This window comes from Zingiber officinale, chromosome 6B, assembly GCF_018446385.1.
Source record: "Zingiber officinale cultivar Zhangliang chromosome 6B, Zo_v1.1, whole genome shotgun sequence".
In the NCBI taxonomy this organism is placed as follows: Eukaryota; Viridiplantae; Streptophyta; class Magnoliopsida; order Zingiberales; family Zingiberaceae; genus Zingiber; species Zingiber officinale.
The window spans coordinates 23581429-23653517 of record NC_055996.1 but is presented as its reverse complement, the minus strand read 5'-3'; the positions used below and the strand labels follow the sequence as shown (position 1 = coordinate 23653517).

The 72089-nt window shown below is 41.0% G+C and overlaps 1 protein-coding gene and 2 pseudogenes across 1 annotated transcript; 1 reads left to right on the top strand and 2 right to left on the bottom strand.

The window, feature by feature from the left end:
- Window positions 1-14467: 14467 nt before the first annotated feature.
- Window positions 14468-20995, bottom strand: LOC121990000 (annotated as a pseudogene).
- A 3580-nt stretch (window positions 20996-24575) lies between these two features.
- LOC121992254 (EKC/KEOPS complex subunit bud32-like) lies at window positions 24576-35494 on the top strand. Its single transcript, XM_042546493.1, has 9 exons — window positions 24576-24953; window positions 25026-25187; window positions 25412-25474; window positions 32337-32425; window positions 32499-32612; window positions 32856-33134; window positions 33300-33413; window positions 35036-35108; window positions 35188-35494. Exons 4-9 carry the CDS (start codon window positions 32357-32359, stop codon window positions 35223-35225), a joined length of 687 nt encoding a protein of 228 aa, XP_042402427.1. The 5' UTR covers window positions 24576-24953; window positions 25026-25187; window positions 25412-25474; window positions 32337-32356; the 3' UTR covers window positions 35226-35494.
- Window positions 35495-52525: 17031 nt separating this feature from the next.
- On the bottom strand, window positions 52526-56474 carry LOC121990838 (annotated as a pseudogene).
- Between the last annotated feature and the right edge of the window lie 15615 nt (window positions 56475-72089).

Genomic DNA, 72089 nt, shown 5'->3' with positions numbered 1-72089 from the left:
CATATCGAAAATCCGAAAATGCCCAGTTTGACTCGCAAACCTGGCTAACCAAATATCCAGAATACCAACAACAGGTATCCGATAAATCTCCAGAACACCAAAAGCAGGTATCATAACCCACTCTGATACCAAATAAATTGGTATCAGATAAATCTCGAAAATTCATAATACAAAAATCCAACAAGTATCGCCAAACTTGGCGCTCTGATACCAAGTAAATAAATTGGTATCAGGTTATCCCAAACATCCAAAATACGAAAACAAAAGATCGTAAAACTGTGCTCTGATACCACTAAATTGTCACGCCCCCAGAGGAGTCCCTGCCCGAGAAAAAATTTCGGCAGCATCTCCCCTGTATGGTGGACAATCTGAAACTTTTCTACATCTCATATACCTCAGCCACAGGCGGCTGGAGTAATAACAGAAAATAAAATCAATCACCACGCAATTTATATATGTATTCAGCCTCTGGCTGTCACAACCACGCAGTTAATAAAATAAACAACATAGTAATACTCTGACTCGAAATCAACCGATTTTTCTTACCTCTTCTGCCGTTCAGGCAGGCATGTAGTAGTATAAAATTGAAGACAAATCCATCAACGAGACAAATTATATAATATCTAAGTATTCAACATCCAAATCCAAATATAGTCAAGTGAGAATCAAAAACAATACAAACGATAGCAAATAGCTGGAGGTCTGCAGGGGACTAGCAACTGGAACTCCCTCCTGACAGCATCAACCTGAAAATAACAACAATGGAGGCGGGGTGAGTCCAACACTCAGCAGGTACAGTTGATATGCAAAGTAAAGAAATAACACTTAGCACTAATCATGCGTACAGTCTCCTGACAATAATAAAGATAGATGCAAATCGAAGAGAACAGGAGAGAAACTGTACTAACCAGGACCCGGTAAAAGGACAAACAGTCCGAAAGGTATAGAAGACCTGTATGCATGTCAATCAAGGTATCCAAGCAATGTGCAGCATATAAGTGCAACAAACACAAACACAAACAATAAATGCATCATGCATATGATGCCAATGTCATGGTCACCCCTGACGCCAGTCAGCCGACTCACAACAACAGTGGGACCGAGTGGGTAGGGCTGTGACGACCGTGCACTCTGCATCACTACTCCTGATGAGTGACCGAGTGGACGGGATGCTGTCGGAGTACATACGTACTCCTACCCCAAATCATAAATGGGGGAGCGCAATGCTCTCATCTCCCGGTACGCTGTGACTGTTACACGCTACGTCACACTACCCATGAGCGGACCAACGGAGCACCGGAAGAGCCAAACTGACGTGCTACCACGCTGTGTACCGCTACCCATGAGCGTCACAACGGAGCACCGAACAGTGATGAAACTGGCAAAGTGCTCGACAATAAAGGAGCAATCAATCACTCAGCATGCAATCATGCGAATGGTGCATGTCACTAAACATGGTAATATACTAAACCAATCTCTGGACATATCATAATGTGCACCAAGGCGAATGAATCATATCAAGGTAGCTGATCATATAAGGTATCAAACCTAGGTCCTGACATGGTAAAATATGGTTATATCACTACCCATGAGCATGTGGAATCAGGTACATATCCATACAAGATGTAAACAAACAATCAATCAACAGGTAGCATGTATTGGGCAGTGATTAACCGAAACAAGTAAGAAACACAATTAATGCATCTTGTTAATTTAATTACTAAGCATATCAAAGACAATAAGTCAAAAGTACCCGCCTCCGAAAATAGAAAGGTCCAATCAGACTCCGAGATACTCGTCTCGCGTCAAAGCCCTGTAATACCAATAGATATACTTTTATTTAGCTACATTCATAAAAATAGCTAAATAAAATCTAAAAAAACTAATTTAGGGAAAAACCCTAATCATATAACCTCAATTACCTAATTAAATCTAATAGTTAACTAGGGTTAGTAACTTAATCCCCAATTAACTCATTAGATTAGAAATCCAAACTTAATTCCACTACACAAATAGATTTAAAGGTAAACCTAAAACTAATTCTAGTAACAAATTCTTTCTTTTCTTCACAGTACACATTCTTACCTTTGCTCTTGATTTAAAACCCCTGGCAATGTTTGTTTGAGTGCTGCCAGCACGAAACACCACTAGAACCAAGATCACTTCCAACAAATCCTCACTGGTTAGGATCAGAAGAAGAGATCAAGCAGTGACGATTACAAATCAAAGAATATACCTCGATCAAGCTGCTGTTCTACTGCTGACTGAATGCTACCAGAACCCCATAGAACACAGAACTTCACCTCACCACCATGCCTTCTAGACTCTACCCGATAGCTCAAGAACACATCCTCCTCTTCAACTGAATCCCAACAGAACAGAACTTCACTCTTCTTCTCCAATCCCGTGGCCTCAATCCTCAACACCCTAGGGCATCTACAAGCCGACGGTCGGATCGGCAGCGGCGCTGTGCAAAGGCTAGGGCACAGGGGAGGTCGGCGGTGGCAGAGTTGTCGGCGCTTGGAGAAGAAGATAATCGGCAACAGCTTCGGGTGGAGGGAAGAAAGGAAGAGAAAGTGGTCGATTGCGTCGCCGGCGGCTAGGGCTTCAGCTCCGATCTAGGGCAGAGGCGTCGGGCGCTGTGGTGGCGTCGGGTGAGGCTCGGGCAGAAGAAATAGAAGGAGAAGAAGTGGCCGAGGGTTTTGTGCTCTCGGGGAGGAGGAACCGCCTGCCGGCGGTTAGGGCCGGCGTCGGGCGCGAGAGAAGAAGAGAGCTCGGGTCGGCGTCGAGAGAAACCGGAGGAAAAGAAAAATAAGAAAAGAAAATAAAGAAAAGAAAATATAAAGGAAAAGAAAACTTTTCCTCGTTAAAATGGGTCGCCTAAACAGGCTTTTCCGGATCCCGTTTTTATCCCCGTGAACTCGTCCCTACGAGCTCCGAAAAATTTTCGAAAAATTTCTAAAAATTTCGGAAAATTCCCTTATTAATAATTGTCATTTTTCCGATATTTTACACCGTCGATCAGCCACCAGCCTCCAAGAGGGCCCAGAGCCGATGGGGCACGACCGCATCAGGAAGTGAGGCCACCCGCGGTCCAGCATGTGTCTTCCGAACAGCCGAGACCAAAGGGAAAGGTATGGACTCCTATGTTCTGTACCTTCCATCAGTCAGCAACCCACAACACCCGCGACTGTCGTGGAATCCCTACGGTCGTCCAGCCGACCCCCAGAAGTTATTACCGCCGATCACCTTCCCCCGACCTGCGATATAGGCGCCCGAAAGTCACACGACGAGAAGAGGCCAGACGATCACCCTAGCGGCAGTATCATCACCAACAGCGGAGCCACGACCCTTCCCGGGCCTCACACGAGCGAGGCCGGCAGTCTACTCGGGAGGAGTAGAACCGAAGCAATGTAGCTCGGGGGGAGATCAACATCATAGCTGGTGGACCAACCAGCGGAGACTCCAACCAAGCCCGGAAGTCATACGCTCGACGACTGGAGATCCACACTGTAGGATGCAGCCAAGGGCAAGTGAGCGGGCCCGAGATCAGCTTCGGCCCCAGGAATCTCGAGGAAATCGAAGTGCCGCACAACAACGCCCTGATCATCTAAGCGGTAATAGCCAACTACACTATCCATCGCATATTCGTGGACACAGGGAGCTCGGTCAACAAAATTTTCAAGAAGGCGTTCGATCAGCTCCAGATCGATCGGGCCGAGTTGCTACCGATGACAACCCCTCTGTACGGGTTCACCAGCAATGAGGTTCTACCAATTGGCCAAACCAGGTTCGCCATATCACTCGGCGATGAACCACTATGGAGGACTCGGACTACCAACTTCATCGTCGTTGACGCTCGCTCGGCCTATAACGTTTTTCTAGGCCGACCGACCCTCAATGACTTCCGGGCGGTGGTCTCCACTTATTGTGAGAAATTAAGTTCCCTATGGAGGACCAGGTCGAAGAGGTTAAGGGGGACCAATTGGCTGCTCGGCGCTGCTACATTGAGATGGTAAAGACGGAGGCTAAGTCCGCTCGAAAAATCCCCCGAATCGAGGTAAACGCCATAACCGAGAAGTCGCCTACTTTAGTTTATGAAGAAAAGGAGGAAGTGCAGATACATCTTCGTTGAGCAAAGGCAATGACCTTTATAGCATCAGACTTAGGGGCCGAGCAGAAAGCTGAGCTGATCAACTGCCTCCAACAGAATCATGACGTTTTTGCATGGTCAACACATGAGCTACCCGGTATCTCTCCGAGCGTCATGCGGCATGAACTTCACGTCCGACTGGACACCCGACCGATGAAGCAGAGGAAAAGGGACTTCAGCGCCGAACAGAATCAAATCATCCGAGCTAAAATTGAGAAGCTACTAGAAGCCGACCACATCCGGGAGGTTCAGTTCCCGAGATAGCTCGCGAATGTAGTGCTGGTCTCGAAGCCCGGCAACAAGTGGATGGTCTGCATCGACTTTTGAGACCTCAACAAGGTCTGCCCGAAAGACTTCTACCCACTGCCGAGGATCGACCAGATGGTGGACTCCACAGCTAGTTGCGAGCTGATATGCATGCTGGACGCATATCAGTAGGGATGTAAACGAGCCGAACCGAGCCGAACAGTATTAGGCTCGAGCTCGGCTCGTTTAAGTTATATTCGGGCTCGAGCTCGAATCGAGCTTTTATCACAAGGCTCGAGCTCGGCTTGTTTTAGAATTATCAAGCTCGCAAACAGTTCGAGCTCGGCTCATTATTAGCTCGATTATCATAGTTAACGAGCCTAACTCGTTAAGCGAGCTCGAGCTCGTTTTCGGACTCGTTTTAGAGCTCGTTTTTGGCTTGTTTTAGAGCTCATTTTTTTTGTTCGTTTTAAAGCTTGTTTTAGAACTTTTTTTTTGGCTCGTTTTAGAGCTCGTTTTTGACTCGGTTTAAGGCTCGTTTTAAGGCTCATTTTTTGGCTCGCGAACTTATAAATGAACATGTTCATGAGCTCACAAGCCAAATATCCTTAAGCTCGAGCTCGGCTTGATAAAACTGTCGAGCTCAAAACCGAGCTCAAGCTCGGCTCGATAAGATAAACGAACGAACTCGAACGGTAAAAGCTCGCAAACCATTTGGTTCATTTACATCCCTACATATCAGGGGTATCATCAAGTATCACTCGCCCGGGAGGATCAAGAGAAGGTAAGCTTCATCACAGCGAACAACACCTATTGTTACAATGTGATACCGTTCGGACTGAAGAATTCTGGGGCTACCTATCAGCGGCTCATGAATAAGGTGTTCCGAAAGCAGATCGAATAAGGTGTTCCGAAAGCAGATCGGATAGAACATGGAGGTATATGTCGACGATATACTCATTAAATCCCTCCGAGCTGCTGACCTCTGTGCAGATATCAATGAGACCTGCCAGACGCTCCGGACGTAGGAGATCAAGCTGAACCCGAGCAAGTGTCTGCTCGGCGCAAAGAGCGGGCGATTCCTCGGCTATATCATCACCGAGCGGGGCATTGAGGCGAACCCCAGTAAGGTAAAGGCACTGCAAGATATGTCGCCTCTAAGAAATTTGAAGGAAGCTTAGCGCCTCACCGGTTGGATCACATGCCTTCCCCTTGACGACTCCCACGTGTCATGCGGCTTTCGAAAAGCTAAGGACCAACTTCCGGGAGGTGGTTGTGCAGAAGATCCCCCGAACGGAGAACCAGGTAGTAGACGAGTTGGCTAAGCTAGCCAGGTTGATATCGCCGAGCGTCATTCAACAACCAATTGAGCGGGTATCTTTAGTGGCGCACATCGACCGAATGGAGGGGCTTACCTTCCCGAGCGACTGGAGGGCCACACTAACATAATTCCTGCGATCGGGAGCTACCCTATCCGACCGAGAAGAAGCCCGCGTGTTGAGGAAAAGAGCTAGTCAGTTCACCCTGATCGGAGACCAACTCTACAAAAAAAGCCTTCTCCAGGCCTCTGCTCAAGTGCGTCGAACCAGAGGATGCCGACTACATACTGCAAGAAGTGCACCAAGGGTCGTGCGGGCGACATCCGGGCGGTCAATCGCTGGCCAGAAAGATTCTGCTCGTTGGATACTTCTGGCCGACCCTCCAGGAAGATGCCGCTAGGACAGTGGCGGCATGTCTGTCCTGCCAGAAGTACCACAACTTCTCGCATTGACCCACAGAGGAGATGAAGGCGTCCACGGTGTCTTGCCCGTTCAACCAATGGGGCATGGACATTGTGGGATTGTTCCCCATGGCGACCGACCAGCGAAGATTTTTTCTTGTGGCGGTTAACTATTTCTCCAAGTGGGTCGAAGCTGAACCGTTAGCAAGAATAATCGAGCAGATGGTCAAGAAATTCATTTGGCAACATATCATCTATCGGTTCGGCATCCCGCGTCGACTCATCTCCGATAATGGGAGGTAATTCAGGGGTCAGCAACTCAAGGAATGGTGTGGGGGGTACGACATTCAGCAGGCCTTCACTTCCATGGCGTACCCTCAGAGCAACGGGCAGGCCGAAGTCGCCAATTGCGAGATCCTTCGAATTTTGCGAGCTCGGCTCGACCACGTTGGAGGAAGCTGGGTCGATGAACTCCCCAGCGTACTGTGGGTGATCCGTACGACTCCTAAGGAGGGGACAAGAGTAACCCCATTCCACTTGGTGTATGGGGGCGAGGCAGTCGTCCCTCTCGAAGTCGGGGTTGAGTCCGACCAGATACAGCATTACAATGAGGACAATGCCGAACGAAGACTTCTGGAGCTGGATTTGGTGGACAAAGCACGAGCTAAAGCTGTCGTCCGGCTAATGGCATACCAACAAAGGATGAGACAAAACTACAACCGACGAGTGATCCCTAGATCTTTTTAGGTCGGCGACCTCGTATGGAAGAAGGTAAAATCGGTCGGTGACGTCACCAAATTGGAGGCTCCATGGGTCGGGCCCTTCAAGGTCGTGGAAAAACTCCGCTCGGGCGCCTACTACCTAGAGGATGAGGACGGGCGATGACTATAATGTCCATGGAGCGCGAACCATCTCCAGTCGTACCGAGCTGGATGAAAAGTGTGCCGATGTAATTAATGCAATGTATTCTCCATTTTCCTGCGCCCTTCGATTGCAGGATTAAAATCAAAAGCAAAGGTTTACAAAACTATCGTCGAGCGGCCGGCCTACGTTAGAAGACCATCGAGCGGTGACGTTAAACCTTTGTCTCCACCGGCGCTCGAGCGACAACCTTAAACTCCTGCATTAGAAGACCGTCAAGCGGTGACATTAAACCCTAGAGTCGAGCGGCGACTATAAACCCCAGGGTCGAGCGGCGACCTTAAATATCCACCCCGAAGATTGTCGAATGATGACGTTAAACCCTAGAGTCGAGCGACAACTATAAACCCCAGAGTCAAGCGGCGATTATAAACCCCAAAGTCGAGCGACGACCTTAAATATCCGCCCTGAAGACCGTCGAGCGGCGACGTTAAACCATTATCTCCACCAGCAGTCGAGCGACGACCTTAAATATCCGCCCTGAAGACCGTCGAGTGGTGATGTTAAACCCTTATCTCCACTAGCGGTCGAGCGGCGACCTTAAACTCCTGCATTAGAAGATTGTCGAGCGGCGACATTAAACCCTAGAGTCGATCGGCGACTATGTACCCCAGGATCGAGCGGCGATATTAAATATCCACCTTGAAGACCGTCGAGTGGCGACATTAAACCCTAGAGTTGAACGACGATTATAAACCCTAGAGTCGAGCGTTGACTATAAACCCCAGGGTCGAGTGATGACCTTAAATATCCGCCCTGAAGATCGTCGAGCGGCGACGTTAAACCCTAGAGTCGATCGATGACGTTAAACCCTAGAGTTGATCGGTGACTATAAACCCCATATTCGAGCGACGACTGTAAACCCAAGGATCGAGTGGTGACCTTAAACGCTAGCCTAGAAAACTGTCGAGCGACGACGTTAAATCCTGATCTCCATCAACGGTCGAACGGCGACCTTAAACTCCGGAGGTAAGGCCTCAATGAACTCGTCAAAGGTGACAGGCTGACCCGAGCCATCGAGTGTGATGCCCGTTCAGGCTCACTAGTGGTTAACCAGTCGGAAAGATCATATTCGAGAGGAGTGCTGCCTCAAAGGGCAAACAAGCATTGCATTAAAAAAGGTGGTCTCGCCGAACGGCGGGCATACATACACAACTTCAAAAATTTTATACAGGACCCCTCCTCACTCAAGGTAGTCGAAGATCTCGTCAGGTATAGAAGGGAGGAGCCCGGCGTGATCCAAAGCAGGAATGGTCATGGCTTCGGGGAAGTAACCCTTGGCCTTCAGGTAGATGACCGTCGCATTAATGGCCAGCTCGAACGTACTAACGAGCCGCTTGCATGCATTTTCAACGAATTGTTCCGAACGAATGTGGTTCTGCCTCATAACAGCAAAACGGCTCGGTTCGACATCTTGGTAGGCCTTCAAGGTAGCGCAGGAGCCATCAAGGGCGTCCTGGAGAGTCTTCAATTCCTCCCGCAGAGCAGTCACTTCTGTCGATCAGCCATTCTGCTCGGCAGACAGCAAATCCGACAACTCCTTGGTTTTTTGCTCCAGGGCCTGCGATAGCCCGATTCTTTCGAGTAGTGGCCAGCTCTATTTTCTGGTCATAAGACTTGACCTTTGCCTCGAGCCAGCCCATCATAATGGCCTGGTCGGAGGATTTTTTTCTGTTCGGCTTCCAGGAGCTTCTGGGTTTTTGCCAGATCCGCTTTCAGCTCGGCATATGAAGGCCCTTGGGAGGGGGCTCCACCAGAAATTTTGAGCTTCTTAAGCTCCTCCTTCAAAAGCGCCAGGCGGTTGCTCACCGCCACACTCTCCACCCAGTACTGCAGCCAAACGGGAGAATGTCAGTACTGAGTTGAAGGTGAATCATGAATAAATAGAAAACTTACAACGGTAGCCATCTGCATATGACTGTTGCCTAGTAGACCGGGAGGCATGGTCGCGACATGCGCTCGGGCGTCGTCCCAAACCTTGGCGAGTGGCCCATGAATAGGTTCTGATGTTCTGGAGCTCGGTCAGTTTCCAACAGGTACTCCTCCATTGGATGATGCAAAACCGCCTTTATTGATCATCAGCCGCTCGAGGCAGAGTAAGTGAACGCCAAAGGGCCGAATGACTGGTCGGTCGGAGGAGAGTGGATGCTGGACAGCAAAACCCTTCTGCGAGCCGGAGGCAAAGAGCTAATCGGTTGAACTGCGATGGGGTCGGACGACAAATCGCACTAAGAGGGAGTCCAATCAGAAGATATCGTCTCCACAGTTTCGGGAGCGACCGGAGGAGGGACGCCTGTCTGCTGGGACACATGCACTACCAAAGTGGCTGAGTGGTAGGGGTGTGCCCATTCGGAGTCGTTTGCAGCCGACCAGCGGGAGTTCGTCACCTGAAGACTCGGATTCCCAGGTCCGAACGGCTGGTTGTGTGGTGGAAGGTGTGGTCTCGCCCGCCACTTTAGTGTGGGAAGTCCGAGCGACGAATTCTCCAACAGCAGTTTGAGCTCCCTCGCTCTCACCCTCGTGCGAGCCGACCGATGTGAGGCCGAGGCTCGCTATCTCCTTGGTGTCAACTGCCTCGATCTCTTCAGCCTTAGGCTTCATCATACTGAGCGCTACTGATCTCATCATGGTGTCAGCTGCAAAAGAAAAAAGGAAAATCAGTCAAACCCAAAGAAAAAAGTTTGAGATATTTCTTACCTACGCCGTTCGGAAGACGCGTTCGGAACGGACTCAGCTCGAACATGTACATGAGACCCTCTAGTAACTGCTTATGGATATTGAACTTCAAGCCGGCCAGCATGTTGGTCGCGTGTAGATACTCAGGACATGTCTTGTACTTCTTCAGCTCGGGTGGAGGTGGGAGTCTGACCTGCCACTTGGTCCTGAAGCATGGCAGCTTGGGAAGCTGCAGATAGAAAAAATAATCCTTCCAATATTTATTGGAAGTAGGTATCTTATCAAAAAAAAAAACTAGGCCGATCCGAGACTGGAAGAGGTAGGTGCTCAGCTCGGACTGCTTAGGGTAATAAAAGTAATGGAAGATCTGAGGCTTCAGTGGAATGTTGTGCACTTGGAATAGCACTATTATGCCGCACAACAAGCGAAAAGAGTTGGGGACAAGCTGGGCGAGCGGAATGCAAAAGTAATTACAGACTTCGATTTTGAATGGATGGATGGGAAACCAGAGACTGACAATGAATTGGTCTCGGAAAAAACAAACTGTGCCGGTCGGCGGGTCGTTGGGCCCATCGAACGGGGAGGCTAGGACTATCTCGTGGTCAGAAGGGATGTCGAAGGCGTTTATGAGGTTGGCGGCGTCGCCCGCGTCGAACCGAGTCTCCATGGTATTATACCAGAGATCGGGAACGGGATCGGAAGAGCTCGCCATTGCCGAACAAATCAAAGAACAAGAACGATGGAAAGAAACGACGGGAAGAAAAAGTTCAACAAGAAAAATGGTAGAATACCAGAAAACCACGGGACTGCAGAAACTGAGGATTGAAGAATAGAAGGGAAAGGGGGAGCTTACAGAGAAGGGAATCGCGGAGGAGGAAAAGCGCTAAAGGTCGCCAGAGCACTGAATGAGCAGGATCGCCGGAGCACAATAAGCGGATGAAGTCATCGGAGCGTAGGAAGAAGGAAAACGATGGAACAAAAGCCGGCACTGCGGCTTTATAAAGATCGGGCTCGGCCGACCGGAGCCGTTCGATTTAGGTCACGGAATCCGAAGCACAGATCTGTCTGTTGAATTCGAACCACCGCACGTCACATCAGCTTTACGCTTCGATCTTGCGATGACGACGACAGCGCCACGTGGCACCCGCTTACAAGAAGGCATTTAATAAGCACCATTACTAGGCATGGTCGCGTGCTTAGTTTTAATGGCGATGATCTACACAAATCACGAGGAGATTCGGTGACGCCAGCATTGACCGTCCTCAAACTCAGGTAGGAAAGCTGCGATTTCGCCAAGTGCAAATATGCAAAGCGCCAGTCAGCGTTAATGAGTAGTAGTAGGGCCGCCTTGCATTGACAGCATTATGGCCGATCGGAACAACAACCGCATTGTGGTCGATCGGCCGTTCGGTCATCAGACTGGTTGTCTAGTCAGTCGGGCTTACAGCCTCCTTCGACTAGACTTAAGGTGAAGGCATGTGATCTAGTGGTAAGGAGGGGCCCGCCTCGAGGAGGATCAACGACACATGGAAGGTCAAGGTCAAGGCGGTCAACCCCTATATATTCTTCCGATCGGGAGGCACACATGCCCGATCGGACTAGGGAGTACCCGATCCGGCACATCGACAGCTCGGACAAATACCAAGCTTCTGACGCTCAAAGGAAGCCCGATAGGGATGAAGGCCGAGCGGCCGTCCCACTCGGCCGAACGGAGGACACCGCCCCAGCCAAAACATGTAAGGCTCCCTTACTCGACGAGGCAGAGCCGAGGCAGCTGACTACGTGCCGAGCAGACCACCCGCTCGGCCCAGCTACTACATCGGTCGGACGACATGCCCGCCGAGCGGCTCTCCCACTCAGCCCAGTAACTAATAAGGGGAGTAGCTGGGGATATCTTCCTAGGGACTAGTGTCACCGACAGACAACATGGTTGGCGGCATGGTCAGACAGAGAATCGTACGGTGAAAGCTTCCACTGTCACATCAGGGATATGCTTGGGCTATTGAGGTATGACATCAGGCACGCTTTTCTGACACGTCCTTTCCAGGTATGCTTTGAGGAGCGTGCATGCCTCGAGAAGTGTGCACACGCCTTCAGGGAGCCCTATATAAGGACCTTCAGACTTCGACGAAGGTATTCTCATTCTGCTACTATAGCTACAATTTTCACTTCCTTTTTATTCTCTACTTCATTTCGCCGGAGATTTGACTTGAGCGTCAGAGGGTCATCGCCGAGGAACCCCTCCCCGGCTCGACATTATGTTTGCAGATCCACGTCAGCGGGAGATCCACGTCTTCAAAGTCTTCGACCAGTCAGCGAGAGCGCCACGCTCCCAGCATCCACGATCAACTATATATGGAAAGCTCTTAATTAAGAGTTAGTTATTCAAGTTAATTGATCATTTAAGTTAATTTGAAGTTAATTAATTTAAATTTAATTAGAATAAATTAAGTATTAAGAAATCAATTGCTCTAGTACTTAGTTATGGCTTGATCTAGCAATTGAGTGAATTTACATCTACGTGCTGACCCAATGAAGGTGTATTTAGAAAGTGTTAGGTGAAATTGTGCCTTTGTCAAGTGTGATCTTAAATTTTGATGTTTGTAACTTGGCATGGCCAAACAGGCACACGTTCAATGGTTTGGAGGTTCATTGAGATCAAAGAAGCATTTGAAGGACTACAAGATGAGAAGCATAGATATGACAATTGGAGCAGCATAACTTAACATAGCTAAGTTGGTAGATCGATGACTTGAGACCCGACAAAATTCAGAAAAGGATAGCATGGAGCATAAGGGGATCATATGACAAAAAGCATCAAGACAACGAGGATGATAGTTGATGAAGACAAACTATGTAGGTTTAGATGAGAAGGATGACGTAAAGAGGAGTCGAACACTCATGTGCATCCAAGACATCGAATAACCTAATGAGAGGATGACCAAGGGACAAAGGGATGGTAAGATTCTAGTGTGAGCTATGAGAGTTGAGTGACTTATACACATGAAGCAAAAGTAAAACTTAAGGTAAACAGACTTAACCTTAGAATTGGTTAAAATAAGGGGAATATAGCCAATTGGTGTTAGACATCAATTAACTGGTAGTCGAGAAATCCAATATCCTATGTTTATTTAGGGTTTGTGGTTTAAACAAATGATTTGTGCAAGATTCAAGCGACTAGTGGATTAGTTGATTATGTAGTCAATTGAAATTGAGACAATGAACAAAAAGTTTTCTTCGAGAGATTATAAAAAGGACAGCCTAGTGCAGGAAGTTCCCGCCATGCGGGGTCCCGAGGAAGAATCCATTGTACGCAACCTTATCTTACTTTTTATAAGAAGTTGTTCCCAGGGAAAGATAGTAAGGATTCATTCTACTAACACCATGGATATGAAAAGTAGAAGAAAAAAGTCATTGTTACTAGACAATGATGAAATCGAGCGAAGCAATCAATTGATAATGGTTAGTTAGTACAAATGAAATTACAACATGAGGCTTTGAAGGCTATAAAAAGAAGACTTCGAGGGCGGGTTCAAATTTGGTGAAATAGAGTTGGCAAAACCCTATGAGTAACCTTGTTATATCCTTCTAAAGTTGTCTTGTAATCTTTGATCTTGAGGTTTCTCCACCTCCATTAATTGACCAAAAAGAAGAGGGCTAATGACTTTCCTTGAATGATGCATAAGTAGGAGTGGAGGGGAATGTCTAATCAAGTAAAGAATTCAATTCTTGTTTGTGATTGATTTGTTGATTTATTTACATATTTATTAATCTATCGTGTGAACAAGTCTTGCAAGAATGAAAAAAATTGGAAAAGACACTATTGGCCCTCTCCTTCTAATGTATTCACCACAGTCCCAACAGATAGGAGCACATTTGGTAAGGACACAAAACACAAGAGTAAAGCACACAGAGGATATGCTTGCGAGATTGGGGATGATGCATCTAGTTAATGTTGCTACAAAAGAGCAAATAGGTCACTGAATGGGCAAAATACTTAACCAATTCAAATGAGAGTGGGAGAGCATTTCCCACTCTTAGAGAATGTCTCAATGTCGAGGAACAGGTATGTGCGAGCAATACTAAACAATACCAATGCATAGGGTAAATGGAAAAGATTGATCCGCCATATAGTGAAGCATTCAGGGAATGAAGCATACACAGTGAAGTTAGCTTACAAAATGCTTACGTATGACACGCCACAAGAATCTCATTAACAACAGGTGTTGTGGAAATGAATATGTAGCTGCCCTCGGGACTTCAACAATTCAAAATCTTTGTCAATATTCAAAGACAGAAGGCATCTAATGGTGTATGGTGACTATTGGAATGCCCGATCCCCTCGGGACTATAGACTTGCTAAAGGTATATGGACAAGAAGATATTTCAACAATCTAGACACAAGGTTCTTCGAACAAACCATGGTTGCAATGAGTTGCTAGAAAATCTAGAAATGAACAATTGATCTATATCCATGACTTTGAATGCAGGGGAGAAGATAAAGCATCTCACTAGGGAAGTTAAAGAGAGTAAGGTAAGTAGAACCTGGTAACACTATGCAAAGTCAAAAACGAGGGGGATCGACATATGCTTAATTCTCTGTTTTTGAGTGTTTCACTGAAACCATCATCTTATCTAGAAGAGTTAGCATAAGAAGCTTGACTAAGGGTGAAGGCAATAAAATATCATGCAGATTTATTAACAATATATAACAAAAACTTCTTCTACACTAATGCAATTGTTCATCTTATCTAAGAAAGTGAGGAAATGAAATTGTCGACCTTGTCATTCATATTCCTTGAGAGAAACTTCATGCAGATCGGCGGCTTCACTTGAGCGAGGGCAAGCACAGCTTGTGGTAGAGTCCATATTCCGTCGCCACAAATCAAACCAGATGCCACTGTAGGAGCAAAGGCATCTGCCTTGGGCTTACTGACCCTTTCCCATAAAAACAATATCGTACTTCCAACAAACATGTCGATCGTGAAATATGTTCCAATGTAGAACGGAATAGCCATTGCCATTGGGATTGGTATGTACCTAGCAACCTTCTTGCCTGAGATATCTCTTATCAAGTTGATGATAATCGCAAGGCAAAGAAAATATAGCAGAGGGTGAGGCAGTGTTTAGGCAATGAACTGAAGCCATCCACACCGAGTATTGCCATGTTACGGTAGATGATGGCGTAGGGTGCTGGGTATTGACTTCCTGATGTGCCGATATCTTTGAAGGCCTTGATGAAAAGCCAGAAAATGCATGGACCGATCACACAGCCCATCGAAGTGCCAATGACTTGACTCACAAACATAGATCTTGGAGACGCTAGAGTAAGGTACCCGGTCTTGAAGTCCTGCATCAAATCTGAGGCAGTTGACACAATGCTCATCATGACACCACAAGCTGCGAGTCCTGCAAGGACACCGCCGTGAGCGGAACCAGCCCAAGCACCAACAACAAAGATAGCAAGCTTCCCATAGGTGGAAGCCAAAGACCAATCGGTAAGGCCACAGCCGTAGGCATTGCAGAATGCTAAAACTGGGGCAATGACATACGCAACCAAGATGAAGTGCCACTTCAGGGGAGGGAAGATGTGAGGGAGAGTAACGATGGCGATTATAGCAATCACCACGTAGCCTACATATGCGACCCATAGTGGAATTTGATCCTTAAGGAAAACTTCGGTTCGCTTTTCATCGGCATATGATGCAAAAGCAGTGGCAGAGGTGTCATTGTCTGTAATAGGAAGAGTGTTAGAACCCTTGCATGCAGCAACAATGAAGGTGGAGATCGTTCGACGTAGGACCTTGAGGAAGTTATAGAGGCCATCGCCAAGAATCATGGCTATGCCTATGAAAACCTGATCAAAGAAGATAGAAAGATGATACAAGAGTGAGCATAGATAGACTGACATAACTTAAAAAACTATGATATTCAGAGAAATGGTTGATGATTACTTTATAGCCATTCAAACCATGAAAGCTGCTTTGCGGGATATCAGCCGGATACCAGTGACCTTTCTGCTGATCTATAAGCGGCCACATGATTCCCCATGAAAGGATGCCACGAAGGAGGACAAACACATTGACCAAATATGGGCAGATCATTCCCACTCCAACATAAGTAGCAGAAAAGTCGAAGTAAAAACTGAAATATGGATACATAAAGCATCTAATCTATTTGTCGATGTTAAAAGAAAAAAACCATGAAAGAAAACTTGTTCAAGATATTAAGCCTACTTGTTCTCGTAGGCTTTAAGACCGAGTGTAGGGAATGCTGTAAAACCACAATCATCGCCAGCAGTATAAAACCACTGGAAGAACCCCCACAAAAAGCTACCGATAAAGCATTTGCCTAGCATCCATACTTGCCTCCTCAAAAAAGACGCAGAGGTTCTTTGACATTCTCTTGTAAATTCTAAAATGAGAAGAAGAGTAAAAAAATTCGAATGTTCATAAGATTGTTACTTGACAAGCTTTTCACCCTGCGATGTGTGGAAGCCATTAATAAGGTATGCAGTAGTAGTACCACTTGGATAGATCAACTTGTAGTCAATTATCATTATCTGAAACATAGTTTAGTAAGCATGACAACACCGATAATTAACTTATTATGATCAAGAGTAAGTGAAATGGATAGACCTTTCTGAGGGCCATGAGAGAGAACAATCCGAGAAAGCTAACGACGAACATGAATCCAATCATCCTTCCTAAGCTAGGGGCCTTTATATTCTGAGCATCATTTCGTTCTGTTGCCTGGGCAACAATTTTTGCGCTCATGCCAAAAAGATAACTTCCGAAACCACCTGTCAGCAAAATTACAATCAAGTTAAAAGCAGTAAGTTGCTTATATCGATTACAATGTTGAAAAAGATATCACAATTATCTTCGTTCAAGAGAGTATCACATACAACTGATTTCCGCCTCAGTATTAAAGGTAGTCCAAGAAACTAACAATTCTCAAGTATATAAAGCTATATCAACCAGGTTTACAAGTTAATACTTGACCTCTTGGAGTGTTTACGATAGGATCTCAAAAGAAAATTATTCAAATTACTCCAATAAAAATGTTCAATACATTGACCAACCGTGGGTTTGGTACAAGAGTTGAAGAAAGTGATTAATGTACTTTACATTCTCATAGTCTTGAGGGATGAAATGGCTCAGAAACCATGTATAAACTCATTCCATGATGCAGATCCCGATTGACTCTAATAACTGATATCATTGGAGATTTTCACTTTGGAGTCATGTAACAATGTAGCATGTTGTGTATGAGAAAAAAACTCTTTCAACTCTTGAAATCCTTCCAGTAGGATCGCTATTTCTCTAATAAAGAAATTCATCTAGTATTTGGTAGGATCTCCAATTTGTAGATATAGCTATATGAAATCTCCGAGCCACTTTTTTTTGGATCAATATTTTGTATTCTAATAGAAATAAACAAATAAGAAAATTATAAAGAAAGCTTTTCTAATAAAATTGTAACCGTTATGGGGAAATTTTGACTTGAGTTGTTGACAACTCTAATGCTTGCAATGGATATAGTTGGTATTATAAGATGATGATAATGTTTGTGATAGGGATGGCAGGGTGACGATGGTGGAGGGATTATAATGTAAAGATAATTAGAGGTGATGAAAAATCTCGTTCCGTTACCAAGTTGATCGAAACCTACATCCTATCTTGTTGGGAATCTACCTCCAATTGCCAAAAGGTTGTTCAATCATACAAAAATTTAACCCATTGACTTATTGCTTGATTTCCTCACCAAAAGGCTACATATTCATTTATAAGCATCCAATAGTGGGTTGCCAATAATTAAGAATACAAATCATAATAATTATCTTTTTATTCCAAATAAAATAAAGTGATTTGCTTATCCTAATTAAATAAATTATTCTAAAGAAAATAAAAGATAATAATTACAAGTTAAAGTAATTTAGATAATTCTCTTTTCAAGGATCATATTATTCAAGAGAATTTCCTACAACAAGCAACAATACTCTACCATCATCGAGAACCTGACTTATTCCAACTCCTTATTTACATTTTCATAATAGTTATTAAGACTATAATTTACAACAATATATCCTTCCATCATTCAGTAGAACAACAATCATTGATAACTTCGAAGTAAATATTTCATAACTCATATCTCATAACTCGATGAGGACTCAATGTAAAAGTCACTATGATATTACAAAGGAAAATATTGACATGCTCATATCTCACAATGTTGTTTTAAAAACAACAAACAAGGTCGAGAGATTTATCATATTTTTTTTATTTGAATATGTCTATATTTAGGGTTTAGAGTTTCTATAATGCAAATCGGGACGCAAAATCGGAAATGAAGAAAATAGCAGAAGAGAGCAGGCAACCGAGAAAGCGGCGATTTTTAGGGTTATGGAATGGCGGCATATCGCTGAAAGCGAGGCCATAGGCGGCGACGACGCAGGTTTGGATGACGGTGTTCTCCTACCTCGTGAAGGGCGTGCGCAGTAGACCAACGTGCTCGAGCGCCTTGGTCCAAAGCTTGACGAAGAAGAAGCCTAGGAGGCCGGCGGCGACATTGAGCGAGGGGATGATCCTCGTGGTCAAATTCAGCTTCATCACGGTGACGCTGAACATGACGGAGAGGAGGAAACTCACGACCAGCGCACACACCGTCAGTTGCTCGCGCCAGGGCGGCACGCGCTGCCCCTCGGATGTCCGCTCCACCGACGGATAATTCTTCCACCTCGTGCTCTGCGTCGTCCTTATCGCTTTTTTGTCGCCGTCGCAGGTTACAGTCCTCGCCTCGGTAGTTGATTGAAGTAGTGAACTGCCTCCGCCTTCCTCCTATTCGACGACCGGTTGATTCGGAGGAAATGGTTATGGGAATAGATAAACCAGCTATAATTATGTGAATAGATAAACCAACGAACTATAGTTTTTTTTTTTTTTCAAAAATCAAAAGAAGCTTTTATTAAAAAAATATCATATTTTTTAATTTAATGCAATAAAAAATATTATATATAGGTAGTTTTATATAAAAAAAATTATTTATTAACTTTTTTTTAAAAAAATTTAAATAATGATAGTAGCTATTTTGGCATGTTTATTTAATTACTTTGGAGTTACTATAATACTATTAGAATAAAGTATATTAGAAAGTTGTTTTAATTTTTTAAAAGTAAAGAATTTTTTTGGAAGAATAAAAATTAAGCGGCCGTTTTGATATATATATATATATATATATATATATATAATTTAGAAAAAATATATTTGCAAGATATTTTTGATAAAAATATTTGACGGCTAGAAAAGTGTTTGATGAACTATTAAATTTTAAAACTAAATGACCATAAATCTTGAATGATTAGTAGATATAGAAAATAATTATAATGGCCAGCCACTTATTTACATAAACATAAAACAAGGAGAGTTTTAATTAATTAAAATTTCCTAATTTGTCTCCGGAAATTTAAAAAATTTCTCTAATAATTTTTCCCTTCATGGTGGTTTGTAAAAAAGGAAATTCTATAAATTAAAATCTTTCTTTTAAACATATGGATAGAAATAAAGTTATCTCTAAAAATTAAAATCTCTTTTAATCTACAAATAAGGAAAGATGTCAAATCTTTTCTTAATCTTTTGTAGAAACTTATAAAAGAGAATATTTAATTTTTAAACTCTCTTTTAAATCATGAACATGGTTAAAAAAGAAAGATTTCTTAAAATTTAAAATCCACCTTTTAATCAACAAATAAGGAAATATTTCAAATTTTAAACTCTCTTTTAAACATGTGGATGATTTACAAATAAGGAAAGTTTTTTTTACCAAAAATTAAAATCATCCTTTTAATCTACAAATAAGGAAAGAGATTAATCCCTTCTCTTAATCTTTTGTAGAAAGCTATAAAAGGAAATTTTTAATTTTTTAAACTATCTTTTAAAATCATAATATCCACATAAGAAATAATTTTAATAAAAATTCTTTTTAATATTCTAGTGGCCGACCACCTAAGCTTGGGACCCAAGCTTTGGCCGGCCACCAACTTGGCTCATCCACTTGATCTTGGTCGGCCCTAGCTTGGTCGGCCCCATTAGGATGAGTAAGAAGGTGGGTATGTGATGAGTATAAATCTCTATATACAAGAGGCTACGATAGGGACCGAGAGGAGGAATTGGTTTTGATCTCCCGATGAAATTAAGCTTCCCGTGTTCGCCCCGAACACACAACTTAATTTCATCAATAATAATTCATTCCACTAAAGAACTATTATTGAACTATCGCACCAATCCCAAATTACATTTTGGGCTCCTTCTTATTATGAGTGTGTCAGTCTCCCTGTGTTTAAGATATCGAATGTCCACTAATTAAATGAGTTACTGACAACTCACTTAATTAATATCTTAGTCCAAGAGTAGTACCACTCAACCTCATCGTCATGTCGGACTAAGTCCACCTGCAGGGTTTAACATAACAATCCTTATGAGCTCCTCTTGGGGACATTATCAACCTATATTACTATGACACAGTTTCCTTCTATAATCAACACACATTATAAGTGATATCATTTCCAAACTTATCGGGCTTATTGATTTATCGAACTAAATCTCACCTATTGATAAATTAAAGAAATAAATATCAAATATATATGCTTGTTATTATATTAGGATTAAGAGCACACACTTCCATAATAACTTAGGTCTTTGTCCCTTTATAAAGTCAGTATAAAAGAGACGACCTCTAATGGTCCTACTCAATACACTCTAAGTGTACTAGTGTAATTATATAGTTAAGATAAACTAATACCTAATTAACTACGATCTTCCAATGGTTGTTCTTTTCCATCTTGATCGTGAGTTACTGTTTATAATTTATAAGGTACTGATAACATGATCCTCTGTGTGTGACACCACACACCATGCTATCTACAATATAAATTAATTGAACAACTACATTTATCATAAATATAGATATTTGACCAATGTGATTCTTATTTCTAGATAAATGTTTATACCAAAAGCTTAGGCTTTTAGTATACATCCTAACACGACGTACCGCTGAAAGTGAGGCCGTAGGCGACGACGACACAGGTCTGGATGACGGTGTTCTCCTGCCTCATGAAGGGCGTGTGAAGTAGACCAATGTGCTCGAGCGCCTTGGTCCAAAGCTTGACGAAGAAGAAGCCTAGGAGGCCGGCGGCGACATTTAGCGAGGGGATGATCCCCGTGGTCAGATTCAGCTTCATCACGATGACGCTGAACATGACGGAGAGGAGGAAACTCACAACCAGCGCCCACGTCGTCAGCTGCTTGCGCTAGGGCGGCACGCGCTGCCCCTCGAAAGTTTGCTCCACCGGCGAATCTTCTTCCGCTTCGTGCTTTGCGCCGTCCTTATCACTTTGTTGCCGCCGCCACAGGTTGCAGTCCTCGGCAGTTGATGTCTGCACCTCCACCTCGTCTGACGCCATCATACGCACCGTGAGAAGGCCGATTGTGGGGAGGGAGTGAGAATGGGGAATCGACGACCATTGATTGAAGTAGTGAGCTGCCTCCGCCTTCCTCCTATTCGATGATCGGTTGATTCGGAGGAAATGGTTAAATTTCCGGACTCCTCGACTCGGTAAACGGCTATAATTATGTGAATATGATAACTAACGAACTATCTTGATCGGCAGCTTGTTTTATTTTTCAAAAATTAAAAGAAGCTTTTGTTAAAAAAAAATATATCTTATTTTTAAATTTAATGTAATAAAAATATTATATATAGGTAGTTTTATATAAAAAATTATTTATTAACTTATTTTTTTTTAAAAAAAAAGTAAAATAGTGATAGTACCTATTTTGACGAGTTTATTTAATAACTAATAGAATTAGAATAAAGCAAATTAGAAAGTTGTTTTAATTTTTTTTTTAAATAAAGAGTTTTTTTTTAAAGAATAGTAGTTAAGCGGCCACATATATATATATATATATATATATATTAGAAAAATATTTGCAAGATATTTTTGATAAAAATAGATGAACTATTAAATTTTAAAACTAAATGACCATAAATCATGAATGAGGGTAGATAGAGAAAATAATTAAAAATATAAAAAATGATCTTACTAATGTGATGGAGTAGTAAAATACTAAAAGAACATTAAAAAAATTAAGTTTTGAATTCTAAATGAGACAATATTTTTAAAGTAAATTGTACTATGAATTTTATTAATAGATGAATTAGAAGGAAGATCATGGATTATTAATCAGGACACATGAATTATAAAAAAATAAAAATGAAAATGAATAACCAAAAATATTTTATTATTACATTTTAACGAATCTACATATATTTAAAAATAAAAAATTAATTATTATGATAACTACAAAACTTTGCATCACATTTATTTTATCTTAATAATGATATATTAAGAAAGATTTTTTAAGGTGAAAATAAATGTCATACCAACAACATTAAAAATCCAATTGACTTATCGTTAATTAACAATTATAACTGTAAATCATATTGCCATAAAAATCATAAATATTATTTAATATGAAATTTAATTAATATATTATAAAACTAAGCCCAATCCAATTGATTGTAACAAAATATAATCTTCATCCCATATAATTCTTCAAAATGATTTTTCCTATAATTCCTTATTTTTATCTTAATATTTTATTATTATTATGATATTAATATATATATAAATATCTTAATTTTAAAAATTAAATTTAATTTAACCTAAAAAATCCACTAAACCCTATATTTGGGTCAACCAGATCGATCTGGATCAACCCGAATCCGACCTGACTTGACTCAACCTAAAAATTTTTAACTTGAAAATGCTCCAACCGAATTTGACCCGAACCCAAAAATACTCAATCCGAACCTGATTTTTTTTCGAATCGACTAAGATTGGATCTTCAGGTCAAATTTATTTTTGACACCCCTAATTATAACAAATATATTTATACTCTAACCAACATCATTCTCCATGGGGACCAGACCAATTCTATTCATAATTCTTATATAAACTAACTCCAATCATGTAGCATTCATAATTGATTTGTAGATTGCAAATAAGAAGCTCAATCAAACAAATTAGATCATGGATTAGCAAGTTAAATGCCCAAGCAACTCAATATATAGATAATAAATCTTTTGCCATATCACAAATAGTAGATTATATATATATATATATATATATATATATATATAATATCTGGTTTAAATTATTTATTTACTTATTAAATTTAAATTTATTTACTAAAAATTTACCTTTGAGCTTATGTTTTAAACCGAGTTCAACTAATAATATTTGAGCTCAACTAATAATATTTTTATGTTTAGAAATTAAGTTGAACGTTTATCTCATATAATTTTTTTATTTATTTTTGATTTAGTATAAATAATTTAAATTTATAAATTACAATACTTTATATGTATTTGAATAAAAAATATAAAAATTATAATTAAATTTTAGATAAATTAATAAATAAATTTATATATAAATTATCCATAAACTTTATCATAAATGTTAAAAAACAAATCTCACTAACCTTTAAATTTATTTATTAAATATAATTTCTTTACTATTGAACAAATATAAATGAACTTTTATATATATGTATATATGTATATATATATATATATATATATATATATATATATATATATATATATATATATATATATATATATATATATATATAATTTATCCAAGTAGTATATTGGAAATTATCAATCCAAATATGTTTATTCTGCACAAGCACAGTTTGAATAGGAGTCTCATGCAACACTACGTTTCTAATATTAAACGCGAGAATTCGATTCACCCACTGAAAAAAAATGGGTGGAATAAACATTATTTATAACCAAAATATTTGCAAAACAATAATGTAAATTGTTGGAAACTAAACGAGAGAAAAGAAGCAAGCTTTCCTGACTCAAGCTGAAACAGAAGTCTCCGTTGAGGGGAAAATCTTTCCCAGCAATGCGTTTGAAAGGATTCTCTTCGGATCCAACTCCCTGCGTGCTTTGTTATACATGTCGATTGGAAAATGCTTCCGCAATCTTGCTTGAAGTTCTGCAAACTCTTCCTTGTTCTTGGGATTTGGGAACCTGCAGAAAGGGTTCCTCAGCTATTGAAGTTTTCTACAGATGGAACAAAGTTTACATTCTCTCTTAGTATAAATTACTAAGACCAGAAAAAAGGCCTAGGGCTGAGAGTAGGAGTTCAAACACAAGGATTGTAGTGACACGGTCATCTTTCTCTCTTATATCTATTATATAAGCCATTATACCAAAGCTGACCATAACGATGCCATTGATTTACAATCATAATGAACGTTGTTAGTTAGTGCCATGGTTTGTGATATCACATTATCCTCATAAATTACTTGAAACTACTCGGCACAAGTGTCAATGAGTATCGTGCAATACTAACATTCACACAATGTATTTTTTATATCTTTTATTATGTAATATAATAATAAAAATTACATTCCATATCTGAGCTAGAAATATATAAAAATATTCACTTATTATACTTCTTTTTCATCTCCTTCCTTTTCATCCAATTGTCCACCGGCATCATAAATTGGAATACCAATATGATATCAAAATAGAATCATTCTCGTAAAATATCGTAACAAATAATAATAAAATAATAAAGTTTATTTAACAAATAATTTTAACAGAATTTTTAAAATTTTTTAGAAATTTTCTGAATATTTTCAAAGTTCATATGAGATAATTTTTATGAAGATAAATTAATAGACATAGAAAAGTAGAATTCATTTAGAAAAATACTTAAAATTTAATTAAATCAAATCTAAGATTGTTAATTATTTTATTTTCCTTTTATTTCCTTTTACCCGTGCCCTAACCTTTTCCTTCTCCCATCAACGCCGATTCCCTCTTCCCTTTCTGTGAACTCGCCGCCTCCACCAAGTCTCGCCCACATCTCCTCTTCCCCTCCTCTTTGTCTCGCGCCGCCTCCACCAAGTCTCGCCCACATCTCCTCTTCCCCTCCTCTTTGTCGGGCTCGCGGCGCTCTCATCTTCTTCCTCGATCCACCGACGCCGGCGGACGAAAAACCACTTGAGCCCTAAGTTTCCGGTCACCGAATCCTCCCTCTCCTCTCCTGGTCGCGGGCATTGGAGATCGCCGGGAATCGAGCATCCGAGTCTCCACCTCACCTGTGCCCTAGACCGCCGACCCTTGCTTCTTCTCCATTGCACGTTGCCAGCCGAGGTCCCTTTTCTTCCTCTCGATTTTCCCTTGCTGCTCTGACACCCCTAGTTTTCTAATGCCACCCTTGTGCAGTTCATCGACACAGATCGTGTCATCGGCGGCCACTGCCACTGTGAGCTGTCTGCACGGCTCTGTCAACTACCAGGTACCCTTCTATTCTTAAGCCCTCTTGGTCCCCTGAGAAGCTTTCGGCCAGAACCTCCAAGGAGCACTGTTCTGATGGATCAATTGAGGGTAAGATCTCTAGTTTAAGAGATTATTGATCAGTAAATTAGGTTTAATTTCATATATGGAGTGTTTGTTGTGGAATGGTTAGAGTGCCTTAATTCTATATTGTTAGTTTATGTCCTTGGATTAAAGTGAAACATGTGAAGGAAGAGTTTGGATCAATTTAGCTTGATTGATAGTTTATACCAGGATTATGATCCTTAGTTGTGCCTCGTGTCCTGTATTTGTAGGATTCGAGTTGTATGTAAACTTTTGGATCTATTGAAGACGGTTGACACGATCTTCTTTTTGAGGCGGGTACTTCTGACTTATCTCTTTGATATAGTCATTTTAGATATGCATAATAGTATATAGCTAGTAGCAATGATTATGTTTGCATTTACTTTGGTATGTCACTATTTGGTCCTTGTAGTATGCCTATATTTTTATCTGTTATACATTCATGCTTATATCATTTTGATTGTTGCCATGCGTAAAATAAAATTTTAATTCTACTATGTCAGTTGTTAGTCCACTCAAAGCTAAACAACTCTGACAATCGTCATGAGTTTAAAAGAAGATAGATAGATGCAACCTTCAAATTACTTGTGTTGCTCTTGTAAATGAAGGGACTTAGTCAACTATTTATGCCATTAATCAACTCATTCGCATAGATTTGGGGCCAATCGCCCAACAACTGTGACATTAGTTGACTATCAGTACCATCAGTCGACTCATTTGGGAAAATCTTTAATATTTTCACCATTGTCAAAAATTTAGTTGACTTGAAATACTTTTAATTGACTCATCCTCTACCACGAGCTTCTTTTGCACAAAAAAAAGTCATCCAAGTGCCACTAATCAATTTTAAACTCAAAGTTAGATATAAGTCAGCTAACAGTCAACTTAGGCAATTTCAATTAACTATTCGATCATTTAGTAGACTCAAGTCAAAATACAATGGACTCAAGCATAGACAGCTCTAAATGTGCCAAGCATGTGTAGCTCGGATTGTGTTAGGCACAGGCAGCTCGGACCGTGCCAAGCATTGGCAGCTTGGACAGTGCCAACCACATACAACTCAATCCATGCCAAGCATGGACAGCTCAAATCATGCCAAGCTATTCTAATCATTTTGATCGTGCCAAGCTTGAGCTAATATGGTCGTGCCAATTTAGATCCACATCAATAATTATTTTTAAAATTACTAAAAATAAACTCAAAATAAATATTAGTAAATTAATTATTACTATATACAATAACAATAACAACCAACAACAATCAGACTTTTATCTCACTAAGTGGGATCGGGTATGAATCATTCTACGTCATTGGGTTTAATCTCCACTATATCCTCATATAATTTAAATGAATTTTATCCTATTTTATTGTTACTAATCAAGTCTTATTTGATTTCTCTTAAATAAATTGTATATTTGTCAAGGCCTTTTCTCATTTAACTTGAGCTGTTATTAGTCGTCTAAATACATATTTATGCAATATCAAATGCGTCTTTCGGAATTTTCCCTCAATATACGCAACCCTCATTCTTTCTGTCCGCACATCCATCTTAATATCCTCATCTCTACAACTTTCATCTTTTACTCGTGTAATCGATTCATAACCTAACATTCATATAACGTAGTAGGTTTATCCACCATTTTATAAAACTTCCCTTTAAGGTTTAAAGGTAACTTACAATTACAAAGAACACCTCACAAACTCCATTTCAACCATATCCTATGTAAAACATCTCTATCAACTCTTTTATCCTTTTGCAAAAACAATCCTAAATACTTAAAGCCCTTAGTTAGAGACAACATATCTTCTCCTATTTTAACCATTATTTTGTTACGTCTAATATTACTAAACTTAAATTTCATATATTTAGTTTTTACTCTGCTAAGCCTAAAACTTTTCACTTCCATTATTTCCCACTAAATTTAGCTTAGCATTTAATTCAAGTATTTCATCAACCAAAATAATATCATCTGCAAACAATATGCACCATGTTAATGTCTTGGATGTATCCTCGTAACACTCTTTATAAGAAATGGTTCAATTAATCCATGTGGAGGTTTCACCAAGTCGATCCTACCTAATAGGATAAGACTTGGTGGTTGTTGTTGGAGTCTTCACTTTTATAGTATTATTATTATTATATTATTATTAAAATATTTTATATATAATACTAATTCAATTGGCTTGGGCCCACTACCCCATGCATAGTAGGTTCACTTTTAGTACCAAGCTCAACCAAGCCCGTTTTCATCTGGATTGGGTTGCTTGTGGGCTAATCTAGTTGACACCTCTAGTAATATAAGACACGGATGTTTTATTTCCACTTCATACATCTTCTGTTTGTAAATATTTGCTTCTCTATTGATTAATCAATTATAAAGGAATGATTATTTCATTACTGCCAGCAATTTTATACCACGTGAATATGTTTTCTTTATTTTTTGATCTATTTAATTGATAGGAACTATAGAGCTTTATTTAGTATTTTAACGTTATAATCTCTATTCCATAGGGTTGATGCATCATTTCCTTCTGTGACATTAAACTTCAAGTCTGGTACAACAAGCATGCTAGTAAAGGTCAAGGACTATCTTTTAAACAAGTATCTATCTTAAGCCACCTTTCAAATTTAATTGTCTAAAATGATCTACTCTACAGAAATAAATCATTTTGCTCATGTATAAAATTGCCCATCCTTTGTCTAAAATTTAATTGGGACCTTTTCCCTATCAAAAGCTCTAATCTCCTGAAAATACGTTCTCAACTAAGTGATGATCAACTTATAAGAGGAAATCATGAAAGTGGTCAGGTTTAGGAAGGGGAAATTTCCTCCCAGAGATTGAATATACCTTAGAAAAGGAACTCACTTCCTATCTTAGGCTTTCCTTGCCTTCAACTTTCAGGGCAAGGTCTGTTAACTAGAGAAGTACTTCCCTCGCTTCCAATTGGGAAGGATTTAAAAAAAAACATTGGACTTGCTTTCAGTTAGTGGTTCCTTTGGGAAGTTATGTATGGGTCTTCTTCCCATGACAGGAGTTCCATACCATCGATGTTGTTCAAGATGGAACCAGATCAATTGGCCATTGAGTTGGTCTACAACTTGGTCTTGCTCTTGGGAATCCTTAGTGTTGGAGCAATTTCCCTTGGTTAAGTTTGACCAGTTTGACTAAGCTTGAGTTGAGTCAAGCTTGAGTCGGGATTTGAGTTTTGATATTTGACAATATATGGAGATTGCTAGGGCAATCGTCAAGTTGCGGTGATGGTCAAAGGGTTGACCAGGTTGATGAGAATACAAGTCAAGTAGGTCAGGGATGACAGGAGACTTGACTGGGTAAGTCCTAACTGGAGATTAGGCGTCTGTAAGTCCTAACTGGAGGTTAGGCGTCTGTAAGTCCTAACTGGAGGTTAGGCGTCTGGAAGTCCTAATTGGAGGTTAGGCAGTGGTGGAAGTCCTAACTGGAGGTTAGGCAAAGGAGAAAGTCCTTGCGAGGAGCCAGACATTTGGAAAGTCCAAGTGTGATCTTGGCAAGGGAGAAAGTCCTGGTGAGGAGCCAGGCAATTGGGAAGTCCTGGTGAGAAACTAGGCAATTGGAAAGTCCAAGTGTGATTTTGGCAAGGGAGAATGTCCTGGTTAGGAGCCAGACATTTGGAAAGTCCAAGCATGTGGTCTTGGCAAGGTAAGTCCAAGCATGTGGTCTTGGCAAGGTAAGTCTAAATGTAATCTTGGCAAAGGTTGTAAGTCCAAACATGTGGTTTTGGCAAGGTAAGTCCTAGTGTGACTTGGCAAGGAGAACTCGATAACTAGGATGAGGCCGAAGGAAACTCTTGAAGGTAAGATGTGAAGGATGGGGAGATATCCGAAGGACGCAAGATTGATGGAGTAGGCCAGAAGGCTAGTTCGAGGTTAGTCGAGTGTGGTGGTATAATCTGACAACTAGGATGAATCCGAAGGAAGCTCCTAAAGGTAAGATGTGAAGGATGGAAGATGTCCGAGGGACGCAAGGCTGATGGAGGAGGCTAGAAGGCTAGTTCGAGGTTGTTCGGGTATGGCCAAATGCTAGGTATAGGGGTGGCAATTTTTGACCCGACACGAAAACACGACCCGAACCGAACACGAAAAAATCAGGTTAGGGTTGGGTAGTTTCGGGTTCGGGTCGAAATCGGGTCAACCCATTTGACCCATTTAATAAACAGGTCGGGTTCGGGTCAACCTGAAATGCCCCAATTACAACCCGCGAACCCGTTTATAAATAATTATAAATTTAAACTAAAATTACAAATTTAAAAAAATTAAAAACCCTAAACATAGAGATATGCTATGCTATTGATTGCAATGTTGCTATGGGCCTATGACTTATCATTTATGATATGAATTTTCAATTTGTGTAGATAAATATTATTTTTAATTTTTAATTTAATATACAAAATTTATTTAATGAATTCAGGTCAGATTCGGGTCAAATGGGTCAAACAGGTTAAACGGGTCAAATGGGTCAAATGGGTTAAACGGGTCAAACGGGTTAAACGGGTCAAACGGGTCGGGTTCGGGTCAAGTGCAAATAAACAGATCAGGTTCAGGTTGAATATTTTGACCCGAATTAATAATCAGGTCGGGTTCAGGTTGTCATTTGCCAACCCGCCAACCTGCCAACCCGAACCTATCAACCCGAACCCGAACCGAATTGCCACCCCTAGCTAGGTATGAAGACCCAACAGGTCACGGTTGACCGGGAGTTGGGTTTGGGACTTTGGACTTGAGTTTGAGTCAAGTCCAAGCTGGTCAATCAATCGGGCAATCGATTGAACCAGCGTCCAATCGATCAGTCGATCGATTGGAATGTGATGCGATTGTGGGAAGGCCCAATCGATCGGTTGATCGATCGGGATGTGAAATCGCGAGCACAAAGGTTTTCCCAATCGATCGGTCGATCGATTGGTAGCTGCCGATCGATCGGTCGATCGATTGGGCAGCAGGAGTTCTCGTGCAGACGCGAGAACACAGAATGACGCTGAGTCGATCGGGCGATCGATTCAGGTAGTCCCAATCGATCGATCGATCGATTGGGAAGTGACCGTTGCGCAGGATGCAGGTGATGGTGATATTGTTGTGCATCTAGAAAGGGGATGAATAAACATAATATGTAATTTCAAATTCTCTTGTTGCTCTTGCAAATGCAAGGGCTTAGTAGCAATATGATAGTAGTTCAACTATTAGAAGTAATGCAACGGAAAAATTAACAATAAATAATGTTAACACATATTTTTATCTGGTTTAGAAATTCCTAGGCTTCTATTCTATGACCTATAACTTGTTTGGTGAGTCGCTCCTTGAATCCACTAATGAAATATACTTTCTCCTTTTAAGAGGCGGAGAAAGCTCTGACAAATATTGTTTTAATTTTACAAATAAACAATATAGTATAAGGTAAACTATAATAAAAATAATTTGATCAAAGAACCTTCATTGATTTAGAGTGAAACACTTTAGATCATAGAATAACAATAAATAAGTGCACAAAACGGAGCAATAGACATGATCAAGACTTTGAGGTTCAAAGTGTCTTCTCTCGATATTTATAAAACAAAGCAGATGACTAAGATTGAAAATGCCAACCAGTTGATTGATTCACCAATTTTGGAACTCTATTCACCGCGACTATTACTCAATTAGCCAATCAAATCGATTATCAGATAATTGTTTTTCCTACTCCTCAGGTAACCTTTAACGTTGACTGAATCTTAAGACGACTATGTCATCAGTTGATTATCATAGATAAACTTTCAACTTTTTTTACCGTTAACAGTTTTAATCGATTCTAAATTGTTTTAGTTGAGCTTATGTGCATAGATAAAGTTATATGATCATTCTTGGTCAATTTCAAATTCAAACTTAGATATTTGTCAACTTAGGTCTATTGGCTCAAGCCAGAACCGAGAAGAATTCGTTCTCAAACAAGTCAACAATTGACTGCAGTGTCAAATCTGCTAATTAGTCGACTGCAATAAAAAATGATCTCGCTTGACCACAAGCAAATTCATCAACTTTGTCCTAAATAACTTCTATCCAAAAGCCAAAATGCATTTCACTCAATTACTCATCTCATATGTTCACGTTGATCATGCTCCTCCTTTCGAGACCTCCTCGATAAGCCTCTATCCATAGAGGTTTACCTTTGAGTTCTACTCAAGTTGGGTTTACCTTAGCCAACACCTCTTTAGACATCTAGATGATTTTTAACATACGTTGAAGGTTCTAATAGTTCCATCTCACAATATTTTTTCCTGCATTATATTGTTGCATTGTTTTTTTTTAAAATTACCATTATTGATATTTAAATAGACATGATAAGCAAAAGCACTATAAATATTACTAGATATTAGTAAGATCTAAATTTTAGTAGTAAGATATATTAACCACACTATATGAGCTCTAGAACAAACTATTCTAGAAATTTAAGTTATTCTTCAAACACCTTTTAAATTATGGAATAACGTGTGCACAAATTCATAATCACATTATCCTATGTCTAGGAAAACATTAAATTATTTTTCTAAATAAATAATAGTTATTGTACATTTATGGTGCAGCACTTATATACTGTAGGACTTGACTTAACACACCTATGATTTTAAACCTATTTAAAATATCGTTGAAAAGATTAAAAGTTGTCTAAGTCATCAAAATTTGATCTTGCTATATTTCTAGAAATAGTTAAGGACTTTTTAGAATAGTTGTTTTGATTTTTAGAAAAATCAATTAGTTTTATTAAGTCATTATTTATTATTTTTTGAGGAATAACACAAGTGTTATTGGATTAACAAAGTGTCAGTTTGAAAGCATATAATTCCATATATCAAATGGCTTTTGGATTAATACTTTTATTCCCTTAGTGTGATTTTATTCTTATCAGTGATGTTTGCCTTCTTATTCATCCATTTGGCTACATCAAGAAGTATGAGGAGTGAAACATTTGATGGATTCCCTCCCCCCCCCTCTAATGATGAATGCTCATTCTAAATTTGAAACATTTCATCACAATTTATGTTCTTTGGATTGGTACTGAAATTACAACTTATGTTGAATGGCATGTGAATCAATTTTTTTGAACCAAACAACAATAAGGTCACTTATATCTTATTCTCTGTTATCATCAGGTCTTCCAGTCTTCTGTAATATGGATATGGCCATTCAGGGAGTTGAAAATGAAGCCTTTGGTTTCCTGGTTAAACAGGGGGCAGAAGCTGTAAGTACTAGTGCACTTTCTACATTGGATTTTTGTGTTTATATAATATCTGATGCTTATTAGCCCTTTTCAGAGGGTGTTCAAGTCAACTTTTGTGGGTCGTTTGTCGATTGTGAAAGAGCGTTTCTCCAAGAAATATAGGCATCCCTTACTTGATTCAAAGTTGACAGTGAAGCGCTTGAACATGGTTTGTTTACTTACACACACATCCTTTATTATCTTGAATGTCTTCAATTAACAGAGGTAGCTATTTAGTGTAGTTTCCAAGATCTAAGCTATCAAAAATTACTGACTTAAGTATTTTTAAAATTTTTTTAATATTGATCATGACTGATCTACTAATCTACTTAGATTTATCCAATTTCAGCACTTTGCACTATGAGATGTGAGTCATGTGACAAAAAGCTCAGTTAACTGTATTTTTGTTTAGGAAGTTCGCTGCATGACAAAAGCCAGGCGTCTTGGTGTCCCCACTCCAGTATTATATGCTGTCGATCCAATTCTGCATACTCTGACATTTGAATACGTGGATGGGCTCTCTGTGAAGGAGATCCTATTAGATTTTGGATTAAATGGTATTGTTGAAGAACAACTAAATGATATTGCTATACAGATAGGAACTGCAATGGGAAAAATGCACGATGGGGGTCTTATCCATGGTGATTTGACCACTTCAAATATGATTATTAGGGGAGAGACTAATCATTTGGTAAGCCTTGAACAATTCATGTTGCATTTACTTGTTTGAAGTTGCTAATGTAGGAAGTATTTTACATCCATCAATATGATAATTATTGATGTATATGCAATTTTGTAAATTTTGCACTTCAATACGATCTATGATCATTCCTGTTGATACTTTTTCTCTGCACAGGTTCTTATAGACTTCGGTCTGAGTTTCACATCAACTATTCCTGAAGATAAAGCAGTCGATCTATATGTGTTAGAGAGAGCTTTGTTATCAATGCATTCTTCATGTGGAAATGTGGTTAGTTGATTGTTTTATGTTCATAGAAGTTAATCTGTTTTTTAAATATATAAGGATGTTGACTCACATGTGATAGTTTTTCGATATTATCTTATCCCTGACGACTTTTTCGTGCTTCTCTATTCCAACTTTTCTTTTCTTGATATGCATATCAAAACAAATCCGTCTCCAACTTTTCTTTGCTTTCCAACATAACAAACTTCTTTCGGCATCTCTATTTGGAGGCATATCAAAATTGTAATTCATTTTCCATCCAATCCTTGTATTAATGGATGATTACTCTTCTTGCAAATGATCATGTGACTAGAGTGCCTTTTAGTGAGTCCTAATAGCTTAACTTCGTCTCAAGGCGGTGGCTTCTCATCCCTTGTATGCTCCTGAGCCCTCGGCTCCTCCACATATCATCCTTCATGCTCTAGCTACGTAGTTTATCTTCTCTGGCTGTGGTCCTCATTGCACCTTGATACTTATGTCCTATGGTCTCTTGATCGCTTTGTGTAATCTTCTCCCAATCTCTTCATACGTTAAGCCACTAATCCTCCAACTCGGCTATGCTAAATCATGCTTTAAAGATTTTCCAACACCACCTTAGTAATTATGATCCTAAGGTCCCTCTATTGCGTTGTACAACCTTCTTTAATCTCTATGGACTTTAAGTCGCTGAATATGTCACCTTGGCCACACCGAATCATCATTCATCATCACTTAACCTCGTCGAGTTATGACTTATGAGTTCTCAAAATCCATATAAAATCACAAGTCAAAGTTTAACTTACTTCCAAAAGTCGCAATAGACAAGGACATGATTGCACTAGCAATCAATTTTTTCATGGTTCATAAAAAAAATGATTATGTGCCCATTAAATAATAGATCAGATTATTAAAAAAAAACTCTATAATGTTCAATTTAAAATTATAAAAAATTCCAAATTTAATTTTATTTAAAAAATCATGAATTTGAATTTTGATTTAGTCAGATTCAAATTGAATTTTATCAAATAAAATACAATTACATTATCCCATAAAAATATAATTGAATTCAAAATATCAAATACTCATGAATAAATTTTAAATACAATTACATTAGCTCATAGAATTATATAATCATTTCAAATAAAATTATATTATTAACAATGAAAGCCTTTTGCACCTTTAAACTTGAAATTACCTCAATGTTATATAATTCAAAAGCAAACTTATCCTAATTTATTAAAAATCATGAAAGGTCATTTTCTCATTGCTCATTAATGTGAATAGATTATAAAGTAAAAGAACTATATATTTTACATGAGTAAACATAAAAAAGATTAAAATTTAATTATGGAGGTGATCAAATGTATCAATTAATTGTTAAATAACTAATTAATTTTAATAAACAAATTAAATAAAAGACATAATTTATATGAATTAAGATTAATTATGTTATTAATAATTTAATTAAATAAGTATTGGAATTGTACTGGAATAGTAAGATACAATATAGATACAATACTAAAACTGTTTCATTCTTATCAGAGATTGAAACTTTGGTAGGTTCAATTTTCCTTTTATTACTTTTTTTACTTTGTGCCAGATACCTTACTCCTCAGATGATGTACATGTTAGTTGTTTTGCCTGTACAGATGGAAAAAATACTGTCAGCCTATAGAAAGTCTTCTAAGCAGTGGTCATCCACGATGAACAAACTAGCTCAAGGTGAACTCTTGCTATAATTCTTCCAATGTACGTGTTCATATCCTCATAATTACTTGTTATCTCAAACCACTTTCTGCAGTGAGACAGCGAGGTCGAAAACGTACCATGGTAGGATGATTCTTGTGAGTTCCGTGTCCACTGGCACCAAGTTACTAGGTCAGGTTACACATTGCTGTTAGATATGGAACTGTTTTCACTTAACAAAAATAAGCCTAAATAGACAATTCATCATGTTTGGTGCCATGCAATCTCAATATAGTGTTGGTGTTCTTGCAAGTATTGTTGTATGGTTTGTCATTCGTAGTAATATTGTAAAACACCAGTGAAAAAATTTATAAAATTTCACTGCATATCCAAGATTGGCGGTTGATTTTGTTGGGACTAAATGTTCGTATGTAAACTCATTTATAGATTATGATCACCAGCTCCAAGTTTGTAGGTGAAATTACATTTTGCTGGTAGATGTTGAACTCTTTTTTCTGGCAAGTATAAACCTAAATGTGCCACTGGAAACTATCTGATCTTTTAGGAGAAATACATATTTATTTTTTTTTCTGTTATAAGGGTAGTGTTTTTTTTAAGTATTTCTATCATGTGAGTAATTTAAGGTGTACTTATAGAAGTACCTTGATGAATCATGGAGCTTGGTTTTACAAAATACATCTTAATATGGCATTGTTCATGTATAGTAGAAATGCATATGAAAAATGGTCTTATTTGATTTTTTTATTAGTTTTAGGTTTGTTCAGCTAGGATCCTTTGGATCGCAATTTACGATCCAGAGAATAGATCACATAAGTTGATTGGTTGATGAGGATAGATCTTACTATTTAATAGGTGGGATCTATTCCTATCAATCAAATAGATATAATGGTTCATCCTTGGATCGAGCTGTGCTCAGGTTTGTTAACGTTTTTTTCTAGAAAGTATCTTGAACTTTAATGGCATACTGTTCTTATTTGAAATGCAAATAATATTAATCTATAAAATATACATATTTAACTAACTAAAAAGTAAGTCAGAGTTGTATCCTTCGAAATCAAATCAATATGCAATCATATTTACACAGGATAATTATACTTGGTCACTCTGTGAGTGTTAATTATCTATTGCTCAAATAAGACGTGAACATTAGAGTATAAAATAAATACAATTTTATACATTATAAAATTTATTTTGTGAATAATACAAGACTTCATGATTGAAATATACTCTGATTGCTTAATTGTGTGAGTCATCTATGTTTGATCACTAGTGCAAGCTAGCGATATTCTCGGCCTATCATGAGGTTCCTTATTCATGCATTGCTTATTTGTCGATTGAGCGAGAATATATATGAATTTGAGTATTCGTTTATTATGTCATTTATGTTTTTTACAAAAGCAGTGATATCAAAATCATTTTGATAACTCTACACAAAAATAAAAGCGTATATGAATTTTTAAGAATTCAAAGAGTATAGCAATGGCATTACTTGGGTTCTTAAAAAGGGTATGACCATCAAAAATGTTTTTGGACAGTCACGATTTTGTTTTACAAATATCTAGATGATCTTAAACTAATAATGAAAAATTAAGGATAAATATGAGTTTATTGGAGCTAGAATAGAAGTATGATCCAAAAAACTTTAACACCATTAAGCTATTTTTCTTAGATATTTTTGTTAAAAAATTAATTCAACATCTCAACAATATTTATCTTTTTTAAAAAAAAAAGATTATTTTTTACGTATGAAAACACCTATAAGAGAAAAAACAAATTTTAGCAAATTAAATTAAATATTTAATTTTTAAAATATAATTAACCTAATAAACTTTCTAATGGCATAAATTAAATATAAATAGCTCCCTTGAAAATTCTTTTGGGTGTTCTTGCTCATAACACACTCTTTTTATTTGGCTTTAAGCCAATGCTCTTTGCGTGCTTATATATATATATATATATATATATATATATATATATATTTTAGTATGAGATTTAGTTGTTTTTTTTTTTTTTGTCCCTTCTCTTGCTTTTAGTTTTTGTTTGCATTTGATTTTCCTCTTAATATTACTCTAAGAATTGATGTTGTAAAAGATTTTTTATGCTTCCAAAAGGTATCCAAGAAAGAAAGATAAAATATAGAGAATTTTCAAAAGTATCCAAGAGAGAGTAAATATAGAGAAGTCTAATGGTGATCAATTATTTTATATAAGAAAATGGAGTAAGAGTCGAAGGGATTATTGAACCACATTATATTATTTTATATTTTAGTTTAGTGTTTTTGTTTTTCATTGCATGCTAATCATTATAGACATGAGATCAAAGTTGTCAATTCACTCTCCACCTCCTCTAATCTCATTCACGATCCCAATATGTTCTTGGGGCTAGAATATCCAAGTTATCATCTAAGTATTTACAGTTTGATCCTCAATTATGACGTATTTATAAGAATTTTTCCTCTAAATAAGGCACGCAATCAAAAAATGCTAGACTTCTAGACTGTCCGTCGCGCGCGTTTTCAAATTTACCCTAATGGTCGATGAAAAATTTCTATGGGACCGGACCGATCATCCCAAAATTAATCAATAAGACTAACTAGATTTATCATTCACAATCTCAAAACAATTATCATCTCATAAGATCATTAACATGCATGTTTTTTATGCTTATTTATTGAACAGGAAAGGGTTGTCTAATGTACTTATAGTTGGTAATTATACTAACTAATTGGTCTAATACTTGTTACTCTTGAAAAAGGGAGAATGTATCACATGACTAATTCAATCAATCAACACTTAAAAATTAGTTGGAAATGTTTCTCAAGATGGTATTTCTTTTAGTGGAGTATGACTTAATCAAAGAAATACTTGGATATGCCCTAATAGGATAGAAAGTAATCTAAGTCACATGAATATATCTTAATATAAGTGCTAAAGAGAGTGTAATATATCGTGAAACTATTTTGAAAAATAGTTTTTGTGGAAATCACCCCTTTTGAAGCTCTTAATACACTATTACTATACATAGAAAGCTCTTAATTAAGAGTTAGTTATTCAAGTTAATTAATCATTTAAGTTAATTTGAAGTTAATTAATTGGAATTTAATTAGAATAAATTAAGTATTAAGAAATCAATTGCTCTAGTAATTAGTTGTGGCTTGATCTAGCAATTGAGTGAGTTTGCATCTAATGAAGGAGGATTTAGAAAGTGTTAGGTGAAATTGTGCCTTAGTCAAGTGTGACCTTAAATTTTGATGTTTGTTTATAGGATTTAAATTAAATTTTATTTTATAATTTAATATATATATATATATATATATATATAAACGTGCAAAGTCACGTAGGAATACACATGGAGCTTATTGAGCTTGTGACTTGGCTTGGCAAAAGGATGCACACATTCAGTGGTTGAGAGGTTCATGGAGATCAAAGAAGCATTGGAAGGACTACATGACGAGAAGCATAGATGTGACAATTGGAGCAGCATAACTTAACATAGCTAAGTTGGTAAATCGATGACTTGAGACCCGACAAAATTCATAAAAGGACGGCATGGAGGATAAGTGGATCATATGACAGAAAGCATCAAGACAACGAGGACGATAGTTGATGAAGACAAACTACGTAGGTTTAGATGTGAAGGATGATATAAAGAGGAGCTGAAAACTCATGTGCATCGAAGACATCAAATAACCTAATGAGAGGATGACCAAGGGACAAAGTGATTATAAGATTCTAGTGTGAGCTATGAGAGTTGAGTGACTTATACACATAAAGCAAAAGTAAAACTTAACGTAAATAGACTAAACTTTAGAATTGGTTAAAATAAACTTTAGACATCAATTAACTGGCAGTAGAGAAATCCAATATCCTAAGTTTATTTAGGGTTTGTGGTTTAAACAAATGATTTGTGCAAGATTCAATTGACTAGTGGATTAGTTGATTATTTCGTCAATTGAAATTGAGAACAAAAAGTTTTTTTTCCGAAAGATTAACCAAGTGAGAAATCAACTAATGGTACATTAGTTTACTGATAGTAAGGATTCATTCTACTAACGCCATGGATATGAAAAGTAGAAAAAAAAAGTCATTGTTACTAGACAATGATGAAATCGAGCGAAGCAGTCAATTGATAATATGGTTGGTTAGTACAAATAAAATTACAACATGAGGCTTTGAAGGCTATAAAAAGAAGACTTCGGGGAGGGTTCAAATTTGGTAAAATAGAGTTGACAAAACCCTATGAGTAACCTAGTTATATCCTTCTAAAGTTGTCTTGTAATCTTTGATCTTGAGGTTTCTCCACCTCCATTAATTGACTAAAAAGAAAAGGCTAATGGCTCCCCTTGAATGATTCATAAGTAGAAGTCGAGGGGAATGCCGAATCAAGTAAAGAATTCAATTCTTGTTTGTGATTTATTTACTTATGTATTTATATATCGTTTGAGTAACAAATCTTGTAAGAATCGAAGAAGTTGCAAAAGACGCTATTGGCCCTCTCCCCTTATAATGTATTCATCACAGTCCCAAGAGATAGGACTCACATTTGGGAGGATACAAAAGGCAAGAGCAAAGCACACAGAGACGATATGCTTGCGAGATTGGGGATGACTAGCTTAAAGGGATGATGCATCTAGTTAATGTTGCTACAAAAGAGCTAATAGGTCACCGAATGGGCAAAATACTTAACCAATTCAAATGAGAATGGGAAGGCTTTTAGGAAGCTTTTCCTTGTCAATTTTACTCAAGATAATTAGAATATGCAATTTCCCACTATTAGAGAATGTCAATGTCCAGGAACCTGTACTAGGGTGTATGTGCGAGCATTAATAAACAACACCAATGCATAGGGTAAATGGAAAAGATTGATCCGCGGTATAGTGAAGCATTCAGGTAATGAAGCATACACAATGAAGTTAGCTTACAAAAATGCTAACATACAACACCCCACAAGAATCTCATGAACAACAAGGGTTGTGGAAACGAATATCTAACTGCCCTTGGAACTACAACAATTCAAAATCTTTCTCAAAATTCAAAGAGAGAAGGCATCTAATGGTGTATGGTGACTGATCCTGTCCGAACCAGGAGTCAACGGACGTTGGGCACGTGGCGCTTCCTGCTGGATCCTCGAACGCTCCGGTGAACCTGCAACAAAACCGAGCCGGGAGGGGTGTCCCGGCGACGGCCCTCTGACGCTCAAGTCAGGCGAGGAATAACAAAAAGGTGGCCTCTAGATGAAGATTTTGCATACCTCCGGTGGAGAAATGGAGGCCTTATATAGACCTCTCAAAGAAGCCTGGGCGCGCCAGTCAAAGCAATCACCTGCCTTTGACCATGCCCAGGTATGGGTCTGTCAGAAGGGCCATGCCCAAATATGGATCTGTCAGGAAGACGTCCATGAGACCATACTGCTACTGTATCAACCTTTCCATGATGTGACGGCAAGATCCTCCATCGTGCGATCTTGTGTACGGCCTAATCATTAGACATGCTTCTGCTGATATCCCATACCCCGAGCCGAGTGCCTAGGCCGCTCGGCCACCTTTGTACCCTCGCCCATATTTAGGCCGAACGGACAATCCGCTCGGCCCTTTGGCCCCTGCCGAGCGGACTCCCGCTCGGCCCTTCGATCCTCCTGCCTTGGCGTCGGAAACCTGAGCCCATGAATGGGTTATCTCTAGCTCCGCTCGGACCGACCCCTATGCTCGGCTCGGCCATCAACCGCTCAGCCTTTCATCGGTCCTCAAGCTGAGACCCTTCAGGAAGTGGGTCCCCCATTGTTACTGCCGGATCACTTGCCTTCCCTTCAAGTCTAGTCGAAGGAGGCAGTGAGTCCGACTGACTGGACTATATGTGTCCGAGCGGGCTATCGCCGCCTTTCCGTAGCTTATATTCTTCCTTTAGCCGTTCGGCCCTTATGCCGGATTTAGCCGCTCGGCTCTTCGTTTCGGATGCCTTGTTGTTCAACGTGGATGTTTGCTTGTCTAAATCTTCTCGAAAATCGCACAAATCCTTCCCATTAAGTCGCAGCATGCGCGGTATGACGCGCATTAATTGCGCCTAGTGGCAAGGCGCCACGTGGCTCTTCTCGCGGGGCGTCGATGCTCAGTACGATGGGACGCGATTGCTTTGAAATAGATAGTCGGATGATGGCCTCGTCTTTCGTGACCTGCATCCGACGGCGGAGGCTGACCAGCCTCGGCATTATAAGGCCTCCGTCTCCTCCCTTCGCCGCATGCTTGCTCGCGCTTTGCCTTCTGCTTCGTTCAGTTGCTGCGGCCTCCGGCGATCTAGTGTGTGTTTTTAGGCGGCGATCACCTCATCGGTGATTCTTTCCCCCCGTTTCCTCCCCAGTAAGTCTTCTTCCTTCACTTACTAGGTCTTCCCTGCTCATTTCGCCCCTTTCGTTTCCCTTCCTTCGATTTCTTGCTATTCTTTCGCCTTTCCGAGATGGCAAGTTCCTCCGAACCCGCTGTTAGCGTTCCGGGCCCTTGGTACCTGACCATGGAGAGCCGATTCGATGAGGAGCACGCCCAGCGCCTTGTTCGGACATATGGGATTCCTGATGACCATGAAATAATTATAGCCGACCCGACCGACCGGCCATATGACCCGCCGATCGGCTCCATTTGTTTCTTTTTAGACCAATTCCAGGGCGGCCTCAGATTTCCTACCCATCCCTTTATTTTGGAGGTTTGTAACTATTTCCGCATCCCGCTCGGCCAACTTGTGCCGAATTCCTTTAGGCTGCTGAGCGGAGTGGTCGTCCTCTTTAAGTTGCATAGTATTCCTCTTGACCCTAAGATATTCCATTTCTTCTTCTACCCCAAACAATCCGAGACGGGCACTTTTATCTTCCAAAGTAGAATAGGCTTTAGATTTTTTGATAATATGCCGACCTCCAACAAACACTGGAAGGAGTTTTTCTTCTATATCCGACTTCCCGATCGGCCAGCCTTCCGAACCCAATGGCAGACCGCCGTGCCGACCCAGCCGGAGCTCGGCAAGTTCAGAAGTAATCCAGCCTATCTTCATGCGGCGAACTGGTTGTCCGGTCAGCGATACAAGATCGACCAGTTGCTCCTGAAGGGGGTGCTATATATTTTCGGATTATCTCCCGTTCGGGCAAATCTCCCCTTCCGCATGAGTAAGGACTCTTTACTCTCTTAGTCTTTTTTGTCTAATTGATTTTAATTTCTTTCGCTGCAGCTGATGTCATGTGGCGCTCCAAGGCTACCGCTCATTTGAAATTGAAGTCCGTAGAAATTGAAGCGGCCACCAAAAAAGAGCTTGCCGCGCGGGGCCTTATCCCCAGCCGGCCGGCGGATGCAGGAGAGGGGGGGGGCACAGTCCGCTCCTGAAACAGAAGCTGCCTCATCCGCTTCAACGGAGGTTGAGGCGGAAATTGATCCTGTTTCCTCGGCCCCTGCCGAGCTGGGCGTTCCGCAGGCCGGGGACCCACCACTGGAGGTTCGGCGAAAACGTCGAAGAGACTCCAGCCTTCCGCTAGAGGGGGAAGCACAAACGCCGCTCGGCGTAACTTCGCCCGACCGCACGCCATCACAGATCGGGACCCCTGTGGCTTCGCCTGCCGCACAGCCCTCTGGCTCTCCTCCCCGAACTCGTCGCCGCTTACGTCGGTTGGGCGAAGCTTCCACCATAGGGGAGTCCTCGCATCAGGCGGCCGCGACTGAAGAAGCGCCGTCCGGCCATCCGACCATCAAGACCACCCTCCGATTCCCCTCGGAGGAATATTTACTGTCCGCCGATCGGCCGTCGAGCCCCGTTCACGAAATAACCTTGACGGGTCCGCTCGCCAAGCTTTTTGAGGGCGCGCAGATCCAAGTGGCCCTCATGACGCCCAAGCAACTAGGCGACAACAACATGCAGCAGGCTACTCAGGTAAATTCATTTTTCTTCCTGCGCCATGCTACTGGTTTGATTCTTGACTTCATTATTTTCTTTACAGCGCTGGGCTGAGCAAATCACCACTAGCCATCGGCTAGCCGAGTTGGAGGGCCTTCTGGAAAAACTCCAAGTGTCGGGAGGTCCCACGGCCGAGCGGGAGAAACAAGCTCTTGAGGCCGAACAGAAGAAGGCTGCCGACCTGGCTACTGAGGTGACTCGGCTAGAGGCCTTGGTGAAGAAACGTGACAAAGATGTGAAGCGCGCCGGTAGCCGGAAGAGGCAGGCGATAGTTGATCTGGACAAAATGAAAGTAGATGTCCGTGCGCTAGATCAGCGATCAAAGGATCTGGAGGCCTAGCTGAACGCCGAACGGGAGGTCCGTTCGGCTGAACGCACAAAGGCTGAAACGAACTTGAAGGCCCTCCAAGATTCCTTAACTGCTTCCAGGGCGTTGCTCAAAAAATATAAGGAGGGAGAGCCGAGTCGCCTAGCCGCAGCACGCCAGGAATACCTCCGCTCGGAGCGCTTTGGCGAAAAGTTCGGTGGCAACGTCTCCTCAACCTTCATCGAGGCGGTCAAGGTCACCACGGCGTATTTTAAGAAGGGGGGGCACCTCCCTGCTGACCTGAGTATTCCCCCTCCTGAACTGACGGCCATGATTGACGACATCCCGGACACATTTTTTAATTTTGAGGATCCGGAGTGAGGCGGGTTATTTCAAGTACTTTCTGTATTTCATCCGCTCGGCGGATGTAAAATTTTTGTAAGTGCCATTCGGCATAACTTTCTTCTAATGAAACGATGCCCCTTTGCTTGTCTTCTTACTCTTCATGCATAATATTCTTCTGTTTGCTTAACGTTGCTGCTTAGAGTTAGTTATGCTCTTAATCGTTCTCCTTCACGTGTCCGATCGGCTTGGCATATTGCATAAAGTCCGAGCGGGGAGGCCTACTCGCTTTGCACGGCTCTCGATTTTTATCGACGGGGCTCGTCGGTTCGTCCGCTCGGATTATTTATAGACGCCGGCTCGTCTCTCGATATTTATCGTCGGAGCTCGACGGCGCGGATATTTATAGCCGGTCGGCGCGGCTCTCGATTTTTATCGACGGGGCTCGTCGGCGCGGATATTTATAGCTAGTCGGCGCGGCTCTCGATTTTTATCGACGGGGCTCGTCGGCGCGGATATTTATAGCCGGTCGGCGCGGCTCTCGATTTTTATTGACGGGGCTCGTCGGCGCGGATATTTATAGCCGGTCGGCGCCGCTCTCGATTTTTATCGACGGGGCTCGTCGGTTCGAACGCTCGGATTATTTATAGACGCCGGCTCGTCTCTCGATATTTATCGTCGGAGCTCGACGGCGCGGATATTTATAGCCGGTCGGCGCGGCTCTCGATTTTTATCGACGAGGCTCGTCGGCGCGGATATTTATAGCCGGTCGGCGCGGCTCTCGATTTTTATCGACGGGGCTCGTCGGTTCGTCCGCTCGGATTATTTATAGACGTCGGTTCGTCTCTCGATATTTATCGTCGGAGCTCGACGGCGCGGATATTTATAGCCGGTCGGCGCGGCTCTCGATTTTTATCGACGGGGCTCGTCGGCGCGGATATTTATAGCCGGTCGGCGCGGCTCTCGATTTTTATCGACGGGGCTCGTCGGCGCGGATATTTATAGCCGGTCGGCGCGGCTCTCGATTTTTATCGACGGGGCTCGTCGGCGCGGATATTTATAGCCGGTCGGCGCAGCTCTCGATTTTTATTGACGGGGCTCGTCGGTCTCCAAGTGAGGCTATATACCCGACCGACCGGCTTGAGCCTTCGTCGTCGAGCGCTTGCTTCGGATATAATCCTCCCGAGGCAGTCTCAGCTAAACTGTACCTGGCCGAGCGGCTCAGGCCTTCGCTTCAGGCGATAACCTTCCTCTATCATCCTAAGCAGCACAGGGTTTTGGTTTCCCATCCTGCCATAATAGTATGTAGCCCGGCCGAACAGCTCGGGGTCTTCGATTTCGAATGCTGCTTATATTCTATACGCAGCCCGGCCGAGCGGCCTGGGGTCTTCGGGTCCGAGCTCCGGGCTCGGATATAAACCTCCCGGCCGAACGGTGAACCGTTCATCGGAGAATGCTCAATGTGTTTTTATCTTTTTGCTTCCTGCATCGCAAGCATATAGGCGACGAAAAAGTATATACATTTATATTTAGCGCACCTCTTACCCAGCGTGAAGAACGTACTCATGGCCGAACGGCTCAGGGTCTGCTTCGTCGAGCATTTTGGCTCAGATAATTTACCTCCGTCCGAACGGTACGGGGCCTTCGATCCTCGATGATAATGCCTTATTTTCGCTCTTTTGACTTGACTTTTCATTTCTGCATTTCAAGTATTCATCCGAAAAATGAAGTACACAGGGTGATTTACAGTGATACACCTTTCACCCCGCCCGGTAAGGCTGGAGGTGGTTCGCGCTCCACGGTCTATCTAGCTGCCGACCGTCCTCGTCTTCCAAATAATACGCGCCCAAGCGGAGCTTTTCGATGATTTTGAAAGGACCCGCCCATGGAGCTTCAAGCTTGCCGACGTCGCCGACCGGCTTGACTTTCTTCCATACAAGATCGCCGACCTGGAACGATCTGGGAATGACGCGCCGGTTGTAGTTTTGCTTCATCAGCCGAACGGACGCCTTTGCCCTCTCTTCTTCTACCAAGTCCAGCTCCATGTTTCTTCGTTCGGCGTTGTCATCATCGTAGCTCTGGATCCGGGCTGACTCAACTCCGACTTCGACCGGAATGACAGCCTCACCGCCATATACCAAATGGAACGGTGTGACTCCTGTCCCTTCTTTCGGCGTCGTTCGGATGGCCCACAAGACGCTCGGCACTTCATCTGGCCAACTCCCTCCCAAGTGGTCGAGCCGAGCGCGCAGAATACGAAGAATTTCCCGGTTGGCGACTTCAGCTTGATCGTTGCTCTGAGGATAGGCCATGGACGTGAAATGTTGCTCAATGCCATAGCTTTTGCACCAATCCTCTAACATCTTTCCTGTGAACTGCCGCCCGTTGTCGGACACTAGTCGGCGAGGGATGCCGAACCGACAAATGATGTGTTGCCAGATGAATTTTTTAACCATTTGCTCAGTGATCTTTGCCAGCGGCTCGGCCTCCACCCACTTGGAGAAATAGTCTACCGCCACTAGTAAAAATTTCCTCTACCCGGTCGCCATCGGAAATGGACCCACAATATCCATTCCCCATTGATCGAACGGACATGAGATGGTTGATGCCTTCATCTCCTCTGCCGGTCGGTGAGTGAAGTTGTGATACTTCTGGCATGAAAGGCAGGTAGATACTGTCCGAGCGGCATCTGTTTGTAAAGTTGGCCAAAAGTATCCGGCCAAGAGGATCTTCTTGGCTAACGAGCGTCCGCCCGGATGACCTCCGCATGATCCTTGATGTACTTCCTGGAGGATGTAAGCTGAGTCCTCCGAGCTTACACATTTCAGCAGAGGACGCGAGAAAGCTTTCTTGTAAAGCTGATCTCCGATGAGTGTAAACCGACCGGCTCTTCTTCTGAGGAGCCGGGCTGCATATTCATCGGATGGTGTGGTGCCCGAACGGAGGAAATCTATGATAGGTGTCCTCCAGTCACTTGGAAACGCGAGGCCTTGCATCCGGTCGACATGCGCCACCAGCAGCGTTTTTTCAATTGGTTGTTGAATGGCGACCGGCGTTATTGAGCTCGCGAGTTTTGCTAACTCATCGGCCGCCTGGTTCTCCGTTCGGGGAATCTTCTGAATAAGCACCTCTCGGAAAGTAGCTTTGAGTTTTTCAAAGGCCTCAGCGTAGAGTTTAAGCCGAACACAGTTGATTTCAAAGGTGCCGGAAAGTTGCTGAGCGGCCAACTGTGAATCCGAATGAAGTGTTACCCGACCGGCTCCCACATGCCGTGCTGCCTGCAATCCGGCTATGAGGGCCTCATACTCTGCTTCATTGTTAGTAGCTTTGTAATCTAGCCGGACGGATAGGTGCATCTTTTCTTCCTGAGGTGAGAGTAGTAATATTCCGATTCCACTCCCGAGCCGAGTGGAGGATCCATCCACATATATTCTCCACATAGCTTCCGGCTCTGGCTTTTGCACTTCGGTCACAAAATCAGCCAAGGATTGGGCTTTAATCGCCGAGCGGGGCTGATACTGGATGTCAAATTCACTTAATTCGGTAGTCCACTTGATAAGCCGTCCGGACGCTTCTGGATTCAACAGCACTCTTCCGAGTGGACTGTTCGTCCGGACAATGATGGTGTGAGCCAAGAAATACGGTCGAAGGCGCCGAGCGGCTAGAACCAAAGCAAAGGCCAACTTCTCGAGCCCGGTGTAACGAGATTCAGCCTCTTTTAAAATGTGGCTTAGAAAATACACCGGCTGCTCTTCGCCGCTCGCCCTCACAAGTGCTGAGCCTACAGCACGCTCAGTTGACGACAGATACATATACAATGACTCACCCCCGATCGGCTTGGCTAGCACAGGCAGAGAATTTAGATATGTTTTCAACTCTTCAAATGCTCGGTCACACTCTTCATCCCACTGGAACTCATTAGCCTTGTGCAGGATCTTGAAGAATGGCAGGCTCCGGTCGGCGGTTTTGGAGATGAATCTGGACAAAGCAGTTATCCGACCGGTCAACCGTTGCACTTCCCTTGTGTTTCTAGGAGGAAGCATGTCTTGCAGAGCTTTCACCTTGCTGGGGTTGGCTTCAATTCCCCGCTCGGTCACTATATATCCCAAGAAACGCCCTCCTTTTGCTTCGAACAGGCACTTCTGGGGATTCAGCTTGACTCCATATTTGCGCAGCGTTCGGAAGGTTTCTTCCATGTCCTTGAAGAGATCTGCCGCTCGGACGGATTTAATAAGAATGTCGTCTACATAAACTTCCAGATTCCGCCCGATCTGCTCCCGGAATACTTTGTTCATCAAGCGTTGATAGGTGGCCCCGACATTCTTCAATCCGAACGGCATCACGTTGTAGCAATAAGTGCCGTCGGCCGTTACGAAGCTTACTTTTTCTTGATCTTCCCGGGCGAGCGGCACTTGATGATATCCTTGGTAGGCGTCAAGCATGCAAATTAATTCGCAGCCGGCCGTAGAGTCCACCAGCTGATCTATCCGGGGCAGGGGATAAAAATCCTTGGGGCATGCTTTGTTTAAGTCCCGAAAGTCGATGCAGACTCTCCACTTGCCGCCCGGCTTGGAGACCAATACTACGTTGGCCAACCAGCTCGGGAACTGCACCTCGCGTATGTGGTCGGCCTTCAGAAGTTTTTCTACTTCCGCCCGGATGATGGTATTTTGCTCGGCACTGAAATCTCTTTTCCTCTGCTTTACTGGCCGAGCGTCCGGTCGGACATGCAACTCATGCTGCGTCAGGCTCGGCGAAATTCCGGGCAACTCATGTGTCGACCAGACAAAGACATCATGATTTCGCTGGAGGCATTGGATCAGCTTCTCCTTCTGTTCTTCCTCCAGATCCGAGGCGATAAAAGTCGTGGCCTCCGGTCGGGTCGGATGGATCTGAACTTCCTCCTTTTCATCATAAATTAAAGCAGGAGGTTTCTCGGTTATGGCGTGTACCTCGATTCGGGGCGCCTTCCGAGCGGAGCAAGCTTCTGCTCGGATCATCTCTATATAGCACCGCCGAGCTGCTAGCTGATCTCCACGCACTTCTCCTACTTTGTCCTCCACGGGGAACTTTATCTTCTGGTGGAAGGTTGAGACAACCGCTCGGAATTCGCCGAGCGCCGGTCGTCCCAAAATGACGTTGTAGGATGATGGAGAGTCGACCACCACTAAGTTTATTGTCCTGGTCCTCCTGAGCGGCTCCTCTCCCAGCGAGGTGGCTAGCCGGATCTGCCCGACCGGCTGAACTTCGTTGCCCGTAAACCCGTAGAGCGGGGTCGTCATGGGCAGCAGCTCGGCTCGATCAATTTGCAGCTGATCGAACGCCTTCTTGAATATGATGTTGACCGAGCTCCCTGTGTCAACAAATATGCGGTGAATGGTGTAATTCGCTATTACCGCTTTAATGAGCAGCGCGTCGTCGTGGGGCACTTCTACTCCTTCTAAGTCCCCGGGTCCGAAAGTGATTTCCGGTCCACTTGCTCGCTCTTGGCTACAGCCGACCGCGTGGATCTGCAGCTGCCGGACGCCCGCCTTTCTTGCTCGGTTGGAGTCTCCTCCGGTCGGCCCGCCAGCAATCACGTTGATCTCGCCCCGGGAAGTATTGCTCCTGTTTTCCTCCTCCCGAGTGGACGGTCGGGACCGTTCCCTGGACGCCCGGCGATTCTCCTGTCTTGGGGATCGGTGCCGATCGGGCGTCTGGTGATGTCGCCTCTCGGTGCGGGTCCGGTCAGCTTCATAGGTCCTTTGTCTTCTGTCGATGGGGGGAGACCGTCGTTCGACTTTCCTGGGAACGGGATTAGTCACGAAGGGAAGACTTCGACAATCCCTCGTGTTGTGCGTATCTGACTGGTGGAAGGAGCAGAACATAGGGGTCCACCTCTTCTTTGGCTTGGGCCGAGCGGCAGCCACTTCTTGTACGTGCGATCTGGCGTGGGGGGATCGAATTGCCTCGGCTCTCGGTCCTCTGGGTGGCTGCTGAGCGGCGTGCTGTTTCCGTTCGGCATGAACAGGTGCACGCTCGGTTGGAGTTTCCTTTTTCCGAGCGGCTTGCGCTTCTTCCACATTTATGTATTCGTTGGCCCGATGCAGCATGTGATCATAATCTCAGGGCGGCTTTCGGATGAGCGACCGGAAGAAGTCCCCATCTACAAGGCCTTGTGTGAAGGCGTTCATCATCGTCTCCGATGTGGCTGTTGGGATGTCCATCGCCACTTGGTTGAATCGTTGGATGTAAGCTCGAAGCGATTCTTTTGGCTCTTGCTTGATGGCGAATAAGCTTACGCTTGTCTTCTGATAACGCCGACTGCTAGCAAAGTGGTGGAGGAAGGCCGTTCGGAAGTCCTTGAAACTTGTGATGGATCCGTCCGGCAGCCTCCGGAACCACCGTTGAGCCGATCCCGAGAGAGTGGTAAGAAAGACGCGACACTTCACTCCATCGGTGTATTGGTGGAGCGTGGCTGTGTTATCAAACTTACCCAGGTGATCATCCGGGTCCGTTGTTCCATTGTACTCGCCGATCGTCGGAGGCACGTAGTGCTTGGGCAGAGGGTCTCGTAGAATAGCCTCCGAAAATTGGCGATTGGTCCGCTCGGGAGATGAGTCCGCCCGGGGGGCTTTCCCTTTTCTGTCGTCTCGCCTTGGCATTTCGTCTGAAGAAGAGTCTCTATCTCTCCGAGCTGGTACGGCTTCAGGGGTGCGAAATAAGGCCCGGTGGAATGCGACGGTGGCTGGAGGTGCTTCCGCTCGGCCACCCGACGCAGATGTTGCTTGTTGCTCCGGCCGTTCAGCCGCTGCTTTCTGTTTTTGTTCAACAAGTTTGGCGGCCCTTATCTCGACCAGAGCGTCGAGTTCTTCCCTCGAAAGCGTCACCGTGTGTTGTCGTCCAGCCTCGTCCATTGTTTCCGATCGGATGCAGGAGCGTTCCCACAGACGGCACCAATTTGATCCTGAGTCAACGGACGCTGGGCACGTGGCGCTTCCTGCTGGATCCTCGAACGCTCCGGTGAACCTGCAACAAAACCGAGCCGGGAGGGGTGTCCCGGCGACGGCCCTCCGACGCTCAAGTCAGGCGAGGAATAACAAAAAGGTGGCCTCTAGATGAAGATTTTGCATACCTCCGGTGGAGAAATGGAGGCCTTATATAGACCTCTCAAAGAAGCCTGGGCGCGCCAGTCAAAGCAATCACCTGCCTTTGACCATGCCCAGGTATGGGTCTGTCAGAAGGGCCATGCCCAAATATGGATCTGTCAGGAAGACGTTCATGAGACCATACTGCTACTGTATCAACCTTTCCATGATGTGACGGCAAGATCCTCCATCGTGCGATCTTGTGTACGGCCTAATCATTAGACATGCTTCTGCTGATATCCCATACCCCGAGCCGAGTGCCTAGGCCGCTCGGCCACCTTTGTACCCTCGCCCATATTTAGGCCGAACGGACAATCCGCTCGGCCCTTTGGCCCCTGCCGAGCGGACTCCCGCTCGGCCCTTCGATCCTCCTGCCTTGGCGTCGGAAACCTGAGCCCATGAATGGGTTATCTCTAGCTCCGCTCGGACCGACCCCTATGCTCGGCTCGGCCATCAACCGCTCAGCCTTTCATCGGTCCTCAAGCTGAGACCCTTCAGGAAGTGGGTCCCCCATTGTTACTGCCGGATCAGTGACTATTTGGAATGCTCAATGGTGAAGGAAACAACCATGTTTGCCTCTTCGGATTAGACTTGCTAGAGGTATATGGACAAGAAGAGATTTCAACAATCTAGATGAGGTTTTTCGAACCAAACATGGTTGCAATGAGTTGCTAGAAAATCTAGAAATGAATAATCATTCTTCGACCATGATTTTGAACCTAGGGGAGAAGATAATGCATCTCATGTAACGACCAGGCCCTCTTGGCCCATTTGGAGGCCCATTTGGCGACCCTCGGGTCGTCGACCGTCGGCCCTTATGTCGTCGGCCCATTTGGCGACCTCTCATGTCGTCGACCGACGACTCTTTGGCCGTGTCGTTACTCACTAGGACTTTCCACCCCTTGCAGTGGATTTTTGCCTCCCCCAGGATTCGAACTCTAAACCTCCAGGCTTAAGTATTAGAGTTTATGAATCCTGGTAACCAAGTGAGATGGGCCGACGGTCGACGACCCGAGGGTCGCCAAATGGGCCAAGAGGGCCGGGTCGTTACTATAAAAAGGCGCCTTTTTATTGTAACGACCCGGCCCTCTTGGCCCATTTGGCGGCCCATTTGGCGACCCTCGGGTCGTCGACCGTCGGCCCTTATGTCGTCGGCCCATTTGGCGACCTCTCATGTCGTCGACCGAAGACCCTTGGCCGTGTCGTTACTCACTAGGATTTTCCACCCCTGGCCAGTGGATTTTTGCCTCCCCCAGGATTCGAATTCTAAACCTCCAGGCTTAAATATTAGAGTTTATGAATCCTGGTAACCAAGTGAGATCATCTCACTTGGTTTCCAGGATTCATAATCTCTAATACTTAAGCCTGGAGGTTTAGAGTTCGAATCCTGGGGGAGGCAAAAATCCACTGACGACATGAGAGGTCGCCAAATGGGCCGACGACATAAGGGCCGACGGTCGACGACCCGAGGGTCGCCAAATGGGCCGCCAAAGGGCCAAGAGGGCCGGATCGTTACATCTCAGTAGGCCATGCTAATACTATCCAGAGTCGAAAAAGAGGGGAATCGACATATGCTTACTTCTCTGTTTTTGAGTGTTTCACTGAAGCCATCATCTTATCTCGGAGAGCTAGCATAGGAGGCTTGACTTAAGGATGAAGGCAATAAAATATCATGTAGATTTATTAAACTATATAACAAAGACTTCTTCTACACTAATGTAATTTTTCATCTTATCTAAGAAAGTGAGGAATGAAATTGTCGACCTTGTCATTCATATTCCTCGAGAGAAACTTCATGCAGATCGACGACTTCACTTGAGCGAGGGCAAGCACAGCTTGTGGTAGAGTCCATATTCCGTCGCCACAAATCAAACTAGATGTCACTGCAGGAGCAAAGGAATCTGCCTTGGGCTTACTGACCCTTTCCCATAAAAACAATATCGCACTTCCAACAAACATGTCGATCGCGAAATATGTTCCAATGTAGAACGGAATAGCCATTGCCATTGGGATTGGTATATGCCTAGCAATCTTCTTGCCTGAGATATCTCTTATCAAGTTGATGATAATCGCAAGGGCAAAGAAAATATAGCAGAGGGTGAGGCAGTGTTTAGGCAATGAACTGAAGCCATCCACATCGAGTATTGTCATATTACGGTAGATGATGGCGTAGGGTGCTGGGTATTGACTTCCTGATGTGCCGATATCTTTGAAGGCCTTGATGAAAAGCCAGAAAATGCATGGACCGATCACACAACCCATCGAAGTGTCAATGACTTGACTCACAAACATAGATCTTGGAGACGCCAGAGTAAGGTACCCGGTCTTGAAGTCCTGCATCAAATCTGAGGCAGTTGACACAATGCTCATCATGACACCACAAGCTGTGAGTCCTGCAAGGATATCGTCGTGAGCAGAACCAGCCCAAGCACGAACGACAAAGATAGCAAGCTTCCCGTAGGTGGAAGCCAAAGACCAATCGGTAAGGCCACAGCCGTAGGCATTGCAGAATGCTAAAACTGGGGCAATGACATATGCAACCAAGATGAAGTGCCACTTCAGGGGAGGGAAGATGTGAGGGAGAGTAAAGATGGAGATTATAGCAATCACCACGTAGCCTACATATGCGACCCATAGTGGAATTTGATCCTTAAGGAAGACTTCGGTTCGCTTTTCATCGTCATATGATGCAAAAGCAGTGGCGGAGGTGTCATTGTCTGTAATAGGAAGAGTGTTAGAACCCTTGCGTGCAGCAACAATGAAGGTGGAGATCGTTCGACGTAGGACCTTGAGGAAGTTATAGAGGCCATCGCCAAGAATCATGGCTATGCCTATAAAAACCTGATCAAAGGAGAAAGAAAGAGGATACAAGAGTGAGCATAGATAGACTGGCATAACTTGAAAAACTATGATATTCAGAGAAATGGTTGATGATTACTTTATAGCCATTCAAACCATGAAAGCTGCTTTGCGGGATATCAGCCGGGTACCAATGACCTTTCTGCTGATCTATAAGCGGCCACATGATTCCCCATGAAAGGATGCCACCAAGGAGGACAGACGCATTTACCAAATATGGGCAGATCATTCCCACTCCAACATAAGTAACATAAAAGTCGAAGTAAAAACTGAAATATAGATACATAAAGCATCTAATCTATTTGTCGATATTCAAAGAAAAAAAAACCATGAAAGAAAACTTGTTCAAGATATTAAGCCTACCTGTTCTCGTAGGCTTTAAGACCGAGTGTAGGGAATGCTGTAAAACCACAATCATCGCCAGCAGTATAAAACCACTGGAAGAACCCCCACAAAAAGCTACCAATAAAGCATTTGCCTAGCAACCATACTTGCCTCCTCAAAAAAGACGCAGAGGTTCTTTGACATTCTCTTGTAAATTCTAAAATGAGAAGAAGAGTAAAAAAATTCGAATGTTCAAAGATTGTTACTTGGCAAGCTTTTCACCCTGCGATGTGTGGAAGCCATTAATAAGGTATGCAGTAGTAGTACCACTTGGATAGATCAACTTGTAGTCAATTATCATTATCTGAAACATAGTTTAGTAAGCATGACAACACCGATAATTAACTTATTATGATCAAGAGTAAGTGAAATGGATAGACCTTTCTGAGGGCCATGAGAGAGAACAATCCGAGAAAGCTAACGACGAACATGAATCCAATCATCCTTCCTAAGCTAGGGTCCTTTATATTCTGAGCATCATTTCGTTCTGTTGCCTGGGCAACAATTTTTGCGCTCATGCCAAAAAGATAACTTCCGAAACCACCTGTCAGCAAAATTACAATCAAGTTAAAAGCAGTAAGTTGCTTATATCGATTACAATGTTGAAAAAGATAACACAATTATCTTCGTTCAAGAGAGTATCACATACAACTGATTTCCGCCTCAGTATTAAAGGTAGTCCAAGAAACTAACAATTCTCAAGTATATAAAGCTATATCAACCAGGTTTATAAGTTAATACTTGACCTCTTGGAGTGTTTACGATAGGATCTCAAAAGAAAATTATTCAAATTACTCCAATAAAAATGTTCAATACACTGACCAACCGTGGGTTTGGTACAAGAGTTGAAGAAAGTGATTAATGTACTTTACTAGTGTTGTAATTTGTAGAATTTTGGATATCTCAACATTTACATTCTCATAGTCTTGAGGGATTAAATGGCTCAGAAACCATGTATAAACTCATTCCATGATGCAGATCCCCGATTGACTCTAATAACTGATATCATTGGAGATTTTCACTTTGGAGTCATGTAACAATGTAGCATGTTGTGTATGAGAAAAAAAACTCTTTCAACTCTTGAAATCCTTCCAGTAGGATCGCTATTTCTCTAATAAAGAAATTCATCTAGTATTTGGTAGGATCTCCAATTTGTAGATATGGCTATATGAAATCTCCGAGCCACATTTTTTTGGATCAATATTTTGTATTCTAATAGAAATAAACAAATAAGAAAATTATAAAAAAAGCTTTTCTAATAAAATTGTAACCGTTATGGGGAAATTTTGACTTGAGTTGTTGACAACTCTAATGCTTGCAATGGATATAGTTGGTATTATAAGATGATGATAATGTTTGTGATAGGGATGGCAGGGTGACGATGGTGGAGGGATTATAATGTAAAGATAATTAGAGGTGATGAAAAATCTCGTTCCGTTACCAAGTTGATCGAAGCCTACATCCTATCTTGTCGGGAATCTACCTCCAATTGCCAAAAGGTTGTTCAATCATACAAAAATTTAACCCATTGACTTATTGCTTGATTTCCTCACCAAAAGGCTACATATTCATTTATAAGCATCCAATAGTGGGTTGCCAATAATTAAGAATACAAATCATAATAATTATCTTTTTATTCCAAATAAAATAAAGTGATTTGCTTATCCTAATTAAATAAATTATTCTAAAGAAAATAAAAGATAATAATTACAAGTTAAAGTAATTTAGATAATTCTCTTTTCAAGGATCATATTATTCAAGAGAATTTCCTACAACAAGCAACAATACTCTACCATCATCGAGAACCTGACTTATTCCAATTTCCAACTCCTTATTTACATTTTCATAATAGTTATTAAGACTATAATTTACAACAATATATCCTTCCATCATTCAGTAGAACAACAATCATTGATAACTTCGAAGTAAATATTTCATAACTCATATCTCATAACTCGATGAGGACTCAATGTAAAAGTCACTATGATATTACAAAGGAAAATATTGACATGCTCATATCTCACAATGTTGTTTTAAAAACAACAAACAAGGTCGAGAGATTTATCATATTTTTTTATTTGAATATGTCTATATTTAGGGTTTAGAGTTTCTATAATGCAAATCGGGAGGCAAAATCGGAAATGAAGAAAATAGCAGAAGAGAGTAGGCAACCGAGAAACCGGCGATTTTTAGGGTTATGGAATGGCGGCATACCGCTGAAAGCGAGGCCATAGGCGGCGACGACACAGGTTTGGATGACGGTGTTCTCCTACCTCGTGAAGGGCGTGCGCAGTAGACCAACGTGCTCGAGCGCCTTGGTCCAAAGCTTGACGAAGAAGAAGCCTAGGAGGCCGGCGGCGACATTGAGCGAGGGGATGATCCCCGTGGTCAAATTCAGCTTCATCACGGTGACGCTGAACATGACGGAGAGGAGGAAACTCACGACCAGCGCACACACCGTCAGTTGCTCGCGCCAGGGCGGCACGCGCTGCCCCTCGGATGTCCGCTCCACCGACGGATAATTCTTCCGCCTCGTGCTCTGCGTCGTCCTTATCGCTTTTTTGTCGCCGTCGCAGGTTACAGTCCTCGCCTCGGTAGTTGATTGAAGTAGTGAACTGCCTCCGCCTTCCTCCTATTCGACGACCGGTTGATTCGGAGGAAATGGTTATGGGAATAGATAAACCAGCTATAATTATGTGAATAGATAAATCAACGAACTATAGTTTTTTTTTTCAAAAATCAAAAGAAGCTTTTATTAAAAAAATATCATATTTTTTAATTTAATGCAATAAAAAATATTATATATAGGTAGTTTTATATTAAAAAATTATTTATTAACTTTTTTTAAAAAAAATAAAATAATGATAGTAGCTATTTTGGCAAGTTTATTTAATTACTTTGGAGTTACTATAATACTATTAGAATAAAGTATATTAGAAAGTTGTTTTAATTTTTTGAAAGTAAAGAATTTTTTTGGAAGAATAAAAATTAAGCGGCCGTTTTGATATATATATATATAATTTAGAAAAATATATTTGCAAGATATTTTTGATAAAAATATTTGACGGCTAGAAAAGTGTTTGATGAACTATTAAATTTTAAAACTAAATGACCATAAATCTTGAATGATTAGTAGATATAGAAAATAATTACAATGGCCAGCCACTTATTTCCATAAACATAAAACAATGAGAGTTTTAATTAATTAAAATTTCCTAATTTGTCTCCGGAAATTTAAAAAATTTCTCTAATAATTTTTCAAAAAGGAAATTCTATAAATTAAAATCTTTCTTTTAAACATATGGATAGAAATAAAGTTATCTCTAAAAATTAAAATCTCTTTTAATCTACAAATAAGGAAAGATATCAAATCTTTTCTTAATCTTTTGTAGAAACTTATAAAAGAGAATATTTAATTTTTAAACTCTCTTTTAAATCATGAACATGGTTAAAAAAGAAAGATTTCTTAAAATTTAAAATCCACCTTTTAATCAACAAATAAGGAAATATTTCAAATTTTAAACTCTCTTTTAAACATGTGGATGATTTACAAATAAGGAAAGTTTTTTTACCAAAAATTAAAATCATCCTTTTAATATACAAATAAGGAAAGAGATTAATCCCTTCTCTTAATCTTTTGTAGAAAGTATAAAAGGAAATTTTTAATTTTTTAAACTATCTTTTAAAATCATAATATCCACATAAAAAATAATTTTAATAAAAATCCTTTTTAATATTCTAGTGGTCGGCCACCTAAGCTTGGGACCCAAGCTTTGGCCGGCCACCAACTTGGCTCATCCACTTGATCTTGGTCGGCCCTAGCTTGGTCGGCTCCATTAGGATGGGTAAGAAGGTGGGTATGTGATGGGTATAAATCTCTATATACAAGAGGCTACGATAGGGACCGAGAGGAGGAATTGGTTTTGATCTCCCGATGAAATTAAGCTTCCCGTGTTCGCCCCGAACACACAACTTAATTTCATCAATAATAATTCATTCCACTAAAGAACTATTATTGAACTATCGCACCAATCCCAAATTACATTTTGGGCTCCTTCTTATTATGAGTGTGTCAGTCTCCCTGTGTTTAAGATATCGAATGTCCACTAATTAAATGAGTTACTGACAACTCACTTAATTAATATCTTAGTCCAAGAGTAGTACCACTCAACCTCATCGTCATGTCGGACTAAGTCCACCTGCAGGGTTTAACATAACAATCCTTATGAGCTCCTCTTGGGGACATTATCTGTTGGTGCAATCATGCCTGGAAGTTTCAATGTGTTGACATTTATTTAAGTTTAGGTTAATACGGTGGAACTAACATGCATTGTGAGTTTGCAGGAGGAGTTTCTTGCAGGTCAGAAGACCAGATGCAAGAGAAGACCAAGAAGGTCAAGGACTGGATTCTTGGCAAAAAGAGTTCTTGCAGGTCAGAAGACCAGATGCAAGGCAAGAGAAGTCCAAGAAGGTCGGGGACCGGATTCTTGGCAAGAGAACCTCCTGCAAGTCACAAGATTATGTGTGTGATAGGCTCACTGTCAGAGATCGACTGGAAAATCGATTCAGACATGGCTGTGCGGCAAATTGCCTCTGAATCGATCAGCCGATCGATTGAAGGTAAGGCAATCGATTGGCTGATCGATTGGTAAAGTTCTGCGCAGCACAGAATGCGTCTGGATCGATCAGCCGATCGATTCAAGGTACTGAATCGATCGGCCGATCGATCCGTGAACATTCTGTGCGAAGCACAGAATGCGTCTGGATCGATCAGCCGATCGATTCAAGGTACTGAATCGATCGGCCGATCGATCCGTGAACATTCTGTGCGAAGCACAGAATTACTCTGAATCGATCAGCCGATCGATTCAAGGTATTGAATCGATCGGCCGATCGATTCACGCAGCTGCTAATTTCATGAGCAAGCGCTTGAATCGATTCAAACGCTGCCCCAATCGATCCAAGTCAAATAAGAGAATCTGCACCGTTGATCTTGACGCGATGGCTTCCAACGGATAGTTGTGAATCGATTGGAATATGACCTCAATCGATCCACGGCGACGGCGGCGTGAGAAACGGCTAGTTTTCTCAACGTATAAAGCACGGAAAGAAACGGGAAAACAACAACAATGAAACATATACTGTTCCATTGCTTTCCAAGCCTTTTGAAAGCTCTCAAGTGATAAAGATTCAAAGCAAAGGGTTCAAGCTCCTCTCTACTACGTACTGAAATCTCACATGCAAAGAAGAAGCTGGTTAAATCTTGTAATCCTTCTCTACTTCTTCTTTGTAGCGTTTGTGATATTTATTTTGAAGAAAAGGGAGAGGTGTATTTTTGTTAAGGTTTCTCCACCTTCGGTGTGATTCCGAGAAGGAGGGTTTTCGATAGTGAAAGAGTGTGAGTGGTGTGGATCCTTGGATTAGTCACCTCCTTGAGGAGGTGGATACCAAGTAAATACTGGTGTTAGCATTGCCTTCATTTCCATGTGCAAAACAAGTCGACAAAGAAAAGAAGTGAGCCATTCACCCCCCCCCTCTAGCTCAACCGATCCTAACAAGTGGTATCAGAGCATTGATTTGCTTTTGAGGATTCATCGTCAAGAAAGCACAAGTTAAAGAGCTACAAGATGTCAATGAAGGAGGGACATAGTACTTCACGACCACCATTCTATGAAGGCAGCAATTTTGCTTATTGGAAGAGCCGCATGGAACACTATCTCATGACCGAAATTGATATGTGGTTCTCAATCACGGAAGGATTCATGGCGCCAACTGAAAATGGAAAAATGCTTGAGTCATCCAAGTGGACTGTTGAACAAAAAATGAAGGCTCAAGCAAATGCAAAGGCGATTGTGACTCTTCAATGTGGATTAAGCTCGGAACAACTCAACAAAGTTGGAGCCTTTAAGAGTGCCAAGGATTTGTGAGATAAGCTTATTGAACTAAATGAAGGCACCAAGGATTCAAGAATTGCAAAGAGGGATTTGTTGATAAATCAACTTCAAAACTTCACCATGAAGGATGGAGAAACGGTAAGCTCACTACATGGGAGATTCAAGGAACTCCTAAATGGTCTTCATTCAGTTGGAGAGAGTGTGGAGAACCGAGATCTCATAAGGTATGCTTTAAAATCTTTCCCAAGAAATTCTTTATGGTCATCCATGGTGGATGCTTATAAGGTTTCAAGGGATTTGTCAATAGTGAAATTGGATGAATTATTTTGTGAACTTGAATTGCATGAGCAAGCTAACACAAGCCATAAGGAGAAAGGTATAGCATTGGTTGCAGGTGAAAAGAGCAAAAAGAAGCACAAGGAAAAGAAAAAGGAGAAGAAGGAGTCATCTTCAGAATCCGAACAAGATAGTGATAGTGATAGTGATGAAGAGCTATCATCAAGTGAAATGGCAAACTTCGTTCGAAGAATGATGAGACATTCAAGGAAGTTTGACAAAAAGGATGTTAAGAAAATCTTCAATGATGAGAAAAGAAAAGGTAAATCTCTTGTGGATTCTAAGAATAAAACTGATGTAATTTGCTATGAATGTAAGAAAAAGGGGCACTACAAAACGGAGTGTCCAAAGTTGAAGAAGCAAGAGGAAAAGATCAAGAAAAAGAAGAAGGCGTTGAAAGCCACATGGGATGACTCATCATCAAGCTCATCAGAAGAAGATGAAAGGAAGAGCTCAAAGCACATGGCTCTCATGGCCTTAAGTCATGTAGAAGATAGTGAAGATGAAGATAGTCATGAAGAAGATGTGGAGTCTTCAAGTGAGTCATCTTCTAGTGATGATGAGGTAATTTCTCCCAAGCTTGATAAGATGTATGCCACCATTGCATGCTTAACCAATGCACTAGCTAAATCAAAAGGGAATGTCAAAAGATTGCAAAATGAATTGAAATCACTCAAAAATGAAATTGTGTCATATGAAAGTTGCATGCTTCATGAAAATGACAAAAATGATGTTGATGATCTTGAAAAAGAAAATGTATCATTGAAATCACAAGTTGATGATCTTAGATGTGCTCTAGTAAAATTTACTTCAAGCTCAAAATACTTAGACATGATTCTAGGAGCTCAAAGAGGCGTGTACAATAAAGCGGGACTAGGTTTCAAATCTCAAGATAAGGAAGTTAAATTCATGTCCCTAATTAGTAGAAACCATGCTTCAAGGGTTAAGGTTGTTCAAGCTTGGGTACCCAAGCAATTTGTTATTGATGCTACCGGACCCAAAGTGTGGGTACCAAAACATTTGGTTCATCGTGTTTAAACAGGCATGCGCAAAGGGGGAGCATCCAACAACATGGTTCGTAGATAGTGGATGCTCTAAGCATATGACGGGAGACTCATCAAAATTTTCATCATTTAGACACAAAAGTAAAGGTATCGTTTCTTTTGGTAATAGTGGTGAGCTAAAAGTTATAGGAATTGGAGATATTAGAATTTCCGAGAAATTTGTAATAAAAAATGTGTTACTAGTAAAAGGCATGGCTTTTAATCTTTTGAGTGTTAGTCAACTATGTGACTCGGGGTATAGAGTTGAGTTCAACTCATCTCAATGCCTAGTCAAACATAGTGAACTAAACACCAATGTTCTCATAGGCCATAGAAAAGAAAATATTTATCAAGTTGAACTATTTGGTGCTACTAATGTGTTTGCTAAGTGTCTCATGTCCAAAGAAGAGGAGACGTGGCTTTGGCACCGGAGACTCGCTCACACCAACATGAAGAATATCAAAAATCTTTCAAAGAAGGAGTTGGTGCACGGATTGCCAAAGTTGAAGTTTCAAAAAGACAAAATATGTGATGCATGTCAAATGGGTAAGCAAACCAAAGCTACTCATAAAGGTAAAAATGTTGTAAGTACTTCAAATGCTTTAGAGCTCATTCACATGGATTTATTTGATAGTAGCAAATATAGTTCTTTAAACGGTAGTAGATATTGCTTTGTAATTGTGGATGATTACACTAGATATACATGGGTGTTTTTCTTGAAACATAAGGATCAAACTCTAGATACCTTGATTGCTTTTTGTAATAGAGTAGAAAATGAAAAGGCTCATAAGATAAACAAAATAAGAAGTGATCATGGAGGTGAGTTTGAAAATGATAGATTCACAAGTTTTTGTATGGAAAAAGGCTACAAACATGAGTTTTCAACCCCTAGAACACCTCAACAAAATGGAGTTGTTGAGAGGAAAAATAGGGTGTTACAAGAGGCCGCTAGGAGCATGTTAAATGAATATTCACTACATAGTTTCCTATGGGCCGAAGCAATCAATACGACTTGTTATGTCCAAAATCGAACTTTAATACATAGGTTTCTAGGAAAAACACCTCATGAATTGTGGTTTGGTAAACAACCTACAATTAAGCATCTTAGAGTATTTGGGTGTAAGGTCTATATTCTAAACACCAAGGATCACTTGGGAAAGTTTTCCGCTAAGGTGGATGAGGGGATTCTTGTAGGATACTCAAGTCATAGCAAGGCATACCGAATTTACAACAAAAGATCAAAACTAGTTGAAGAATCACTAAATGTTGTATTTGAAGAAAATCCCTCTTTAAACGCTATAAGAACAAACAATGAAGAATTACAATTTGAGTTAGAGAAACTAACACTAAATGAGGTAAATCATCAAGGAGAAGAAAATTAAGAAAGTGATGGTGAGAAAAATGAACCTTTGCCACTTGAACCCGAAATTATAACAAATCAAGACTCAAGACCTATTAGGACTCATGTAAATCATCCCTTAGATCAAGTAGTAGGAGACATTACTCAAGGAGTGAGAACTCGATCTTACTTTAGAAATGAAGGAAGTCAAGTTGCCCTAATATCTCAAATAGAACCAAAAATCATTGATGATGCCTTGTTTGATCCGGATTGGATTTTAGCAATGCAAGATGAATTATCTCAATTTGAGAGAAGTCAAGTTTGGGATTTAGTTCCTAGGCCTAACAACAAATCAATTATTGATACAAAATGGGTTTTTAGGAACAAACTTGATGATAAAGGGATAGTGGTGAGAAACAAAGCTAGATTTGTCGCTAGGGGTTTCAATCAAGTAGAAGGGTTGGACTATGATGAAACTTATGCACCTGTAGCAAGATTGGAGTCAATTAGAATGATGTTGGCCTTTGCCGCCCACAAGGGCTTCAAATTGTACCAAATGGATGTAAAATCAGCATTTTTAAATGGTGTAATAAAGGAAGAAGTATATGTTGAGCAACCACCGGGATTTGAAAATTTGGAGTGTCCAACCCATGTATATAAACTTAAAAAGGCCTTATATGGACTAAAACAAGCTCCTCGGGCTTGGTATGAACGATTGTCAACATTTCTAGTATCAAAAGGGTTTCATAGAGGCAAAATTGATCCTACTTTATTCTTGAAAAATAATGGTAATGATTTGTTTGTGGCCCAAGTATATGTAGATGACATTATTTGTGGTTCCACAAATAAAGATTTTTTAAATGAATTCATTAATCACATGGAGAGTGAATTCGAAATGAGTTTGGTTGGTGAGTTGACATTTTTCCTAGGATTACAAATTAAGCAAACAAAAGAGGGCATTTACATTCATCAATCCAAAGAAATTCAAAGAGCTATTGAAGAAATTTGGAATGGAAAATGCAAAGGAAATATCTACCCTCATGGCCACAAATACTAAATTGGATAAAGACATTGAGGGGAAAGAAGTTGACTCCAAAGTGTATCGTAGTGCTATAGGAAGTCTTCTCTATCTCACGGCTAGTAGACCGGATATACTTTTCGCCGTAGGTATATGTGCTAGGTATCAATCTTGTGCCAAGGAGTCACATTTGAGTGCCGTTAAGCGAATTCTTCGTTATCTCAAGGGGACTCAAAATGTTGGTCTTTGGTATCCTAGAACCGAAACTTTTGACCTAGTGGGCTATACCGATTCCGATTATGCCGGATGCAAGTTGGATCGCAAAAGCACTAGTGGTAGTTGTCAATTTCTAGGGTCCTCTTTAGTAAGTTGGTCAAGTAGAAAACAACATTGTGTAGCTCTCTCCACAACCGAAGCGGAATATATTGCCATGGGAGAGTGTGTATCGCAATTATTGTGGATGACTCATACTCTAGAAGACTATAAACTTACCTATAACAATGTTCAAGTACTTTGTGATAATGTGAGTACAATCAATTTAACAAAAAATCCCGTTCATCATTCAAGAACGAAACACATAGAGGTTAAGCATCATTTTATCCGTGATCATGTAACTCGAGGTGATATCATTTTAAATTATGTTGGATCAAAATCTAACTTAGCCGATATCTTTACCAAACCTCTTCCCGAAGTTGAATTTAGCTTTCTTAGAAGAGAATTGGGAATGTGTTGTATTGATTAAATCAAATCCTCCATGGTCACTTTATAGGTAGAGCCTTTGGGTTCTTCACCTTAATTTTTGCCTCTCACAAACACATAGGGTTATCTTCTTTGTGTGATTTAGATGAGGGTGAGAGGTTAGGAACATTTATCTTGGTCATAATGCTTGTTATGATGCATTAAGTTGGCCAAGAAAAATGATTTTCACATGAAACATTCATTTGTCCAATCATAGGGAAAGCAAGTGTACAACTCATGTGCCCGTTGCCCTACGATTATGATTGGAAATTTCCAATTGATCATGTCACAACTCACTTCTGAAACATTGGTTGAAGTGTGTTATTGGATGGGGATTATTATGAAAAAGATAGATACAAACTTCCTCATATCTTTGAAGTTTTCAATAATTTGTGGTTTTGTGTAAGTTTTCACTAAGACGAGTTTATTTTTATTAAAATTTATTTTTCCTTGATAATATGGGACACATATAGTGTCTATGCAAAATTTCGTGATTTTGGAGTAGTGTACAATTAGTTGTGCTTTTCCAAATCTTGGTTCCGAAAGTTTTCGGACATGCAGAACTATCAGGCTTCCCAATCGATTGGTCAATCGATTGGGAAGCTCGCACTTCACCACAAAAGGCACTGAATCAATCAATGGATCGATTCGGAGTACCTCGATCGATCAATGGATCGATTGAGACGCCTTTCCGGTTTTCACAGAAGGCATCTGAATCGATCAATGGATCGATTCAGAACCTCAATCGATCGATGGATCGATTGAGACGCCTTTCCGGTTTTCCACAGAGGCTTCGTGAATCGATCGACTGATCGATTCACTTGTGAATCGATCGACCGATCGATTCAATTACTCTCAATCGATCGGTCGATCGATCGAAGCCCTAAAACCCGTCTTAAACCCGTGGATCCGAATCGATCCCTTACTTTTCCTTTCTCTTTCTCTCTCTCGACGCGGCTTTTGCCCTAGGCGATTTCCCAGGCGACGGTTCTTCCTGTCTCGATCGTCACTCCGGCGTGCTTCTCCGGCGAAGAGGAGCTCTCCCACTTCTCTTCCAGTTCTCTCTCGACACACTGGACAGCTCCTTTCCTCTTCTCCGCGTCCTCACACAAAATGCGGACTCAAAACCCTAAACCTAGGTAAAACTCGTTGCTCTACTCCTTGTTGTTCCTTTTTGCTCCTATTCTTGACCTAATCTGTATTTTTGTGTGTCTTTGTGCATTATCCCTCATGCATTGCACTTATTGCATTACCCTTGAATCTTTGCATTCCTGTCAAACCATTCACTGTCCTTTCCTCACGCACTTTATATTCCTTCCCGTTCACTGTCAACCCTGGGCATCTCGTGCATTATGTTTTCTATCCCACAGAAAGAAACAAAAGGTCCGTGAATCGGGCGAAGGGTCGTCTGTTCCTTCCTCACGACCTCAACCTCCCACTGACCCTAGGTTTCCAAATGCTGCATTGCAACAATCTTTCACCAAAAATACCTTCAAACTTATTTCCCCTAGATCAGTGAATTTGCAATATTATAGATCTTCTTGTTTTGATACCTATAATAGGTTCAAGCATTATAAACTTGACTCCTTGTTGACTTGTGAGAGGGACATCAATATAGGTCTTGTCTCCGAATTCTATAATAATTTACACACTTCAGATGGTGTAAATTATCGCACTCGTGTTGCCAAACGGAGCCTGGACTTTTCTTATGAGATTCTTCAATCTTATCTCGAATGTCTTCCCTCAAACAATGACTTTGTCTTTTATCCGAATCTTCCCGATGAGCTGCCTCCACCTTTTGAGCATATTAGCATTGCCTCCATGCATCAGTTCTTCTTTGGTCGTCCTCGTCCGGATGAGCCAGATGCTCATATCACTAAGTTTTCTTCTCTTGAGTTATCGGCTGAAAATGCCGCTTTGTTTAAAGTAATCATCAACTATCTTTTCCCCATTGCCTCTCGTGCCCTAGCCATTCTACGACCGCCTCATATGTTTGCTCTTTACGCCATTCGTCATTCCCTTGACATCAACATCACTCTGAATATCTTTCATTGCATCATCCATTTCACCCAACCCGTGCAGCAGACGATACATATGCCTTTCGGGCATCTTATCACAGATTGGCTGGCGTCCCAGAAGGTTGATGTCTCCCGGGGACGGCTGGAGCACATGACAGTGGCTTATTCTCGGATTTCTTCCCGCTCTTTCAAGAAGTCGGGTCTGATTGGTGGTCCAGCTGGCGTTCGATGGATCGATGGCCGTGCTTTTGGGGAGGGACCCCGGGCTCGCCACAGAGGGGATGCACAGGCCTTGGCTCCTGCGGAGGATGAGGCTGAGGAGGAGTTCCACGGGCCAGCTTCTCCGACTCTTGAGGAGACGGTTTCCACTCGCCTTGAGGAGCTGACCTTGGAGGTAGCCAGCCTGCGTACCACGTTGGATACTGTGGTCCAGCAGCAGACTTCGATGCAGGCGACTATGACTTCGATGCAGCGGACTCTGGATACACTGGTGGACTTAGTGGGCTCGTGGGTGACGGTTCACCCGTCTCAGTCTGGTCCATCCCCCGCCCCTGTTCCTCCTGCTGAGGATGCCCCTGATCCTGACTCTGCGGCGGTTCCTGCTCCGGCTACTACATCTGCTCCAGCTGCTGATCCTGATCCTCCTCCTCCTGGCGACGAGCTTATCGAGTTTTATGTTCCTCTATGATATGTTTTTATGTGTTGTATGGATGGTTAGTCTGGAGTCCTTTTTGTGAACTCTATTTCATTTTGAATGTATGATATATTTTTTTGCTACACTCTCCTTTTGATTCTACATTTCAGTGTTGTTATGTTCTGTTGATATATGTGTTTTAGGGGGAGCATTCCTTGGATTTATCATATTTGCCTTGTGCACTTATTGAGGGGGAGTTATTTGCTTTTGATTTTTGACAAAGGGGGAGATCTATGTTGAAGTTCATGCTTATTGCTTATGCCTATCGTAGTAAATTAAAATCAAGCTTACTGTAATTATGTAATTATTATTTCAGCAAGCTATAATCATTATTTATCATTGTATTGGAAATTAGCCTAAACTTAAATAGATTGTCAAACATCAAAAAGGGGGAGATTGTTGGTGCAATCATGCCTGGAAGTTTCAATGTGTTGACATTTATTTAAGTTTAGGTTAATACGGTGGAACCAACATGCATTGTGAGTTTGCAGGAGGAGTTTCTTGCAGGTCAGAAGACCAGATGCAAGAGAAGACCAAGAAGGTCGAGGACTGGATTCTTGGCAAAAAGAGTTCTTGCAGGTCAGAAGACCAGATGCAAGGCAAGAGAAGTCCAAGAAGGTCGGGGACCGGATTCTTGGCAAGAGAACCTCCTACAAGTCACAAGATTATGTGTGTGATAGGCTCACTGTCAGAGATCGACTGGAAAATCGATTCAGACATGGCTGTGCGGCAAATTGCCTCTGAATCGATCAGCCGATCGATTGAAGGTAAGGCAATCGATTGGCTGATCGATTGGTAAAGTTCTGCGCAGCACAGAATGCGGTACTGAATCGATCGGCCGATCGATCCGTGAACATTCTGTGCGAAGCACAGAATGCGTCTGGATCGATCAGCCGATCGATTCAAGGTATTGAATCGATCGGCCGATCGATTCACGCAGCTGCTAATTTCATAAGCAAGCGCTTGAATCGATTCAAACGCTGCCCCTATCGATCCAAGTCAAATAAGAGAATCTGCACCGTTGATCTTGACGCGATGGCTTCCAACGGATAGTTGTGAATCGATTGGAATATGACCTCAATCGATCCACGGCGACGGCGGCGTGAGAAACGGCTAGTTTTCTCAACGTATAAAGCACGGAAAGAAACGGGAAAACAACAACAACGAAACATATACTGTTCCATTGCTTTCCAAGCCTTTTGAAAGCTCTCAAGTGATAAAGATTCAAAGCAAAGGTTTCAAGCTCCTCTCTACTACGTACTGAAATCTCACCTGCAAAGAAGAAGCTGGTTAAATCTTGTAATCCTTCTCTACTTATTCTTTGTAGCGTTTGTGATATTTATTTTGAAGAAAAGGGAGAGGTGTATTTCTGTTAAGGTTTCTCCACCTTCGGTGTGATTCCGAGAAGGAGGGTTTTCGATAGTGAAAGAGTGTGAGTGGTGTGGATCCTTGGATTAGTCACCTCCTTGAGGAGGTGGATACCAAGTAAATACTGGTGTTAGCATTGCCTTCAGATTTTCGCTGTGCAAAACAAAGTTGGTCAGCAAAAGAAGTGAGCCATTCACCCCCCCTCTAGCTCAACCGATCCTAACATTATCAACCTATATTACTATGACACAGTTTCCTTCTATAATCAACACACATTATAAGTGATATCATTTCCAAACTTATCGGGCTTATTGATTTATCGAACTAAATCTCACCTATTGATAAATTAAAGAAATAAATATCAAATATATGTGCTTGTTATTATATTAGGATTAAGAGCACACACTTCCATAATAACTGAGGTCTTTGTCCCTTTATAAAGTTAGTATAAAAGAGACGACCTCTAATGGTCCTACTCAATACACTCTAAGTGTACTAGTGTAATTATATAGTTAAGATAAACTAATACCTAATTACACTACGATCTTCCAATGGTTGTTCTTTCTCATCTTGATCGTGAGTTACTGTTTATAATTTATAAGGTACTGATAACATGATCCTCTGTGTGTGACACCACACACCATGCTATCTACAATATAAATTAATTGAACAACTACATTTATCATAAATATAGATATTTGACCAATGTGATTCTTATTTCTAGATAAATGTTTATACCAAAAGTTTAGGCTTTTAGTATACATCCTAACACGACGTACCGTTGAAAGTGAGGCCGTAGGCGACGACGACACAGGTCTGGATGACGGTGTTCTCCTGCCTCATGAAGGGCGTGTGAAGTAGACCAATGTGCTCGAGCGCCTTGGTCCAAAGCTTGACGAAGAAGAAGCCTAGGAGGTCGGCGGCGACATTTAGCGAGGGGATGATCCCCGTGGTCAGATTCAGCTTCATCACGATGACGCTGAACATGACGGAGAGGAGGAAACTCACAACCAGCGCCCACGTCGTCAGCTGCTTACGCTAGGGCGGCACGCGCTGCCCCTCGAAAGTTTGCTCCACCGGTGAATCTTCTTCCGCTTCGTGCTCTGCGCCGTCCTTATCACTTTGTTGCCGCCGCCACAGGTTGCAGTCCTCGGCAGTTGATGTCTGCACCTCCACCTCGTCTGACGCCATCATACGCACCGCGAGAAGGCCGATTGCGGGGAGGGAGTGAGAATGGGGAATCGACGACCATTGATTGAAGTAGTGAGCTGCCTCCGCCTTCCTCCTATTCGATGATCGGTTGATTCGGAGGAAATCGTTAAATTTCCGGACTCCTCGACTCGGTAAACGGCTATAATTATGTGAATATGATAACTAACGAACTATCTTGATCGACAGCTTGTTTTATTTTTCAAAAATTAAAAGAAGCTTTTGTTAAAAAAAAATATATCTTATTTTTAAATTTAATGCAATAAAAATATTATATATAGGTAGTTTTATATAAAAAATTATTTATTAACTTTTTTTTTTTAAAAAAAAAAGTAAAATAGTGATAGTACCTATTTTGACGAGTTTATTTAATAACTAATAGTATTAGAATAAAGCAAATTAGAAAGTTGTTTTAATTTTTTTTTTAAATAAAGAATTTTTTTTAAAGAATAGTAGTTAAGCGGCCATATATATATATATATATATATATATATATATATTAGAAAAATATTTGCAAGATATTTTTGATAAAAATAGATGAACTATTAAATTTTAAAACTAAATGACCATAAATCATGAATGAGGGTAGATAGAGAAAATAATTAAAAATATACAAAATGATCTTACTAATGTGATGGAGTAGTAAAATACTAAAGGAACATTAAAAAAATTAAGTTTTGAATTCTAAATGAGACAATATTTTTAAAGTAAATTGTACTATGAATTTTATTAATAGATGAATTAGAAGGAAGATCATGGATTAATCAGGACACATGAATTATAAAAAAATAAAAATGAAAATGAATAACCAAAAATATTTTATTATTACATTTTAACGAATCTACATATATTTAAAAATAAAAAATTAATTATTATGATAACTACAAAACTTTGCATCACATTTATTTTATCTTAATAATGATATATTAAGAAAGATTTTTTAAGGTGAAAATAAATGTCATACCAACAACATTAAAAATCTAAGTGACTTATCGTTAATTAACAATTCTAACTGTAAATCATATTGCCATAAAAATCATAAATATTATTTAATATGAAATTTAATTAATATATTATAAAACTAAGCCCAATCCAATTGATTGTAACAAAATATAATCTTCATCCCATATAATTCTTCAAAATGATTTTTCAAAATGATTTTTCCTATAATTCCTTACTTTTATCTTAATATTTTATTATTATTATGATATTAATATATATATAAATATCTTAATTTTAAAAATTAAATTTAATTTAACCTAAAAAATCCACTAAACCCTATATTTGGGTCAACTAGATCAATCTGGATCAACCCGAATCCGACCTGACTTGACCCAACCTAAAAATTTTTAACCTGAAAATGCTCCAACCGAATTTGACCCGAACCCAAAAATACTCAATCTGAACCTGATTTTTTTTCGAATCGACTAAGATTGGATCTTCAGGTCAAATTTATTTTTGACACCCCTAATTATAACAAATATATTATACTCTAACCAACATCATTCTCCGTGGGGACCAGACCAATTCTATTCATAATTCTTATATAAACTAACTCCAATCATGTAGCATTCATAATTGATTTGTAGATTGCAAATAAGAAGCTCAATCAAACAAATTAGATCATGGATTAGCAAGTTAAATGCCCAAGCAACTCAATATATAGATAATAAATCTTTTGCCATATCACAAATAGTAGATTATATATATATATATATATATATATATATATATATATATATATATAAAATCTGGTTTAAATTATTTATTTACTTATTAAATTTAAATTTATTTACTAAAAATTTACCTTTGAGCTTATGTTTTAAACCGAGTTCAACTAATAATATTTGAGCTCAACTAATAATATTTTTATGTTTAGAAATTAAGTTGAACGTTTATCTAATATAATTTTTTTTTTAATTTTTGATTTAGTATAAATAATTTAAATTTATAAATTACAATACTTTATATGTATTTGAATAAAAAATATAAAAATTATAATTAAATTTTAGATAAATTAATAAATAAATTTATATATAAATTATCCATAAACTTTATCATAAATGTTAAAAAACAAATCTCACTAACCTTTAAATTTATTTATTAAATATAATTTCTTTACTATTGAACAAATATAAATGAACTTTTATATATATATATATATATATATATATATAAAATTTATCCAAGTAGTATATTGGAAATTATCAATCCAAATATGTTTATTCTGCACAAGCACAGTTTGAATAGGAGTCTCATGCAACACTACGTTTCTAATATTAAACGCGAGAATTCGATTCACCCACTGAAAAAAAATGGGTGGAATAAACATTATTTATAACCAAAATATTTGCAAAACAATAATGTAAATTGTTGGAAACTAAACGAGAGAAAA

Excerpts from the sequence above, each read along its gene's own strand:
- LOC121992254 (XM_042546493.1), top strand. The coding sequence starts at position 32,357 with ATGGATATGGCCATTCAGGGAGTTGAAAATGAAGCCTTTGGTTTCCTG. Across the intron at positions 33,135-33,299 it reads GGGGAGAGACTAATCATTTG|GTTCTTATAGACTTCGGTCT; the intron begins GTAAGCCTTGAA and ends TTCTCTGCACAG. Across the intron at positions 35,109-35,187 it reads GATGAACAAACTAGCTCAAG|TGAGACAGCGAGGTCGAAAA; the intron begins GTGAACTCTTGC and ends CACTTTCTGCAG.